Here is a 72,089-nt window from a genome sequence, read left to right on the forward strand (position 1 = left end):
AGTGACGAATTTCACAAAGTTCTTGGAAAGACGGAAAGAGTACAAGTCCAGAAGCTGCACTAGTCCTGTGCACCCAGCTGGGATCAGTTTCTTCGTGAATGTGACATTCGCAGGAACAAATTTGTCGGAAAGCTCGTTGTCTTTGTTCGTTGTTTTAAGATTGCACATTGTACAAACTGCTTTTATTTGGATCATTCGATCTTTTCTACGTTCCACTTCAACTGTGTGTCTTGAAGATGTAATTTGAATTGCTATCTCACTTTTCCAAATATTGAATACATAGAAAAGACGAAAGAAACGCTTTCTTCTGTTTGCTATAGACCCCCACGTTACCTTTGATGTCCCATCACTTATTTCCTATAGACCCCTATGTTACCTTTGAAGTCCCATCACTTTTTTCCTATAGACCCCATGTTACCTTTGATGTCCCATCACTTTTTTCCTATAGACCCCCATGTTACCTTTGATGTCCCATCACTTTTTTCCTATTGACGGACCTCAGCTAATAACTTGGTAATTAACTAACTACTTGATGCTCTTTAAGGATATATAACTCTTATTGCCCAAATCGAGTCCTGATATCGTACCCTTTGCTTCTAAGACACATATCCTTTATTCGGAGACCACATAGTGTGCCGAAGGACTTGGAGCGTATTCTACGCTGGAAACATTTAAAGAAGTAGAGAAAAGACTTACAAGAGTTTTATAAGATATTTTTTTATAATAAAAAGGTGGTGTTAAAATTCCTGAGTATATTATTTAGACTGTACCTACAGAACATTGCGATATGTCTGACATATTAATTATAATTATCATTGTTATTGTTGAAGTTTAGCATTTCATTTCAGCACCGAGGCTGCATGAGACATGAACCCAAAGTTTAAGGAAGAATCTAAATCACCATAATATGTTCAAATTTCAACTCGTCCACCGGGAGTCGATCTCGGGACGCAGTGTACCAAAGGCACACGCCAGAGAACTTGAGATGTTAATATTGCTTTGTTAGGCGTATAATGCTTGTTATATGTTTTGGGTAGGCCTACAGTATTCATGAATCATTTTTTTTTTATTTGCGGTCTGTCGGCTACAACGTCATTAGAGGTAATTTACCATCTTAAATTCAAAACAACTGTTAAATTTGGATTTTGCTCATACAATGTAACTTAACAATTACGTATACAGAAAAATAACAGAACTGCAAGTTACAATAGGAGAGGTTCATTTGAAGAGCAAGGAAGTCAGGTTGAAGATGAATATGTAAAACACGAAAGTCATTCTCAATAACCTTCGCAACAAACACAAGGTTAGAAATTTAAAATACGGAATTAGAAGAAGTAAATACTTACCTAATACAAAAGGTATCTATGCTAGGTAGGAACACTCATAAAGAAGTTAGGAAATCAGTTAAAATAGTATGTAGTACGAGGTGGTACCAAAAAGTTTCGAGACTAGTTCTTACTAGAAAGTACTTTATTTATCTATTTTTACACTACCACCTTCAAAGTAGTCACCTTGTATAGCAATACAACGTTCCTAGCGTTGGTGCCACTGCTGGATTGTGTCCTGGAAATATTCGTTTCAAAGCATGTCAAGCACCTTCTGTGATTCGCCCTAGATCTCCACCATGGTGTCCAAACGGCGACCTTTGAGCTGGATCTTGAGCTTCGGGAAGATGGCGAAGTCCTCAGGAGCCAAATCTGGGTGGGTATCATCCAGATCATCTTGTTTCTGCTGAGAAATTCATATATAAGAAAAGCACGGTGACAGGGTGCATTGTCGTCATGGAACAGCCAGTTTCGCGCGCGCTACGGATCAGGTCGCTTTCGCAGTCTTTTACACATGTCCTCGCTCAGACGCCTAAAAGAGAGAAGAACTTGTAGCTGTCATTTAAAAAAATCTTGAAACCTTACCATATTTCACAGTGTAAACATAGTCTTGAAACGGACACACACCATATTTTCCATCTTGCAAGGAGTTGAACCATGTGCAACTTTCTGGGACGTCTTGCTTCCTACCTGCTATCGTCCTCCCGCTGACATAAAGGAAAAACCAGTTTCGCAGCTTCCGAAACAACCGGATTCTTTTGGACAGGGAGGGGAAGTGCGCCTAAATACACGTTTTTAATGAGGAGGTTCACTGTTTGTCCACTAGAGTGCAGTGCATGCATGGGTGGAGATGCCTTTCTTGTTTATAGGAAGTTGTAACATCTAAACAGTAAATAGAAAGGTCGGGTTGCAAGTTTTCTTTTGTTTCTTTTTTCTTTTATGACAGCTATAAGTTCTTGTAGCATGACAATGTGCCTTTAAAACCTGGCAGTAGATTTATTGACGGTCTAGCCCTTGGGGACGAATTCGTGATGCACAATGTTGCGAATATCCAAACAGACGATAAGCTTGAACTTGGTCGAGCTGCAAACCTACCACGGCTTTTTCGGTCGTGGAGATGATGGGCTCTTCCACTGTAAACACTGTTGCTTTGTCACAGGATAGTACTCGTACACCCAAGTTTCGTCACCAAGGGCGGGTCATCCACAGGATGCTGACGGAGTTCTTTCTGCTTTTGGGTCAGCAATCTGGGGACGAACTTGGCAGCAAGACTGGGCATGTTCATATTACTAGTGAAAATGTTCTGTGTGAGACACCAACAATGACATCAATGTTGTGGGTTGTTCGACGATCCTCATGCGCAAGTTGCCAAATGGTTTCGACATTTTCGGGCCACTGAAGGTCGTCCTGATCTCTCGTTATCTTCCAATGATATTCTCTCGCTCTTAAAGGGTAGATTTGCCATGTTTTACCCAGAATTTTACGTTCCCTTGTTATTCTAAGTTGCTGCTTATAATGAAATCGGTAGACGTCAGAATAACATTTGCTGCACAGTTCCTGATATTCACAGGACGATGTCTATCGGCACACTGACTTATGAACGGTGCTCTGTGTACCTGTACGTGCAGCCTTGCGATGTCATCTGTTGGTATGTTATATGAAGAAATAAAAACTCCTTATGTAATTGTAATAGTTTTCACTCTAAGAGAAACATAATTTAAGCCGGAAGTTTTACAAATACGGGTCTACAGCTTCGAAAATAAAACTGATTCTTTGGACTCTTTAACTACAAGTATATATATATAAAGAAACACTTGTTGCTTTCGTTTTTCCTTATAGCGATCAATGCTGAAAATGAAAATGTAGACTTGTAGCACTTTCTGTTTCAATAGAGCGTCAAAGGAGAAGAAACATGTTCTTGGAGCATTGAGGTAAACGCTCTACCACTTTTTCTTAAGTTAACTGATTTACAGAAAGTTCTTCAGTAACTTATATACATAATTATCATTATGTTTTTACTACATTTTACTCGTTTTTCCAGTAGCCGATAACGTCAGGGACACGAACACAGAAACATCGAGAATAGTTAAAATTCCAAAGGCTCTCTCACCGGGAACCGAACCCAAGACCCCATACATCAAATCCTAATAGCAGAGACAACTTGCAAATTGCTTGCTGTAAGCGTGATTTGGAAGTTGGCCAAGCTTGCATCCAGCTTGATTGGAAAGCGTGCAAGCATACTGCAAGCTGGATTCCAGTAACGAAGTTACATAGGGCAAGTTTTGTAACATTCAAGCTTGAAGCAAGCGTTTTACGTTGGCGGCAAGTCAATAGCCAATGAACAGCCAGTGGTGTTATGACGCTCTGCGAAGGGTCTAAAGCATCGCTTGCAAGTACAACGAAAGGCAGATTGTATGAAAGGACGCGTTAAAAGTGCAAGAGCAGAAAGCCAAAAGCCAAGCTTGTGCCAACTAGCCGAAAGCTTTCTTGCTACTTGGGAAGGCGCATGTGCTAGCCACTAGACCAGCAAGGAAGACTACCATTGAACCACCGTGCCCCCCAGAAGCGTTATAGAAAAATGTAATTTGTTTTATTATCGATTTTTTTTAAAATTGTTCAGCTAATGTTAAAAATTAAGCATTTTTCACTCAAATTCTCTCCAAAGTAATAACTTACAGTCCACTGAACGCAATTGTATGTATGTATAGCTGTCTTATTGTTGCACGTACTGTTTAAGGACACTGTATGTTATTTTGGTAACACATTGTAAAACAGGAGGGATGTGATTTATTGTGTCTTCTGCAACCTTCACCATTTATTGCCTTATGTAACACAGTTATCTCCCAAAGACGGACAAATGAAGTGGGGGAAGGGCGAGGTGCCCAGGGGAAAAAAATGGAAATGAATAGTTTTGCAGATCAAGGAGTTGACATATTGAATGACAACCAAATATTATAATTCGAAGGATTGTTATTATCTCCGCTCGACATCTTGGCAGTGAGGAAAGTGACGACTACGATATTCTCTCTTCAAAGATGAAAACAACGAGCTCTGACCTTCACTGAATTTAGCAGGTGATAACAGCTTTTTTTTTTCCTTTTCGCTGCATCATCTTCTGAGAACACTAGTGACGCAAATACCGGAAAAATTCTATTAATCTTTTTTTTTTTTTTTTTCGCTTCGTTCTTGTCTGTTATCTTACGGATTGCTATTGAGTCTCTTTGGCTTCAGCCGCAGAGGAACACTTTGGGTTGGAACCAGTGGCGTATTTACGATTTTGTTTCGGGAGGAGCTTTGCTAACTTTCGGGGGGGGGGGCTTTGCCTGGAAATGTGAAAATTCTGCAAGATATTTCATTTACTTTACTATACTAAGTAAGATTTCGGGGGGGGGCTTAAGCCCGGAAGCCACTCCCCTAAATACGCCACTGGTTGGAACACTACAGAAAGGGTATTTGAGCTGTTCCACACTTATTCTCAAACCTCAATGTTACATTATCTGATGATTTGTATCCTCGTCTAATTTCAACCTCTTAGTAAGGGTACGGTGGCTCAGTGTAGGTCGCTTATCTTTTGTACGTGGAGTCCCCGATTCGATCCCCACCCAAGTATGTTTCTTGTGTGCAACATCGTATCCGTGCGTTTTCTCGGGGGTACTCCCGTTTTCCCCCACATTCTCATTCCACCAATTCTTCCATCTTTATTCACTTGTCTTCATCGTCGTCTCCTTTAGCCTAACGGGCATAATCGTGGGACGTTAAACTGAAAGATTTCGTCTCATTTTCCAATTTCAATCTCATGATAGTTTTTGAACTTTCAAATTCTGACACCTTCAATCTCATGTAATTTCGCAAATTTAAGACTGAGACAAAAATGAAAAATCTTCTTTTTTTTCTTCTATTGTTGTTATTGGAGCGACGGTGGCTCAGTGGTAGACCGCTCACCTCAGATGCAAGGTAGTCCCTAGTTCGTTCCCAGTTTTCGCCAAGTGGGCTTTGTGTTCGTCAAACACCTGTAAGTGTTTTTTTAAGGTTCTTCCGTTTTCCCCTTTTTCTTTAATCTACCATTCCATTCGTTACCGTCATCACACTTTGGCTTGACTTTCGTGCATGACCGTAGGACGCTTTACCCATTTTTATTGTGAGGAGTGTATTGTCCGTCTGAGTATTCAGCACATTCTTGTCGAATGTCCTGAATACTCAGATCTCAGAAAGCGTTACGGTTTGCCTTCTCTACTTACCCTTGTCTTGGGAGATGCTAGTACTATTGTTGACCGGGTACTTCAGTTTATTCGTGCATCTGGCGTTGCTCACGCTCCCTGAGCTTTTTTAGTTTTTTTTGTTACTGTTTTATGGCTGCTAAATTCTTATTTCTTCTCTGAGCTTTTATTATTTTTCTCTATATATTGTTATTTTATACAGGGTGTTTCAAAAGAACACCGACAACGTTTGGGAGATGATTTCTGACACCAAAATAAGACGAAAAGTATAGATCAACCTGGGTGCACAAATGCTTTCTTTCGGAGTTATAGGCTGCCAAAAACATGAAGAAATAAACTTTAAAGGTCCATAGCTCCAAAACTATGGGGCCTACCGTAGTCGGGTCAAGACTTTACTTAGGAACTAATATGTGCTCTATCCAAATATCCACGTTTCAGAATCCTGCGGTACTTCTCCAACAATTTTTATAGAGGTAGTTGGTGAGTACTTCAAGTTATATACCCTTAGCCAAACTCCCTCTATAAAAGTTGTATGTGTACCTCAGGATTCTGAAACACGCATTTTTGAATAGAGCACATAGATTATTAGCTCCTTAGTAAAATCTTGACCCGACTACGGTAGGCTCCATAGATTTGGAGCTATGGACCTTTAAGGTTCATTTTTTCATGTTTTCGGCAACCTATAACTTGGAAAGGAAGCATTTGTGCACTCAGGTTGGTCTATACTTTTCGTCTTATCTTGGTGTCAGGAATCACCTCCCAAACGTTGTCAGTGTTGTTTTGAAACACCCTGTATATGTTATTTATTCTTTTATCACCTCCTTTGCATTTTTCTTTTCATTTAGCTGCACATTTGTCCCTTCGGATTATATTCGTTTTAGCTGTTCTTTCTTTCTTTCTTTCTTTTTTTTTTTAATCTTGCAATCCTGAGCAACCATGTTTATCGTGACGGGGACATACAGCCTTGATGCTGACGTTCCCATTAAACCCCACCCATTCCAATTCTTTCTTCGAAGTACACCTGTTCTAATAATAAATTCGTTTCAGATTGTGGAACCATGGTGGACATCAAAACTACAGGGATTCAATATTAAAAACCAGAAGCGTTAGATCTATCACTTTCAATACTGGCAGTGGGCCATGATCAACTGAAAGAATGGGTTTCCCTTCGCGTTGCAAAACTACACTAGACATCCTAACTACGGAGATCGAATATTAGAATTACAATGTGTTCGTAAAGTTGCCCAACCTAAAGTTTGATTGCGTATATCTTTTGAAGCAAGAATGATAAAGACATGAGACTTGAAACAAATATAAGCGTGTTTTATGTACATATTTTTGAGATCATGACCAATGTTGGAATGTAACGTTTTTGTGTAGTGACGAAAGAAAGTACCGAAAGCGTAAAATTAAAAAAAAAAAATGTACAAAATGAAAAAAATCAATATTCAGTTGCAGAAAATTGATTTCCTGCGAGTAAATCAGGCCGGTAGCGAGCCCAAAAATTTAAGGGGGGCCCGATCCAACAATATTATAGTTCATCACCATATTATATTTCATTTGCAAGCCTACCGTGAAAATTTTAGAGGGGGCCAGCAAAACTTTAGGGGGGCCGGCCCCCTAGACCCCCCTGGATACGGGCCTGGAGTAAATCCCTGTGTATATGTACAGTATGCATCAAATTTATCCATTGGTGCAATAATGTGACTAAGTTCATGCAGTGTTGTCATCTAAGAAGGCTATTTAATGCAAGTCTGTAAAATTGATGTTTTTTTGACAGAAACGCGGACCTTGCCAACACTGTTGTCGTAAAATTACTGATGCAACAGGTGTGTTTTAGGTTAATTAATGACAAGCAATGAGAATTTGCACATAATTGATAACCTGAGTTTTTGAGCCAGCTGCCAAGTGGGTATTTTGTTTATCGCAATTTTTTGCGATAAAAGCTCAGGTTATTAATTTTCATTGCTTATTATTAATTAACCTAAAACACACCTGTTGCAGTAATTTTACGACAACAGTGTTGGCAGAGGCCGCGTTTTTGTTAAAAGTACCCATTTTACAGACTTGCATTAAATAGCCTTCTTACATGGCAACACTGCATGAACGTTGTCACATGTTTGCACCAATGGATAAATGTTGATGCATACTGTACATATGCACAGGGAAAACACACCTGTTGCAGTAATTTTACGACAACAGTGTTGGCAGAGGCCGCGTTTTTGTTAAAAGTACCCATTTTACAGACTTGCATTAAATAGCCTTCTTACATGGCAACACTGCATGAACGTTGTCACATGTTTGCACCAATGGATAAATGTTGATGCATACTGTACATATGCACAGGGATTCATTCGCAGGAAGTCCATATTCTACAACTGAATACTGATTTTCTTTATTTTGTACATTTTTTTTTATTTTACACTTTCGGTAGTTTCTTTCGTCACTACACAAAAATGTTACGAATTCCAACATTGGTCATGATCTCAAAAGTATCTACATAGAATATGCTTATATTTGTTTCAAGTCTCATGTCTTTATTGTTCTTGTTTCAAAAGATATACGCAATCAAACTTTGGGTTGTGACACTTTACGGACGCACTGTATAACTCGTAGACTTATCGCTTTCGATCTCAATAGAGAAACGTTGGAGACAAGATGTGTCCTTGCAACGCTGAGTCCATTTCAAGACTCACTTCTCGCTACCCACATAGCACAAGTACGTCCACGGGATGTCCGAGACTGAGCCCGCAACGGACGACGGTGTGACAGTTGCTATTGTGACCCAATTAATTAGTAAATCATTTATTAGTATATTCTTTAGTGCATATTTTGAAACATCATTTTTCTTTTAAAATGAAGAATCTGTATTTCTGTTTTCCTTCAAACGCGTATTTCTTTTTATTTGCTTTCCAACGGTATCCAGCCTTTCAGCGGTAAATGGGACACCTGAGCAACGGAACTCTTTAAAAGTCTTTATTCACCACGACCACCCACAGCCAGGAGACACACTCAAGTTCCATTGTAAAGCTAGACAGTTTGTCTAGAAAGAAAATCTTCACAATAGCTATCGTAGAAAAGAGGTATGTTCGCAAGCGCATGATAAAACCGAAGGAACCACACCGGCACAATATTGCAAGCTAGAAGTCCATTAGCACGTTTTAACATTTTAGGAAGAAAGAAAAGACAACGCACAAACAACAACCTATTTTGGCAATTTTAAAATTTTTAAACTGGAATTGGGAGAACATACGTTATTTTTTTTAAATAGAAAGACGGTTGCAAGATACTAAAAGAAAGGGCAGTTAAGTTTGAGAAGTGACACCGACAACACGTATACAGAGCTCACACACACACACTTTATTAATTATTTTTATCGTGTTGAGCAACTATAGACAATGAAGTGCTAACACACCCCATAGTGCCGCAACGAGTTCACTCATAAAAACACTGATACAGTTAAATCAAATTCCGAACGTTCTTACAACTATAATCTATTTGGCATTTATATCGACTTATAACAGAGTGCAACTAAAGTTTGATTTGTGACTGTGACCAATTCTGATAATTGTGATCAACATATATATACGGATACATTATTTGTTAATCAGTTTACGGATACATTATTTGTTAATCAGTTTACGGATACATAATTTGTTAATCAGTGTATCAGTTGGATTCACCAATATTGGACTTCTATAATCACTTTGACCGAGACAACTTAGGAAGAGACGCCGAGACGCCTAGATATGAGGAGGAATTTGGATGCTTCAGTCCGATGATGACGTCCTAAACATCCAGAGAGAGCCAAAGGCCTAAGGAGGAGAGTGTCAGAGATCGGCTGGTGACCATACACATCTCGGGAGTCGAACGGGATGCTGCAGTCACATGAACACAGGAACTTGAGTGTTGTAAGTGGTCGACCAGAGGTGAATAAAAGTGGTAGCTTCAACATGGGAATCGACGGGAAGGTAGGACAAAACCTTTATATTAAATTTTCAATTTGGAATTTGTTGCCACATTACCGTGGGCGATCGCATCCTCTTACCTTGGCCAAATTCACTAATGTATCGAAACGAGAATTGAATCGTGGTAATCCGGCCTTGACGGACTGAACAGTTATCTTTTATTATTATTTTTTTAAAGAAACTATAACTGAAATCGATATTTTAAAATTTATTTGTGATTAACTTTTGTCATTTTAACCATTGATATTCACACAGCCAATTAGTGTTAGATTCTGAAAATTATCTCCTTATATTCTAAATATTAGTGTTGTTTGCTCATTTAAAGATATTATATGTAGAAAATTTTGTGACATAAAAAGTTAGGTTATTACACGACGAGATTAATGTGTCAGAAAAGCATTACTATTCAAGTATTAATTGGATGAATGATCTTTATGTTTTCATGTATTTCTATCAAAAGATTTTTTTATTTACCAAGTACATACCCAGAAAGCTCGTAATTGTCAGTTAGAAGACGAGTGTAATCTGTTGGCTAGATATAGGTATTTTTATTTGTATTGCCAGGGTGTACTTAAATTGAAAGGCATAGAGTATAATTCTTGCCCTAAGCATGTAAATAGAGAAAAATATCATTAGGACAAAATTAACTCGTAAATAAGCAACTAAACATAAAAAAGGACATCTGTCTGCGCAAACGCCGCACAGACAGATCTTCATAATTATGAAGTAAAATATTGCGCAAAGTAAACAAATATAAGGTACCGACATTTAGAAAGAAATATTGGCCAAGTTAAGTATAAACTCTGATATCTAGTATATGTGTCCAAGTATATATGTTTGTTTGTTTTCATATTACGAAGTATTTTATTCTTATTATTGGATATTATTATTATCTTAGATCTATACATATGTGTTGAGAATTTTCAATTTAAAGTAGACAGTTAAAGTCAAATCAGTGCACTGCTCACATCAAAGCTTTCACTATCTTTTCATCTTTAATTAATCTAAATAATAGTCATCCTGCTAGCATTCAAAATCATCTAATTTTCCCACCTTCGTCAACTATCTATTTCTCAAGCATAGGTATTTCCCTACTTTCTCCTTCTGTGGTTGATGAATAAAATATTGTATTTTGGACTAAATAAATCACACACAACGGGTTTTATCAGAAAGATGAAACAATGATACCATGTATACTACATTTTTTTTGGAATATCTAGAATATTCATCTTTAAAAAGTGGAAAATAGAAAATATTGTTTGTAATTTATATAATAAGCAGTTACAAAAGAAAGGTAAACTTCTCACTAAATTCAAATCTTTGTAATTTGAAAGTATTGCCTAAGACCTATTTTTAAACAAAATAAAGAAAATAAGAATCCTTCAGATTCTTCAGTCAACGTATTCTATATTTCATCTTTATTTTATTTTAGTGACATTTGTCTCAATTCATTTCAACTTAAAATGATCATGTCATTTCATTTTTTTTAAATTGTTGTTCAATTTAAATTTTATTGCAAGTTTGGATAATTAAAAATTTATTACTGTTACCTAAATTTTGTTAAATTGTCATTACTAAATCGATTCATGATTTCCCAACCTATTCTAGGCCAATTAGAGAATTTTCTTACATTATTTCGAAACAATTGGGAACCTAGCTGAGCTGACCCTCACAGATACAGTTATTAGTATTTATAGTAAATTTTTCCATTCTACCTTTGCATAAATTCTTTTAGCCTGATAACTAAATTAATTTATGCAACAATTTTATTGCTTAGCGAAGTGACGGCCAGTACAGCTGTTTCCCATTAAAACTACAATAGTGATTTTATTTCAGCTATGCAGCACGTGACTATCTGCTGAAATATGTTTCTAATTAACTACGCACCTATTTTCCTAGCACTCTGGAGTACCGTATGGGGAAAATAGGATTATAAAAATCGAGCCTCGTGCGGTGTAAATCAGGCTTTCATGAATCAACGCACGTACCTTCAGCTTTCTGTTTATTAGGCATGTTATAACTTGCTAGGGCGGCGAGTAAATATGCAAAAACAATTTGCATATTCATAAATAGTATTTGGCGAACCCGAACATAATTTTTGTAAAATTATTCAAATTAATTTACAGAACCAAGACTGGAAATCAAATTTATCTTGTTATAAATTTGATTCCCCCAGCATTACAAATTCCGCCCCCGAACTAGGACTCGAACACCGTTACAAACAAATGGCGCCCGAACAGGGACCCGAAGCGTAGTTAATTAGTTCCGAATAATTAACTAATAAATTAATAGAAATCACGAGTCAATATCCGTTATTATTTTTGGTAATCGGTATTAAAAAAAAAAATAGGACCCGATATAGAACGAGACACGTTCTATTCCCCCTCTCCAATTTACTTTCTTTTTCAGGGTGTACGACAGAAAGATTACATCTATAGTAGTGTAGCAAGAAAGGAAGTTACAAAGCGTAGAATAGAGTAAATATTCCGAGAGGATAGAACAAAATAATTGACAAACATATTCGGCGACGATGAATGTCACCTAAAAAAAAAAAAAAAAACTTGACAAGTGAAACAGTTCAAGTTAAAACGCTTCACTATTCAGAAACTTTCGTGAGAAACGATGATTGTTAAAAAAAATCTTTTGACGTTTCTGTCAATTCATTATCAGGAGAAATAAAATTTGGTACGTTTTCTTAATTAAAAAGAAGAAGAAGACGAAAATGTCAATGGTTCATTTGTTCATTGTGTGAAATGAAAGTGAGAAGAAATAGATGACGATTAAATCACAGGTAAGAACAGGAAAGCCAGAAGGTAAATTAGATAAAGTAAGTATATATTTTTCTGGTACTCGCATATATGTATATTGTATTTTTTTCTTTGTTTTAGCATAGTGATATTCAATCTTAGTTAATAGGAAATTAATATTTTAACTCGTAATTATATTCAGTGATTTATGTGACTTGATATTAAGCAGATTCATTTTAAATTCCCGAGTAATGTAAATAAGTGCGTTATACATATATCTATACATGTTTATAATTGTTATTATTAGTATTAATATAGTGAGCATAAGGAACGAGATTGAATTGGATTAGTGTTTGATTGAGTGACTCCGAGCTAGGCACTATACTTTTAATGAAAGAATAAATAAACAAACAAGTGTGTGTAAGTTGAGTTTCAAAGTTGTCTTGTGGATCAAAGTAATTTTATGCATGTTAGCGTAATAGACTGTGTTAGAATTAGAATCGGATGCTTTATATTCATTTCTTTTCCAATTGAAAGGGATATAATCTATCACAATAGCTGACTTTTTAAGTTTCAGATGCCGAAACTGCGCTCCGCATCGAAAGAAGAGCGAAGAAAACTGATGCTAGGAGAACAGCATTGTTCTGAATGTCAGCGTGATTTGTGGGAAGAGGATTCAGAGGCCACTGAACAAAGTTTTGGATGCGTTATTTGTGGCGATATAAGAAAACGACGAAGTCAAAGGAAATCGCCAACAGAAGAAAATTCGGCAGTCCTGGTCAGAGATCAAAGAAGGAACGCAATGGATACAGGGAATATGTCCGAAGAGGGCGTCACGCCAACCAACAGTGTAGACAGCAGCACGGAACCGCCAATATGGTTCCGAATGTACGTAGAACAGCAACAGAAAAAGGATGAAGAGCGGCAGAAAAAGGAAGAAGAGCGGGAGAAAAAGGAAGAAGAAGAACGAGAACAGGGAAAGAAAGAACGTGAGGAGCAACAGAAAAAGGAAGAAGAGCGGCAGAAAAAGGAAGAAGAAGAACGAGAACAGCGAAAGAAAGAACGTGAGGAGCAACAGAAAAAGGAAGAAGAGCGGCAGAAAAAGGAAGAAGAAGAACGAGAACAGCGAAAGAAAGAACGTGAGGAGCAACAGAAAGAATTACAAAGACTGTTTAAAGAACAACAAAAAGAACAAAATGAAATGTTGGAAAAGAAGCTGAAAGAGCTAGAAGATGGATTGACCAAGAAAGCTAGAGAAATGGAAGAAAGTGTAGTGCAGCAAATTGAAAGAAAACAAGAACAGTTGCTGCAAGATGTACGGCAAATCTGTGCGAACCTAGAGGCGCAGACCAAGACTGACAAATTAGAACTACAGACTCGAATGGAGAACTTAGAGGAGTCTATGCGACAGGGACAGGAGGAAATAACAGGACAAGTAACCGCTCAATTGAACAGAATAGAAAACTTTGAAGACTCCGTGCGGCAATCGCATGAACAACTTGTGGAACAAATGACCTCACAATCAAACCTAATTGATGCACTGCGATTACGTCAGCAAGAAGATCGGGAGAAAACTGAGGCCATTCAAGATCAAGTGGATCAGTTGGCTACTTCGCTGACAACACGATTAAGTCAGTTAGTGGAACAGAGAGTGACAGATACAGAGAGAACAGCGCCTTCCACTTCTCAAGTAGCAACCGAGCCGCCACGTAGGACGCCAACGCCTCCTCCATCCAACCCATTCTTGCAGGGTTTAGGTCAGGAGAACCAAACGTCAAATAGATCTGCTGACTCGAATGTCAGTATGAGAAGTTTCTTGCGAGCCCCTAAGATCGAAGAGTTACCTACGTTCGACCCTGACAGCGATATGGGTCTACCGTCCACATTTCTAGATAGACTGTCAGATGACTGCCGACTATATGGGATTGCACAGGAAGAACTTCTACCCATTCTGCCGCGCATCTTGCGAGGCGCAGCCAAGATGTGGGTAGATAATCATTTGAATCAATTCAGATCGTTTGATGATTTCAGAAACGCGTTCCTAAGAAATTTCCAGAGTGAGGCTATAGTCCAGAGAAAACTCACTCGATTGAGGAACACCAGGTATAGGGCAGACTCCAAGAAAACGCTCCGAGAATTCTTCTGGGAGCAGGTGAAGTCGTTCCATGAACTGAGTCCCAACATGTCAGAGACGGAAATCCTGTCGAACGTCAAGAACATGTTACCTATCAGGGTACAAAGGCAGCTGATAGGAGTTCATTTAGAGGACACGGAGCAGCTCTCTATGATCCTTTGGGATAGTGAAGAGCTGGACCGTATTGAAGTGCAGCAAAGGGACCGGAACGCCCAAAGAAATCAGAGAGGAGGAGCCACCCAGGGCCAAAAGAGAGTGCAGCAAGTACAAGGACAGCGCCCCAGGAACCAGGACTTTGCAAACCACCGAGAGAGACGACATAGAAATCATCCTTATAGAAGAGAACAGGGTGAACGCACTACACGACAACAGTCGGCAGGTAGTGACGAGGATGATGGTGGCTTGAGAAGACAAGGACAACTTTCTTCGAGAGGCCAACAGTCACGACGGTTCCAGGGAAGTCCAAGAAACAGAGGTAGACGATGTGAGACACAGACCAGACAAGTCAGCCAAGTGAATAATCAGGAAGTGGGTTCTCGAAATCAGCGAGGAAATTCGAGACTGTACCGCCGTGGCACACGAGGCAGGCAAAATATGAATAATGATAATATGAATGGTTCCGACAGTGCGACCCAGCCAACCGGTCAGCAGTCGGAAAACTAGAATCGGACTAGTGGTCCAGGGTTCGAGATTATGAAATGAAATCTTTGAGTTTTACGTCGCATAATTATGCCGTGTACGCTAAAGAAGACGGTGATGATAAGAAATGAATGAAATGGTGGAATCAGTGTTGGACAAAATCAATTGAAATCAATTGCAATTGATCAATCAATTGAAAGTAATTGCTCTGAAAATTAATTGCAATTGATTTCAATTGCAATTGATTTCAATTTGTAATTGACAATTAATTTCAATTGCAATTGATTTCAATTTGTAATTGACAATTAATTTCAATTGCAATTGATTTCAATTTGTAATTGACAATTAATTTCAATTGCAATTGATTTCAATTTGTAATTGACAATTAATTTCAATTGCAATTGAATGACTAAATTCAATTGCAATAACTTTCCACTGCAATTTCTTTTAATCGATTGATTAATTGCAATTGATTCTCCATTATTAATGGCCAACTGCAATTAACAATTAACCATTACTCACTTCAATTGTTAATTGCAATTAACTGTTAATTGTTAATTCAATTGAAATTTGGCCAACACTGGGTGGAATGAAGGAAGTGGGAGGAAACACGAGAACCCCGAGAAAACCTACGCACACGCTGTTTGTCCACCGCAAACTCCACTTGGCGCAAGCTGGGTTCGAATCAGGGACCCCATGAACCAGAGGTGAATGCTCTACTACTGAGTCACCGCAGCCCTGGTCTTGCACTAAAGACACAAACTGTAGCCATTGGACTAAGAGTTAGGGCAGATATAATGTTAATTTGTGAAATTATTCTTAGCCAAGCTTCATCAACATTATACTCTCCGACTACTTGTTTCTATTAATACCAGAGAGAAAGAGAAAAAGTATAATTGGATGACGTTATGGGAGAGAAGCAACCTCCACCAGTTGAAGAATAGAAAGTGAAAATATGATACTTGTTGAACTGTGATGAAGAAATATTTTTAATCAATGAACCAAGAAATGTGATGGTGAATCTGTGAAGGGATAAGTGGGGTGAATCACCTTCTACTGGTTTGCCCGTTGCATTGTGGGAAGTGAAGAGAAAGGAAAAAAATGGTTGGAAACAAATACACGCACACAGACACAAAGATAGACTTCCTGGGTTGGTCGTTGAATGAGAGTTCAGTGTTAATGGAGGTGAAGGTCAAACGGAGTCACAGAACAAATTGGAAGGCCAGCATTTGCTTTGTGGTCCTCTTTAGCCAACAACTCAGACCTTGAAATACTTCCAAAACGCAGGGGAAAATAAAACATAAGAAAAGGCCACAGATTGTTTGCTTAAAACAAATATTTCTTCTTCTTTTCACGTAAAAAAAATTCGTTTTATATCTTACAATGACTATGCTGTCTGTCATACGTATTTGCCTTTCAGCAGAGGGCCGCAGTGGCTCAGTCGTTCATCTCTAGTGCGTGAGGCACCTGGTTCGATCCACGCTCAAGCCAAGTTAACTTTGTGGTGGACAAACACCGTGTGCGTGGGTTTTCTCGGGGTTCTCCCGTTTCCTCCCACTTTCTTCATTCCACCATTTTCATTCATTACTCATCTTCAGCGTCTCCTTTAACCTAGCCGGGAAAACGCGGGACGTAAAACTCAAAGATTTCATTTCATTTTGCTTTTTAGCGGTTGTACTGTATGCCATACTTCAGCGTCCTTCTCGCTAGTACAGTGGCTAGCGCGCCGGACACACTACAACGGTTCAGATCCCACTTTAAATGGTGGGTCTCGTCCTACATAGATTTGCTGTTGAAAAAGGGAGCAAGTACAAACCAAATAATCAGTCATACTTTATTATAAGTGTACGCTATTTAACCATTACGCAACACCATTAAATCAAACACGTATAGACGAACTGATTTTTTTTTCAAGTTCTAATTATGTCGTTATAATGTACAATTAGCGAACGTCGATACTGCTTAGTAGTTTTCTTCATATTTGGGATATCACGTGTTCGAATCCGGTAGTCAGCCATCCTGACAGAAGTTTTGCAGAGGTTTTCCTCGTCAATTTCAGCAAGTGTTGGCTGGCATGGTTGACAGTTCTAAACCGTTAGACTGGCGATCGCGAGACTGTTTACCCAGCGGTCCAATTGATTAATTTGTATTCACATGCACAGTGGGACATCGATAATTCGAAACTGAATGGAATACATGAAAATTCGTTTTCTCGAGTTTTTCGTGTAATCGAGGTTCGAGTTATCAAGGTGTCCACAACAAAAATTTGAGATGCCGAAGTTCCGCGTTTCTCTTTAAAAGTGATTATATAACTTCTATAACTCGAAGTTTTATTCGTTCAACCTCTATAATTCGAAGTTGTATTCGTTCAACCTCTATAATTCGAAGTTTTATTCGTTCAACGTCTATAATTCGAAGTTTTATTCGTTCAATCTCTATAATTCGAAGCCCTTCAACGTCTATAACTCGAAGTTTTATCCGTTCAACCTCCATAATTCGAAGTTTTATCCGTTCAACCTCTATAATTCGAAGTTTTATTCGTTCAACCTCTATAATTCGAAGTCCTTCAACGTCTATAATTCGAAGTTTTATCCGTTCAACCTCCATAATTCGAAGTTTCATCCGTTCAACCTCTATAATTCGAAGTTTTATCCGTTTAACCTCCATAATTCGAAGTTTTATTCGTTCAACCTCTTTAATTCGAAGTTTTGTTCGTTCAACGTCTATAATTCGAAGTTTTATTCGTTTAACCTCTATAATTCGAAGTCCTTCAACGTCTATAATTCGAAGTTTTATCCGTTCAACCTCCATAATTCGAAGTTTTATTCGTTCAACCTCTATAATTCGAAATTCTGAAAGTTTCAAGGAAGAAAAAGAGTCATTTACATATAAACAATTGCAAGAGGGCTTTCATAGGTCTAAACGTGAGTACAGCACAATTACAGTATACATTAGTAACTATAACAATTACGTAAAAGGATAGAGTTATAGCTTCGAGTTATCGAGATCACATCAAGAGAAATTCGAGCTATAGAGCTAAACTCCGACTCCTAGAGGTAGATGTTTGCGCGGATATAAAATATCGTATTCGTACCGCATCCGCAACATCTCTATCCGCACCCGCATCCGCAGATAATGAAGTAGCAAATATATATACCTTACATATTCAATACTAGTCGTGATTTCAAAGATATTTTTTAACATATTTTAAAGTGGTACTTGAAGAGTAGCGAAGGGACCTGCCGTTTCCTTCTGTTTAGGTCAGAGATGTCATACACCGACAAAACGGCTGCTAAAAAATATTGAAAAAAGCGATAAAAGGCACTCTTTCCTATCATTTTTTGTCCTTTTCTTTCTCTGAGTCACAAGCTTTAAACACACTTATTTTGAATTTAATTATTTAGAATAGTAATTTATTACAGTGAACAGTACATAGGATCCGAGCGGTATCTTAAACCGGTTTTAAAACTTTTAATTCAAAACAAACGTTTCTTAGTGCTCTTTCTACCATCATTACAAACTTCATAGTGTTTTTTTTAGGTAGGGAAAAGATTAGGAAACCATATCCGCAACTTTATCCGCACAGAAAACAAATATATATCCGCAGATATACATTTTGATGCGGATATATCCACGGATATCCGCATCCGCACAGACCTCTACCTAAAGATTCGCAAATACGAGAGTTCAAGTTACCGAAGCTTTTAAATATAATTATGGAAACCTTAAAATTCGACTTATCGAGGTTGTAATTCGACTTACAGAGGTTATTTTAAAATTGAGTGTTATGGAGAGTTCAAGGGTATGTAAAAAATCGAGTTATCAAGGAATTCGAGTTATCGGGGTCCAACTGTACTTTCTCACCAGCAAGACTAGGATGAGTCCGCTCATTTGAAGTGATATCTGAAGCACAATAGTTTGTTGAATATTCTCCTACAAGGAATCGAATCCCGGAATCTTAGAGCACCAAAGCTACACGCGCTAGTAGCTAGATCAGCAAGGAGATGCATAACACGAGTTCGACTCGCGCTTACGGTGTTGAGTATTACGTATCATTCTTTCAGCATTCATCTTATTATTGTAATTTCTTATCGTCTTCTTTAATCAAGTGGAAGAACCATGGGACATTAAATGCTCATTCTCACATAGGGTGCCATGTCCATGCTCTGTCCGTGCTACGACCGTGACCATTCAAGACTCGTTCACACACAGGGTGCCGTGCCCATCCCATTTTCCTGCCATGCTCCGTCTGTGCTACGGCCGTGACCATTCAAGGCTGGTTCACACACAGGGTGCCGTGCCCATCCCGTTTCTCTCCCATGCTCTGTCCGTGCCATCGCCGTGACCATTCAAGACTGATTCATGCATAGGATGCCGTGCCCATCCCATTTCCTTGCCATGCTCCATCCGTGCCATGGCCGTGACCATTCAAGGCTGGTTCACACACAGGGTGCCCATCCCGTTTCCCTCCCATGCTCCGTCCGTGCTACGGCCGTGATCATTCATGACTCATTCATACATAAGCATTCTTTGGTGTGAGAGACCCTTGTTCGGTTCCAGGTGGGGATACTCTGTGGAAAAAGTGTAAAAGGTTTTTCAGGCCAGTTATCCTGGGTGAGGTTTTCCTGGGTTTTCTCATTTCGATTAGGCAAATGTCGGGATGGTACATAACATGCAGGTCTCGGATAGTGTGCTCGCCGACGGACGTAATCCCTCATACGTGACAGGCCGAAAACCCAGAAATGTAATCCCTAAATCCTAAATCTCCCAAACAAAGTGAACGAGGAAGCATTTGGTGCAGGAGACCTGGTTCGATTCCCGGCGGGAGCTCATGAGGTTCAGATTTCACATTAAGTTGCAGGTAAAAATCTCATATAGCTTCGCTGCCGAACGGGACGTTGAACTCAAATCAACTTAACGAAGAACCAAAAACATTTTTTAGAAAAAAAAAAAAAAAACTAAACCGGCTCTTGATGGAAAACCGGATTGGGTTTGAAAATAGGTTTTCAGAAAGTTTTCGAGAAAAGAGTTCTCGGCTTTGAAAGTTGATCCCTAAAGAGTAAAAGCGTTCATCGAGAGCAAGATATATTTCTGATATACAGAGTGTTCGAGATAAATATGACACTTTTGAGGGATAGGGAAAAACAAGGAACATCGTCTTCAAAAGAAATTTTATTGAACTCATAGAAATCGTAGAGTAGAAGGAAAACAAGACAAAGCAAAATCTCTTTAAAAAAATAAATTTAAAAAAATGTGACCATAACTGCCTCAACGCGTCTCCTGAATCTGAAATATGCAGCCTTTACGGTGCCCGTAGGAAGAGCTGCAAATGCTGCCTGAATCCTGTCGATGAGCTGGGGTCTTTGTGTTTCAGGCAATGCAGGTGCTGTGTTGTTCCACACACACACACATAATAGTCCATGGGATTGCAATCAGGGAAGTTAGGGGGCCAGATGTCAGGACTGGTGAAGTACAAATTGTCACGCAACCACTTTAGGGTCTTTCCAGCAGTATGGCAAGGAGTGGGGTCACTGTTGCACTTCTGCATTTCACTAAGTATCTCTTTCTCAGTGCTCAAGGAGCACTGAGCAGCTGTCTTGATTGCAGAATTTGGTTGGGCGGCACGAATCATCATGACGTAGGTAACTCTTTTCCAACATTTTGGTGGCTTCCACTCGTCCATTGCAGTTCTGTTTGACTTCACAGCTGTATCTGAAATAAACCAAAGAGAAGTAATATGTGAGAACGCTGTAGCACCTTCCGGTAAGTCATATCTACATGCAATAAAAACCAACTGTCAAATTTACCCAGAAACTCTGTAGAGTTAGTGTCCCAATAAGAGGTTCTACTTCCAACGTTACCTCTCTATTGACAGTAGTTTTTAATATTAAGGCTCATAAGTAGGAATCTACCGTAGTTTCGCGACGTCAAACAGAACCTAAAGTATGGGTAAAGGCTTGGATATTGCCACTAGATGGCACCAAGAGGTGAATAGTTAAACTTAGTCCGAGGACAAGTTGAAATTATAATCAGAGAATAATCAGTGCAGTTTATTGATATTTTTTGATTCACCGTTCATAATTAGGAATTATATTTCTGGATTTTCATCATTTCTGGCTATTTAGTCCATCACTTATGAGGAATGTCGCACCTCGGTCGGCTCGGTGATCAACTACTTGGGAAAATGAGGAAGCATCCTCCAGGGGCTCACCCACGAGGAAGTCTACCGGGTCTGCCCCCCCCAAAAAAACTTCCTAACTCAATATACTGTACATTTGTATACTTTTAACAAAACTATACTTGTTTAACAGGGAAATGACTGATGCACGATGAAATTTTGATCTTACACTTCATATGTGCTTTTTCTCTTATAAAAACAATCTAGTTCTATACAGATGGAAGTGCTTTATACACTTACAGTCTTTTCGGGGTGGAATAACACCCGTTCAATACTAAAGAGACGTAGTTAGTTTTAGTATGGGACCACTCCCAACAAACATTTCTGACTGCGTGCTTCGTGGCCTGTGACCTTTTTATGTTAGGTACTATCCCGGTATTTGCCTGGTATGAATGAGGAAAACCCCGGGAAAATCTCACTGACGATGGTTCGCCTAAAAAGACTTTTACACCTTTCCGACCGAATGTTTCCACCGGAAATCGGTGTTGTTTCGTTGTTGAAAGCTCATAATTTTACTACTGAGAAACACGCTTCCAATAATGAAATAATAATAGCAATAATTCGTTTTTCTTGATTTCCTTAAAAACTACACATGAGAATGAACACCCGAGCGTGTTCAGCTCGATGTGCTCTATCGACCGATATGTGCCTTATCTTTATACAATGATGACGTCATAGCCCCTATCCATCTCACGCGTCAGCTCTAAAACCTAATGAAATATAGTTTGCAATGCTTCTGTGTCTAAAAATCAAAAAAAGGGGGAAAAAAGGATGTAATAGCAGAGTTATAATGCAAATTACCATGGTATATCCGTATGGTATAAAAATATACCATAGATCGTAAAAGAGTAAACAAAATCAAAAATTAAGGGTTGCTCGTATTCATTCTGTATATTGTCATATCTCGCAAACTACACAATAAGAATTATCATCCACCTATATTTAATTCAGCTATCGCTTCACACGTTTAGTCTTTGAACTTATTATTTTTCTGATACCAAAATTGTTAAATATTCTTATGAAGAAAAAAGGCAACCTAGCTTGAAAATTGGGGAAGAGGTGATGTAATGTTTGTAGATGCGATAACCCTGCTTGTGGTCCACTCCAGACCTTCACACTCTGGGTATTCGCTTTTCTCAAGGCCCAATTGACACTAAGACTCAAATTAACTCCAAGAATCTCTTCAGCCAAGGTTACCACCATCTTCCTTCCGCCCGTATACGTTCCTTTCAAGCAAGGTAATAGCCAAGCAACGGAAGTTTGTATCTTTGAGGAGAAAGAGCCATTTTTTTTTATATTACAAAATTAACGCATGCTAATTGGCAAGGAATTACGAGATTGAAGAAAAACTATTTTTAAATTTGCACTTATGCTATTAGTAAGTATGGGATATCTTATACATCAACTTTGCTTATCCATCTATCTTTTAATAGATATCAGAGTACCAAGGGCTCGCCCAGAATTTTTTTTGTTGGAAGGGGTCCAAAAGCTTTGGGAGTACGGGGTCCAATACCACTACTTCTATGTAGTATTCAACAGGTATTATTCTGCACCCGAAAAGGCGGTAAGTATTTGTAAAATACTTCGTATATTTTCAGAAACATGATAGAACTAGATTGTTTTTATAAGAGAAAGAGTACAGATGAAGTGTGAAATCAAATTTTCATGCTACAGCAATCATTTCCCAGTTAAACAAGTTTAATTTTATAGAGAAAGTGTTCAAATGTATATTGAGCTACAAATTTTTTTCTGAGGGGGGGGGGTTCAAACTGGGTGGACCCGGTGGGTGTAGTGGCCGCCGTGGAAAATCAGTGCCCGGGGCGAGAGTATACGACGGCGCCCCCATACATATATTCCAAGTAATTTTTTCCATCTTTTTCCTGTTTCTCCCGAATTTTGCGCCCTCTTACTTCGGCGCCCGGGGCCGTTACCCCGCTTGCCCCCTCAAGGCACGGTACTGGGTGGGTTGCACCCCTGTAAAACGGTAATAGAAGTGTTTCTTTTGCGTGGATTCAATTTATCAAAACTAAATTCCATATTCAGCTTTACGTCTCTATTAAAACCACTTCCAGTTTTAACATTGGCATCCCAATACAGCAAAAATAATGACAGATGGAGACAAGTATTTTTACATGGGTTCAGCACTCCAATCATAGAGTTTATACATACTCTTATGCCTCTAAAACAGTGGTTCCCAATGTAGGGGTTCTGTCCCTCTAGAGGGCGTGAGGAGCGAGCAATGAGTGCGCTAGCCACTGACAGAAATTAACTACATTCGTAATAATAAGGAGACGTTAAAGTCAATAATGCACAAACAGAAAAACATATTAACTAAGAAATGTGGTTTCATTAAGAACAAAGGTGGTAAGAAATAATACTACGCTACAAGGAAATGCAAAGGTATTGCTGAAAACAAGTATAAATTTTCACTGCTGCCTCTGAAACCGTATTAGAGGGCATTTAAAAAAGTACGTATGACCAACGAGCGGGAAGAAGGGGGCGTGAATTATGCAGCGTGTACGAAAGGGACGATAGGTATACAAGGTTGGGAACCACTGATCTAAAGAAACTGGAAGTGAAACATCTGCTATTTCCGCTTTTTATATTAAAGTCTTATACAGCAGACAGCGACAAATCTCTTTTAATGGATTCAGCGTCCGAAGAGAATAAGTTCCATATCTATGAATGGCGCTCATAGAGGTTTCAACTTTAGATTATCATAAAGCAGAAATGGACAGAGATAGTAAGACATGTTTTTATCATAAAGCAGAAGTGGGCAGAGATAGTAAGACATGTTTTTATCATAAAGCAGAAATGGGCAGAGATAGTAAGACATGTTTTTATCATAAAGCAGAAGTGGGCAGAGATAGTAAGACATGTTTTTATCATAAAGCAGAAGTGGGCAGAGATAGTAAGACATGTTTTTATCATAAAGCAGAAATGAGCAGAGATAGTAAGACATGTTTCTATCATAAAGCAGAAGTGGGCAGAGATAGTAAGACATGTTTTTATCATAATGCATAAATGGGCAGAGATAGTAAGACATGTTTTTATATTTATTCAGTGCCCAAAGAATATCCGCTCTTACCTCCCTATTGAAACTATTCCCAGTTTCAACCTAAGATCACCACACTTTTGATGTCGATCACATTTTTTAAAAAAACTATGAAACGAAATGCGCTTGTTGAAATATCGGAAGCAGTTGTAAACAGGGGCGGATTCAGGATGGACTTCTGGGGGGGTGTAATACTACTACTTAGAGCTACTTTTAAGAGCTCCAAATTCTGGGATGGGTTTTTATTTATGTATAAAATAAGAAAGTTTCCTCTTCTCCGGGGAGGGAGGCAGCGATCGGGGGCGGAGCCAATTAATAATGCTGGTCCCCTGGATCCGCCACTGGTTGTAAATGTAAGAAAAGAAACCAATTAGAACTGTTTGAGGACAATTTGTAATTAGCAGGTACTATATTAGGGGAAGGAAAACGAACGAAAAGAACCAACAAAACAATTCCAATTAATGCACTATATTAAAATGGCCAATTACTATGCCAAAACTAACAGCCCTTTCATACACAGCAACTGAGTTGCGCCACCGAGTGCCTCCACTAGCATGGACAGAAATATAAACAAAGCAACTGATAACAGACACGAGCACACCTTTTTTTTCATCTTTCAACACCCACGTTTCTTCTCGGTGGTGTGACGGGGTTGCCAGCACACATAAGAAATACATAGTATCTGGGTTACTAGACTATATTAGATATAGATTGACGGTTATAATTCAAATGACAGTACCTACCACCGGGAATCAAGACCTGTCTGCTGCACAAGCAGCGAAATTCCAAGCACTTAACCACGAGAAACCTATCGAGGTATGGTCGATTTTCTCACTAACATATTTCCCTTTTTTACTTGTTTCTTTAGTGGTTTAATAATAATAATAATAATAATAATAATAATAATAATAATAATAATAATAATAATAATAATAATAATAATAATAATAATAATAATAATAATAATAATAATAATAAATTTACATAGAAATTAATAATACCTTGCTATATTTACAAGGTTTTCACACACACACACACACACGTGACGAAATATATTAGTGTACAACTTAATATGTTTTACAGAATTTTTTGCAATGAATGGTGAACGAGTTAAGAGTATCATTGGAGCCCTTTATCTTTAAAATAGGGGAATTTTGCAGAAAGGATAAAATCTCTTTTATTTTCACTTTAGAATGTTTTGAAGTTTGAACTCGCGAAAACCAGATTTTTCGTATCTTATCGTTATTTTAAGCAGATTCTGACCTTGAAGAGTCACGTATTTGAAAGTGACATAATTTTCTTGCGATTCTTATCACAATTAATTTCTGGATTAGATTGTTATTAATGATACCTTGAAAAGGAATTGGCAAATTTTAAATACCAGAGCTATTAGTTAATATTCCTTATTATTTCAAAGTGAAGGACATCATTCTTAGTCTTCACGGAAACTAATTAATCATTCATTTATGAACAGAAAGGAAGGACCTTGGTTAAGGTTCTACATTAATATACAGTGGCGTATTTACGACTTTGTTTCGGGAGGGGCTTTGCTAACTTTCCGAAGGGGGGGGCTTTGCCTGAAAATGTGAAAATTCCGCAAGATATTCCATTTACTTTACTACACTAAGTAAGATTTCGGGTGGGGGGCTTAAGCCCGGAAGCCACCTACCTAAATACGCCACTGTTAATATATATTGTGTAGTGTTGCCCCCGAGACGATAAGTTTTCGTGTCGCCTCGAAAATGTGGCAAGAATTACCTTTTTTTTAAAAAAAATAATCGAAAAGATACGAGAAACATTGCCATTCTTATCTCGCTTTTGAGTCGAGACAGGATATTCCTAGTGTCGCCTCAATGCTCGTCTCGAAAATATGGCGAGAGACGAGAAGAGAAATACCTATTTTAAAGTCGATATGAGACGAGAAACATTACCATTCTTATCGTACTTCTGAGCCGAGAGAAGAAATTCCTAGTGTCGTATCATTGCTCGTCTCGAAAACATGACGAGAGTCGAGGCGGGAAGTCCCTTTTTAAATTCGATACGAGACAAAAAGCATTAACATTGTTATCTCGCTTCCGAGACGAGACGAGAAATTCCTAGTGTCGCCCCAATGCTCGTCTCGAAAACATGACGAGAGTCGAGGCGGAAAGTCCCTTTTTAAATTCGATACGAGGCAAAAAGCATTAACATTGTTATCTCGCTTCCGAGACGAGACGAGAAATTCCTAGTGTCGCCCCAATGCTCGTCTCGAAAACATGACGAGAGTCGAGGCGGAAAGTCCCTTTTCAAATTCGATACGAGACAAAAAGCATTAAAATTGTTATCTCGCTTCTGAGACGAGACGAGAAATTCCTAGTTTCGCCCCAATGCTCGTCTCGAAAACATGATGAGAGTCGAGGCGGAAAGTCCCTTTTTAAATTCGATACGAGACAAAAAGCATTAACATTGTTATCTCGCTTCCGAGACGAGACGAGAAATTCTTAGTGTCGCCCCAATGCTCGTCTCGAAAACATGACGAGAGTCGAGGCGGAAAGTCCCTTTTTAAATTCGATACGAGACAAAAAGCATTAACATTGTTATCTCGCTTCCGAGACGAGACGAGAAATTCCTAGTTTCTCCCCAATGCTCGTCTCGAAAACATGACGAGAGTCGAGGCGGAAAGTCCCTTTTTAAATTCGATACGAGACAAAAAGCATTAACATTGTTATCTCGCTTCCGAGACGAGACGAGAAATTCCTAGTGTCTCCCCAATGCTCGTCTCGAAAACATGACGAGAGTCGAGGCGGGAAGTCCCTTTTTAAATTCGATACGAGACAAAAAGCATTAACATTGTTATCTCGCTTCCGAGACGAGACGAGAAATTCCTAGTGTCTCCCCAATGCTCGTCTCGAAAACATGACGAGAGTCGAGGCGGAAAGTCCCTTTTTAAATTCGATACGAGACAAAAAGCATTAACATTGATATCTCGCTTCCGAGACGAGACGAGAAATTCCTAGTGTCACCCCAATGCTCGTCTCGAAAACATGACGAGAGTCGAGGCGGAAAGTCCCTTTTTAATTTCGATACGAGACAAAAAGCATTAACATTGTTATCTCGCTTCCGAGACGAGACGAGAAATTCCTAGTGTCGCCCCAATGCTCGTCTCGAAAACACGACGAGAGTCGAGGCGGAAAGTCCCTTTTTAAATTCGATACGAGACAAAAAGCATTAACATTGTTATCTCGCTTCCGAGACGAGACGAGAAATTCCTAGTGTCGCCCCAATGCTCGTCTCGAAAACACGACGAGAGTCGAGGCGGAAAGTCCCTTTTTAAATTCGATACGAGACAAAAAGCATTAAAATTGTTATCTCGCTTCTGAGACGAGACGAGAAATTCCTAGTAACGCCCCAATGCTCGTCTCGAAAACATGATGAGAGTCGAGGGGGAAAGTCCCTTTTTAAATTCGATACGAGACAAAAAGCATTAAAATTGTTATCTCGCTTCCGAGACGAGACGAGAAGTTCCTAGTGTCTTCCCAATGCTCGTCTCGAAAACATGACGAGAGTCGAGGCGGAAAGTCCCTTTTTAAATTCGATACGAGAATAGAAACATTAAAATTCTACTCACGCTTTCAAAACAATACAGAAATTTCTCGAGTTTCGTAAGCAACATAGTTCACCCAAGTCTTAGATCAATAACACTGATTTACTGTTACATGATTCATAGTATAAACACTATAAACACTATAAACAGTATAAACACTATAAATACGGTACATAAAGTGATTTTACAAATACACTGTAGAGCTTTCATCAGCGTTCAAAGGTACGTTAAGTCATTGTATATGCAATATACGCCAACAATAAATATGGTTTAAATTTTGTTACATCACACCCTTCTTGAAATTCTCATGACGCGGAAGGATTCTCATAACGTCTAAATAAAATCAAGAAAAAAAACCCAGGGTAAAAAATTTTGCTCATAAATTTACAAAGTGGCACGAGAAAATTTCCGAGACGGCACGAGGTAAGTTTTTATTCTAAAATCGAAACTAGACCTGTGTTAAATACAATACCGGATCTTTGGTGTTGAAGTAACACGCTAAAGTAATAGTCATGTTGGGACCAGTGGCCTGTGGTAACTACGATACTGGTTCCTTGGTGTTGAGATAAGACACTAAAGTAGTAGTCATGCTAGAACCACTACCTGTGTTAAATACAACATCGGATCTTTGGAGTTGAAATAACAAGGGAGAGTGGTAGTCATGCTGAGACCACTGGTCTGTGTTAACTGCAACACCGGTAACTTGGTGCTGAAATAACATCCTAAAGTGGTAGTCATGCTGAGAACACTGGTCTGTGTTAACTGCAACACCGGTAACTTGGTGCTGAAATAACATCCTAAATTGGTAGTCATGCTGAGAACACTGGTCTGTGTTAACTGCAACATCGGTAACTTGGTGCTGGAAAAACATCCTAAAGTGGTAGTCATGCTGACACCACTGGTCTGTGTTAACTGCAACACCGGTAACTTGGTGCTGAAATAACATCCTAAAGTGGTAGTCATGCTGACATCACTGGTCTGTGTTAACTGTAACACCAGTAACTTGGTGATGAAATAACATCCTAAAGTGATAGTCATGCTGATACCACTGGTCTGTGTTAACTGCAACACCGGTAACTTGATGCTGAAATAACATACTAAAGTGGTAGTCATGTTGGGACCAGTGGCCTGTGGTAACTACGATACCGGTTCCTTGGTGTTGAGAAAAGGCACTAAAGTAGTAGTCATGCTAGAACCACTACCTGTGTTAATTACAACATCGGATCTTTGGAGTTGAAATAACAAGCTAGACTGGTAGTCATGCTGAGACCACTGCTCTGTGTTAACTACAACATCGGATCTTTGGAGTTGAAATAACAAGCTAGACTGATAGTCATGCTGAGACCACTGCTCTGTGTTAACTACAACATCGGATCTTTGGAGTTGAAATAACACGCTAAAGTGGTAGTCATGCTGGTACCGCTGGCCTGTGTTAATTAAAACACCGGTCCCTTGGTGCTGAATTAACACGCTAAAATGGTAGTCATGCTGTTACCATGAGTCTGTGTTAATTACAACACCGGTAACTTGGTGCTGGAAAAACATCCTAAAGTGGTAGTCATGCTGAGACCGCTGGCCTCTGTTAACTACGTACAACAACAGATCCTCGGTGTTGAAATAAGGCGCTAAAGTGGTGGTCATGCTAGGACCACTGACCTTTTTAAAATTGCCTTGTATTAACTAAATTAGTTGTATTTTTTTTCTGAATAAGTTCCTTGCTTTTACACTAGAAGTAATGCAAGCTCTGTGCGACTTCTCTACAAACTATTTAAAGCCAGTATATCACTGTTCAAACAGTTTTATTCTTCTGGGTGGTGGCCAAATTACCAGGTTTTACCATAATTGTTCTTTGCTGAAAGCAAACTTCCAAGAACATCACATCATGATATCTCTGTAAGAAAACAGAATATGTTGTCTCAACCTTGTAAATATGTTGTCGCCACAAAGGAATGACAAATGCGGACGAATCACCGTCTACCGATTATACTTTTACGAGTGAGATTAATGCAATTACGGACTCCTTTGAGGCGATGCTTGAAGGCCAATCCAAATGGGAAGATAAGAAAACGCGAACTACAGATGTTAGACCACGTGACAGCCATACACTCACTTATACCTTGATTGTGTGATCAATCGATCATACGTGTCAAGGCATGACGGACACACAAGGCATTCTATACGTTTTGCAGCGTCAAACAATCAAAAGCGATTCTTTTCTGTCTTTAGTATTAGAAACGTGTAAAAGTAAGTTTGATGATTCAATTTCACTATAACATAGGCCTATATACCTATACTTACAGAACTTTTGGTAAACTTGGTCTCCCTGCTACGTACAGCGTTGGCAACATACAGTGTGGCCCAAAAGTAGGTATACACCTCTGCATTGATCAAGTATAACATTGTAGTTTATAGGTGTATTTGTGTCGGCTGTTCCGACCTTAAGATATAAGTAAAAAGACATTAAGAACAAATAATAAAGAAACTAAGTCTGCCTGATAGATAACAATAAAAAATAATATTAAAAGCAATGAGTTGATCAGTACGGAACTGTATACCTACTTTTGAGCCACCTTGTGTAATGCCTTCAAAACTGAACTTGTTACATGAGCTCCTCCGTGACTAAGTGATTAACGTACGCGCCTTTGGCGTGAAAGACCCGGGTTCGATTCCCAGCGGGGGCTCATGTGGTTCGGATTCCACGTTAATCAATAGGTCCACGTCTCATATAGCCTCGCTGCTGAAAAGGGACGTTAAGCTAAAAATCAACTCAACTTGTTACACTAAAACAATGAAATGAAATCTTTGTAAATTTTACGTCCCATGCTTATGTCAGCTAGGCTAAAGGAGATGGCAATGATGAGAAATTAATGAATGAAATGGTGGAATGAAGAAAGTGGGAGGACAGAGAAAACCCACGCACACGGTGTTTGTCCACATCAAATAAAACAATGAAGTACAGTATATTTCAGCTTGTGAAAAAATATATTTTATTTCTTCTCTTCGTCTTCTTTTGCAAAGGAGTTTTTATTAATCGATGATTCAAGCAAGTAAATGATAATGGAAGAATTAGTGGAATGAGAATGTGGAAGGAAACGAGAGTATCCCGATAAAACCGATCCGTACACGATGTTGTCCATATCAACAAAACTTACCAAGCCGGGAATTGAACCAGGGACCTCATGCACCAAAGGTAAACGCTCTACCTCTGAATCACCGCGCCTCCATCAATTAAACGAACTACGTGACGCTGTCTATTACCATTTTTGTTGTATGGCGATCAACATTAAAACCGGAAACGGTTGATATCTACCATTTCCTGTTTGAACAGGGGTCGCACATATTATTGTGACACAGAATCTATTTCAAAGAAACCGCTTCTCGCTATCCTTTATCGATTTTGCTGTGATAACTGTCGTCGGGCGAAAGAACATAGTCGTTCTATAAGATTTGACCATACTATACACACTTAGGTCTACTGGGAGCTTTCGAAATGTGAGTGTGGAGGAAAATAAAGAGAATTAGCTGGGTCGAGCGGAAAACTAATGAAAGGTCTTAGAAATGGTGGGGGACAAAAGAAAAACTTTAGGTATTATTAAGAAGAGGAAGAGAAACTAGTTGGGACATTGGGTAAGAAAGAACTGTATCATGAGGAACGTGCTAAAGGGTATGGTGGCAAGAAAGAGACGGAGAGGGCGAAGAAGACTATAATTAATGGACGATATCGAAACACAGAAATCGTACGTAAAGATGAAGAAGTTAGCGGTAGACCGTGGAGCATGGAAGCTTCTCAGTTGCGACAAGTGACCTGCTAATAATGGCAGAATATCTTCAGGCGCGGATCCAAGGGGGGAGTTATAAGGGCTATAGCCCCCCTTGATGCTCAGGTGTACACTAGATAAAATCGGCTTCAATCCTGCTTTACACTGGATAAAGCTGCAAACTATGGTTTAGCCCCTCCCTTGATCATATCCTGGATCCGCCACTGCCTATGATGATGATGATGATGATGATGATGATGATGATGATACTATGCGTAGAATAACTTGAAAGATCTTACTGTTAATAATTGTCTTAAACCATTACTGTAATCGTTATTTTTCACTTCTAAGTACTTTTACCAAACTGTCTCTGCAGGAAATTTAATAAAATCTTTCGCTCATGAATAAAAATTAATAGTTTTTGTCAATAATCTTGTTCTCGAATAAATTGAATTAGCAAAAGTTAACTCATCGACGCTGCAAGAGTTCAGAAGCCAAAGGAGAAAGTTGAGTTCATAACACAATGACGTAGATTAGAAAAAAAAAGAGAGAGAGAGAACATTGAAAAAGCACGTAATGCTCTTAATTAGTTTACCCTTGACTGTTGGAGGAAACGTTAATCTTCCGCGTAAAAAAGTCATCAAGTACTTTTCATTGCAATACAATATGGCTTCCTTCAATTCAATCTTGTAACTTGATAAGCATAACGTTTACAAAGCATCTCATCTCAATCTTTACCAGTAGCGTATGCAAGGGAGGCTCCGGGTTTTAACTCCACCCCGTCTTGAACAAGATATGATGTTAATGATGAGTTTAACGTCACGTTCAGAAGCGAGGCTATATGAGACCTACTGATTAACGTGGAATTCGACCTACATGAACTTCGACCGGGAATTGAACCCGAGTCTCCACGTCAAGGGCGCGTACGCTGACCGCTTAGCCACGAAGAAGCTCTTGAATCACATATTATACAAAAACCAACTTAAGTTATGTATACAAATACCTGAAATGAGCTGAACTGGAGAACTTGAATCCCAGCCCCACTTGATGAAACGCTGCCTACGACACTGATCTTCATGGTACTTGTACCGATTACGGCCCGGGTCCCTAATATGGCACAGCTACCATATCTCTGCAGATTTGCGTTGGTGCTACTAGATGACAGTATAAACTGTGTCCTCATGACAATCGTAAACATATTTGCGCAGCTCAGAGGACATAGTTTATATTGTCATCTAGTAGCACCAACGTAAATCTTCAGAGATATGGTGGGTGGGCCATATTAGGGACCCGGGCCATAATCGGTACAAGTACTATATATATATATATATATATATATATATATATATATATATATATATATATATATATATATATATATATATATATATATATATATATATATATTGGAGGCTAAGACAGAGGGTGATGAAAATGAACGAAATAGTTAAATGATGGAAGTGGGAAGAAACAGGAGCAGCTCAAGAGAAACAACGCACACCGTGTTTGTCCACCAGAAAACCCATTTGACGAGAGCTGGGATCTACCCAGAGATCGCAAAAACATGCGTGAGTATTTTACCCACTACGTAGCCAGCACAGTATTGTTTCCTAACATCTAATTCGCTTGCACAGTGGTAAAAGCAAACTGTGATGTTATCTAATATTAATGGTCAGGGCAAAATAAGAACTATACTTGTCGGCACTTTCAACTTTTTTTTAACCTCCCTGTCTCTGAGGCGATGATTCGCTGAATGTGAATAAGTTCATTTTCTGAATCTTTTTTTCTGTTCTATCTTGTTTCATGTTTCTAGGCCAATTAGAATCCGAGCTACAAATATTTTAAAGTAACTCTATGAAATGGCAATTTTTAGCTTTTAAAAAATCATCTCTGCAGCAACGTCTTACTTTGCAGAATGGTACCCAAAAGGTTAAAAGATATATATCGTGTGGGAGGGAGGTGATTCCTGACACCAAGATAAGACAAAAAGTATAGACCAACCTGGGTGCACAAATGCTTCCTTTCGGAGTTATAGGCTGCCGAAAACGAAAAAAAAAAATAAAATAAAAATAAAAAAAAATAAATAAATAATAAAATAAAATAAAAAATAAAGGTCCATAGTTCCAACTATGGGACATACCGTAGTCGGGTTAAGACTTCACTTAGGAACTAGTACGTACCCTATCCAACTATCCAAGTTTCAGAATCCTGCGGTACTTCCGCAACAATTTTTATAAAGGTAGTTGGTGCGTACTTCAAATTATATGCCCTAGCCAAACTTCTATAACAATTGTTGCGTGAGTACCTCAGGATTGTGAAACATGTACTATTGCATAGTGAATATATTAGTCATTTAGCGAAGTCTTGACCAGACTACGTTAGGTCCCACAGTTTTGGAGCTATGAGCGTTTTAAGTTAATTTTTCCATGTTTTCGGCAGCCTATAACTCCAAAAGAAAGCATTTGTGCACCCAGTCCTTTTGTCTTATCTTGGTGTCAGGAATCACCTCCCAAACGTTATCAGTGTTGTTTTGAAACATCCTGTATATGGAATTAGGAAAAGAACAAGTGGTTTATTTATCTATTTTTACTCGAGGGCCGAATGAAACATATTCGAGGACCACCATTTGGGCAGTACTGGTTTCAATCATATGGTCTCATTATGTATGGAGACTTTCATTTCACAAAAGTTGTTCTTATTTTGTGTTATTCAACTGTTAGAGACACCCTTCTCTTCCATTACAACAAATTGATTGATTTCCTGCTGTGTAGACACCGCCCTTCCCCACACCCTTCAGGAATCAAGTAAAATATAAAAAGAAATAAATTGGACATCATTCAATCTGTGTTCATGATGAAAAGAGTCCTATTAGCACTAACGGTTGTTTCGTTCATTCAGTGATTCGACTCGATTTGCTCTCAAGGTCTTCAGAACAATACCCTCCTCTTGTTCCATCGAACTCAGCTCTCTGTCCTTGCGTTCTCTACTGCACGAACAGCGGACTCTAACTGGGTCAGTTTTCTTTATACCTGTGGTAACAAGTTACTTGTTATACACTACTTTTGTTTTTCATTCTAGCTTTGCTCTACATACCGTAGATGACACTACTTGTTCAATTTATATTCTTACTCTGTACCATAGACCATTTTTGTTATTTAATTTATGTTCATCCTCCGCACCATAGACCACCTTTGTCAAGTAATTTATATTCTTACTCTGTACCATAGACCATCTTTGTTATTTAATGTATGTTCATCCTCCGTACCATGGACCACCTTTGTCAAGTAATTTATATTCTTACTCTGTACCATAGACCATCTTTGTTATTTAATGTATGTTCATCCTCCGTACCATAGACCACCTTTGTCAAGTAATTTATATTCTTACTCTGTACCATAGACTATCTTTGCTATTTAATGTATGTTCATCCTCCGTACCATAGACCACCTTTGTCAAGTAATTTATATTCTTACTCTGTACCATAGACTATCATTGTTATTTAATGTATGTTCATCTTCCGTACCATAGACCACCTTTGTCAAGTAATTTATATTCTTACTCTGTACCATAGACTATCTTTGTTATTTAATGTATGTTCATCCTCCGTACCATAGACCACCTTTGTGAACTAATTTACATTCTTACTCTGTACCATAGACTATTTTTGTTATTTAATGTATGTTCATCCTCCGTACCATAGACCACCTTTGTCAAGTAATTTATATTCTTACTCTGTACCATAGACCATCTTTGTTATTTAATGTATGTTCATCCTCCGTACCATAGACCACCTTTATCAAGTAATTTATATTCTTACTCTGTACCATAGACCATCTTAGTTATTTAATGTATGTTCATCCTCCGTAGCATAGACCACCTTTGTCAAGTAATTTATATTCTTACTCTGTACCATAGACCACCTTTGTCAAGTAATTTATATTCTTACTCTGTACCATAGACCATCTTTGTTATTTAATGAATGTTCATCCTCCGTAGCATAGACCACCTTTGTCAAGTAATTTATATTCTTACTCTGTACCATAGACCATCTTAGTTATTTAATGTATGTTCATCCGTGGTACCATAGACCACCTTTGTCAAGTAATTTATATTCTTACTCTCTACCATAGACCATCTTTGTTATTTAATGTATGTTCATCCTCCGTACCATAGATCACCTTTGTCAAGTGATTTATGTTCATACTACGTACCATAGACAATCTTTGTCAATTTATTCACATTCATGCTTCGACCATAGACCATCTTTATCGTTTAATTTATATTCATCGTCCGTACTATAGACCACCTTTGTCAACTAATTTAAATTCACCCTTCGTACCATATACTATCTTTGTCAATTTAGAAAACAAACAATGGTTATCGTTTTAACATTCAACCTTACATATATTGCTTTTTTTTGTTGTTGAGAAAAGTAGAGGTGTTCCACTGCCTAGACCTTTGTTTGGTTTTGGGGTCATATTCGTAACACCAACTATCATCATCTATAATGACCTTGGTCAAGAAGTTTGGGTAGTTTCAAACTGATTTTTTCAAGTCCTGGCTCAAATTCAGACGATTTTTTCTTTTAAATCTTGTATGAGCAGGCGATGAACAAACTTAGCGACAACACGTCTCATTTGCAAATCCTCAGTCAAAATTTGCTGGCACGAGCTCCAACTCATTCCTGTCTTTTCTGAAATTTCGTCGATCGTGAAACGACGGTCCTCGTTTATTTATTTGCGATTTTTTCAACGTTTTCGTCCTTTCGAGATGATGAAGGGCGCCCGGAACGAGCATGATCTTCAACAATCATCTCACCACATTAAAAGCGCCCAACTCAGAAACCAAGGGCGCCGATTTCTCTGTAACTTTGGGGGAGGCATTCATAAAAAAATACATATAACAATACATATATCAAGAAAAATACATATAAAATACATATTCATAAAAATATAGGGGGCCCATATGAACTTTGGGGAGCCCGGTCCCCCAGGATCGGCGCCCTTGTCAAAAACTAGTGTGCTGCTCATAGCATCCTTCTTGAAATCCTGCTGAAGCATTTGGTAAGCTTCCGTTGTCAATTTTTCAAACAGGAAGCAAAATTTCAAACACACTCTTTGTTCCTTTAAATAGTCTATGCCATACTGATTTCTCAGGTGGGAAATGAGAACAGTTGAAAGAAACAACAGTACGATTAAACGTTAAGCACCTACTCAACTGGTTTGGGAAAGTCTCTAGTAGAACCACCTAGCGGGAGAATTCTCTACTACGCCTAGGAACGACGCGCGCTTTCAATCCGGTTACTTTTGGGTCCTTCCTCGTAATTTTGTTCAGCACAATGAGTTCTATTAATCGCTATACTCTTCTTATCTTCGAACAGTTTTTCTTTTTGTTTTCAGTTAAAGGCTGAAAATAATGTAGAATTACTAAGTTCGCTGGGAAAGAAATTGTAGAAAGTGCCATCACATTGAGGAATACCCTGTATATAAGGAAAATATATGTGTCCCCGTACTATGAAGACTACTGAACTGCAGATCGAACTCAAGGCTGTTTGAATAGAAAAATGGTAGTCACGAAATATACAACCGTAATAACAATATTTTGAATTCTCCACAACAACACTAAAAAAGGATATGCCAATCGATAATACCAATTAAAAAGAAAGAAAAAAGTTTCAATGTCAAAGTATATTTGATGTCGTGACAGTGTGCACTTTTGAGGCTAGTTCGGGTCGTAGATTCGCATCCTATTTATTGCTCATTATGAGACGCACTTTAGAAATCTAACCTTGAATTCTCTGTTGTATTCTAGGGGTGACGAAGTGAATTTTACGTGGCAGTTGCGCATTTTAGAAACGTCAGTGTTTCCAGCTCTGAAAGAAAAAAATTAAAAAAAAACTGTTAAAAGTGGAACATACAGTAACGTGAACGATTCGCATAGACATTTTGAAACATATTTAAAATTATAGTTTAAAACTCATGATAATATTAGGTTAATATTATAAGTAAATATTAGGTTAACTCATGATCATATTAGACAGAAACATTGAGAATACGCAAAAGTAATTTAAAAAAAAAAACAGGAGGCTTCCGACTTGTGAGTGCGAAGAATACGGGGGGAAGAATGAAAAGATTTAGCTGGGTCGAACAGACAGGGAATGAGGCAGTACAAACAGTAGGGGAGAAAAGAACAATTTTAGATGTAACCAGCAGAATACCCGTTCTTCGCACGGGGAGAATACATTTTATTTTAGACATAAAGGGTTAAATTTGGAAAAAATGAAATGATATTTTTAAGTTTTACGTCTTACGGTTATGCCGGTTAGGCTAAAGGAGACGGTGATGATGAGAGATGAGTGAAATGGTGGAATAAGGAAAGTGGGAGGAAACGGAAGAAACCCGAGAAAACCCACGAACACGGTGTTTGTCCACCACAAAGCATACGCGGTGCGAGCTGGGATCGGACCAGGGACCCCAAGCACCGGAGGTGAACGCTCTACCACTGAGCCACCGCGCCCCCAGGGTTAAATTTGGATTTAAATGGCATGGGAAGTGTCACTAATCGTATCAGCGATTCCAAAAACTATGGATTCGACACTAATATCGGTCATTTTCGATCATTTGTAAATATTCCCTTCCATCCCCCTCCCTTAGGTTGCACCGTCAAAGTGAAATAATAAAACCATCCCAAGCTCGAAGCTCATCTATGTTGAAAATTTGATCGAGATCGGTCGCGTGGTTTAAGAGTTATAAAATCACAAATCTAGTCACTTTTATTTTTGTAGATATAGATAGATTTAAAAAAGGAAGAGAAACTGGTTGAACTGTTTCTGAGAAGAACTGTATTCCGAAGGACGTGCTAGAAGATACAGTGGAAGGTAAAATAGGGGGTCGTGAAAAAGACTACATAGAGCTTGATGAACGATGTTAAAGCAGAAAATTCTACACATAAAGACGAAGAAGTTAGATGAAGACTGTTGTGGACCTTTTTCAGTCACAATAAGTGACCTGTCAATAACGGCAAAATACCTATGATGGAGATACAATGTGATGATGAGATTCTTCGTGTAAAATGGAAATTTTGCTAGATAACTGTTTCATAACTCTGTTCAATAAGGAAATATCAAAGAAGATAATTGGTAACCTAAGTGCAGGCATATTGAATTTTATATTGCACTAGTTGCATTCACTTCTCCAACGCTTTCCTTGCATCTCTCCCTCTCTCTCTCTCTTTCTCTGTAGCTATTTCCGTTGCCAAGAAGTGGAAGCAGGAAACAGCAAGAGAAAACAGAGAGAGAGAGAATGAGAGAGGGGGAGAGGGAGAGACTATTATTCGTTTGTCCTTGTGAGTCTTGACGTCATTGCCTCACATATACTAGATGTGAAGGAGGAGGGGAAACTGAGAAGCGAAAAATCAACTTCGCAAGAGACGAAGTAGCAACGTGAATCAGGTTTCAACGTAGGCGTCGACAGAGACACACAAATAGAGTGAATATGGAATGAATATAAGTAGAGAAGGAGGGGGGGGAGATGAGAGGCGCTATGTAACGTATGAATGGTTTAGAACGTCAGGTGAAGGGGGCAGGAGGAATCTTTACTGATTTCCAAGTAGCCATCTCTCTCTCGCAATGTTTGTATTTTCAGCCAAACTATCTCACTTTCCGCCTTCTTTCCTGGAATTCTGATTATTGCTCGTCGTAGACTGTCAACAAAAGCCCCCGACAAATTTATCTTTTTATTTTAAAAATCATCTTTTATATAACTAGATGACTCAAATAGGCGCCTTTTCTGTGTGCTATTTCACCATACACTCGGGGTTGTTTCCTGTCTTACATAAAAATACATAAGGATAAATTACACACGTATGCAAAAATACAATAAGTATTTCTTGGAATCTTTGAAAATAATGATCAAATACAGTTTAAAAAAAATCCTAAACTGTTAGAATAATTTCTACCATTTTTTGCAACATTTTTGCAAATAACTTACTAACAGCAGACAATATTGTAATTTTAAATTGTTGCTCTCTCAAGATCTTTCGTGCCACGAAGACAGAACAAGCGCTCATAAGAATAGTAAAAATTTCGGATAACATTTCTATACTAATTTGAGGACACTCAAGTGGGGGCGCGGTGGCTCAGTGGTAGAGCGTTCACCTCTGGTGCTTGGGGGCCCGGGTTCGATCCCACCCCCGCCAAGTGAACTTTGTGGTGGACAAACACCGTGCTCGTGGGTTTTCTCGGGGTTCTCCCGTTTCCTCCCACTTTCTTCATTCCACCATTTCACCCATCTCTCATCATCACCGCCTCCTTTAGCCTAACCGGCATAACCGTGGGACGTAAAACTTAAAGATTTCATTTCATTTTGAGGACACTCAATCCAACAGCACTACGTATTTTTAATCATACCAGCTGTCTACACAGCGCATTATTCAAACATGGGTATGAATCTAATCTCCTTCCCAATACCTCACCTTAGCTATACAGGGTGATGTTTCTTTTTTTTCTTTTTCTTTTTCTTTTCTTTTCTTTTCTTTTTATAATTTGGCCCATTTTTAAATTTCCATTCTAATATCTTCTAAGATTAGAAATGTAATTTAATGGCATTTCTCTTTGTTAAAATGCAAGCTTTTGGCTTTCTTTTGAGAACAGTAAATAATCAATCTGACCAAAAATGGTGGATATAGTTTTTTTTTTTTTTTTTTTTTTTTTGTCATGCAAGATTTTTCATGTATTATTATAACACTATATTTAAGAAACAAAAGAGAAAAACAGGCTATTATAAACACATTTGTCAAATTATCAATGTTTTTACTCAATTTGAATCGAACGAGAAAAATCGTTCAATGAACATACTTCTATTCAACTTGGGTGAGGGAGCACCGTTAGTTATTGTAAATGATATTTAGGGGCAGGAGTTTTTCCCAAGTTGCGAAATCGCGAAAAGTTTTCGTACAAAGCCGAGAGTTGGTTTTCTAACGAACTACGTCAGATTGAGTAATGAAATAGGTATTTTGAAGTCGCGACAAAATGCGATAACTGACATTTTGAGCGAAATGTGCCGCAAAACGCGACAAATTGCGAATTTTTTTTAAAAAGGTCAATTTTAGTTGTTAAAATACAGAAATAAAAAGTACAATTTTTTCAAAGGGGAGAAAAATTTAAACTTAAATAACTTGAGCCTGTCGGCAATATGGCTTCCAATAACGAATACTGACTATGAAAGGATTTTTTAAATACAGCTTGGTAATCAATGATAGAAGGCTATAGATGAAAGATGAAAATGTTGAAACATGCAATATGCTGCAATTTTCATCAGAATAATAATTTGCAGACGAGATATACTAGAAGATACTGCATTAATCTATTGTATGTATGTGTTTTTACAGGTATATGTTTTTGGTGTATAGCTAATACAATGTGTAGTGTTTTGTGATGGAAATCGTGATGATACTGTGCTAGTGTATTTTAAGTTTTTGGACTTGTAGAAGAAAAAAGAAGTAATTTGTTGTTAGTAACCGCATAAAGAATAACTTCATTGTCCTACGTAGCATTATTGATTTATTGCTTATTACTTATATTGGGCTTACATTAGAATTTGTATAATTTATATTAAGAGTTTGTAAAATAATTTACTTAGCGACAAAAAGAGAAATTTTATATTTCAAAATGCGACAAAATACGAAATTTTTAATTTCAAATGCGAAATATTTAATTTCAAATTGCGAAAAACTCCTGCCCCTAATGATACTTCATTCTGACCCTCAGATTTTTTTCCCCTCACCCAATCTGTGAAACTGTGAACGATCCTTAAATTCATAGGAAAGTGTAAAATATCGTTTTGTCATGTCTTCCGATCACCCCATCACACAATGACTAAGAATTCGCTTCCTTGCTACTATCATTTTAGCCCTGGTTGCTTCCGGCTTCCGTTAACATTTCCTCTTGAGCAAATGAGTGGCCTTCTTTTTTAAAAAAAAAAAAAAGTTTTCCTTATTTATATACAAACATTACATAAGTATATTTGCTATCTGTTCCTCTCTTGGAATAAACATCAACTAACCTCTTTCTTTTCTGCATAGATAACTCACACCTACACAATGTTGCAAAAAATATACGTGATTTGATAATAAAGATCGCGTGATACATTTTGTCAAATCTGGTTTTCCGAAATTAGACTTATGTTGCCAGTGAGACAAAAGATTTCTCGTTCTCGAAAATGTGACGAGAAATGTATTTTTAAATTCGAGACCGGACGAGAAACAGACAAATTTCTCGAGTTTTCGTCGGCAAGACTACTTCACTCAAGTTTTCGAGTTCAAGCGCTGTTTTAGTATTACATAATGAATACATTGTATAAAAGTGATAAATTGATAAAGTGGTTTGCGAACGTAATGAATACCATTTGTGAGCATTTAGAGATATGCATTAAATATGGTTTCAATGTTGTTATAAAATAGAGGATCTGCCCATACAAGAAAATCGTGAAGCCATACATCACAGCTTCGCCACACCTACTCTGCCCACTTCGCGCCAATAAGATCGCAATGTTCCGAGCTAACAATCATGGCGGAAACGAGAGTAGCCAATCAGACGTGCTGGTTCAGACGATGCTCGTTTTTTTTTCTTCACTGAGTTCATATGATGAAGATACGTATATTATGGGCAGATCCTCTATTTTATAACATCATTGGTTGTTATATCACAACCGTGGGGGAAATATTGTGATGCAAAAGATTTCTAAATACTTCTAATTTTGTTAATCATGGCGTAAATTTTATGCATAAATTTATATATCGAGACGAGACAAGAAAACTTTATATCTCTTCTTGTGGATAACACTAGATACAGCGCCGGATGAAAATTTTCATATTTTTGTTAAGAGTCTTCATTCCGGCGAGATTAAAATACCGCTAATTTTACAGTAATTATGTGATATCTTCAAATAGATAAAAGATAATCGAAATGTGGGACAAGAGCGCCCTAGACAATATTATTTTACATGAGATACCGTTATCACGACTCACTTATCTGCTTTCGATTTCGAGCCATTTTGAAAATCGGCATTTATTTTCGCGTTTCTAAACAGCTGAAAACGGAAAGCCGCTAGGTGACTTGTGATAACGGTACCTCACGCAAAATAATATTGTCTAGGGCGCTCTTGTTCCATATTTCAATTATCTTTTATCTATTTGAAGATATCACATAATTACTGTAAAATTAGCGGTATTTTAGTTTCGCCGGGATGAAGACTCTTAAAATCAGAAAAAGCAGTTTTATATCCGACATGCTAGTTGGACTGATTTACTGGTTCTGCTGAAGTTTCTGAAACCAAGCAGGGATATATACTTAGTCAGTACTTTGGAAAAGGCAGACATTATGGAAATGATGTTGGATTTAAGGCGTTCGCGTAGGGTAAATAAATAAATAAATATGCGGTTTAGCGTCACCAAAACTAGCAATGAGGCTCAAGCTAGCTTGGGTTAAGTACCCTCTATGCGGACTGTCCACTGTCGGGTTTTCGATCCTCAAAAAACTCACTACTGTCGATTGATACCGCGCTAGAGCTCGTTACCACTCAATTGGTCTCTGGTTCTCAACCTTCAATAAGGCAAAATCTCCCTCGGTTGAGCCTCGGGACCGCGTACTTCTCGTACTCACCATAGACTTAAAATTGCTTACAGTTCCGGTGTTCGTGCGACTCATTTAGTTTTTAATTTGGCATTTTTGATTTTATTATGTATAGCGATTTCAGCTTTGTTAATATTCTTAGTACTGTATCTTTGGTGGCGCTTCTGATCTCGAGTTCGATTCCCAGTAATTGTCTTCCGTAAGTGTTGCATCAAACTGAGTAGCCTTCATGCACAATGTCATCAGTTAATCTTTTCGTCTTTTGACAATAAGTTATTCAGTTGAATACTGCCAACAAAGTATCTCCTCTCCCTGTTCTTTTTTTTTTTTTTTCATCATGCCTTACAGCTCAATTGAGGAGTTTAATGCAATAAGGGCGTAAGTTTGAAACATGCAGTTGGAGAAAAATGATGTTGAAAATTTAAGTAGTATTCTTTTTTTTTTCTTACATAAAACAATGTAACATGCAGCATTTTATTCTGATATTGAATTGAAATGTTACCAGGAGGCTAAACAAACATGGCAAAAGCCACAAATGCGTTTGATGCAAAAAGAGCGTAAACTCGCTTACGTCCTTATTACGTCAAACTCCTGAGTTGTCGATCATGAGGTTAAAGTTTAGCGTTACAATGAGACTATATGAGACACGAAAGCCTACAGCTTAACGTGGTATCCGGACTAGATGAGCTCCCGCCGGAGATCAACATGCTATTGTTAAAAAATTTGAACACTCGTTTCTATTTGAGAATTCCTGTATGTAGGACTACCTATGAGAATGGGTTGAACCTGTCTCTTCTTGGAAACTGTGTCTGTTTTTTTTATTGGAAGATTTCTGTGTCGTCTTGGTCTTGTAAACAACATTTATGTGGATTCTTAACTACAGGTGGAAATAAGTGAAGTTAGTATGAACTTTGAGAATACTGTAGCCTAGTGGTTACAACGTTCGACTCATGTCCAGGTGGTCCCGGGTTCGATTCCAGGTCGGTGCTTCCCAATTCTCGACGTCCACCCAGCGTCATGAGGCTAACTGGGGAGCCATGTGAATGAAAGATGTGACGGTCACTAGGTCTAGAAAGGTCCCGGTACACCGGTCAGTGACAGGGCGACGCAGCGCACTGATCATGTTGTCATCAACTAGGCTAGACGTAGTTCAGACGATCGCTGACAGATGGCGTTGGAGCAGCTCAGCCCCATTAGGTTGTTACCCAACTGGTTTTAAGCGTGAACTACGCCTTCGTCTCTTTGAGAACTTTGTTGAAAGATAAAGTATTAACATTCCTTACATACACTCTCAAGAAATATGTTATTTTAAAGAGATTACGCGATAGAATGTATCTAAAAGGGAAGGTTTTTGGTATCAATCATAATATGCAGTTAGTCATGTCTGTATTAAAAAAAATAAATAAATAAATAAAAAATAAGAGAAATATATTCACCTCGTTCACTCACTTCTACTGTAAACTTAGCAACTTTGGAACATGCCGTCCCATAGATTTAGTATATGGCTACTGAGGATGGGTTTCCGATGCATTACCCTCCGCAGCGAACACGACCTAGGTGGCTAGTCTGCAATTTTACTTTCGCCAGAGTTATAAATCATACTTTGAGCCAGTCAGGGTTTCCAGGCCTTACTGCCACAACCTTATTCTCATCCATGCAAATCACGAGAAATAACCCTATTGTGTTACATAGGTTTTTTTGTGATTAGCTAATTTTCTCGGAATTTCCTTGTATTTTTGTGAATTTTCTTGTTATACACACTACATACTTTATAATAACAGAGTTCCATACTCTGTACCAAGCATCTTCCAAGCAGCTGTTTATTGCTAAAATCCCCTTGCCTGGCAACACGTCTTTCCTTTTTTTTACCTTCCTTTAGATATCTTTTACTGATTCCGAAACAGTAGGCGCTCTATTAGGAATGCGCACGAGACAAAATTTGTAGCTGTCTCGTGTCGAAAATGTGCTGTAAAAGTGATGTCTCGACTCGAAAAATGTATATTTTTCTATTGGAAGAGCTGTGTCTCGACTCGAATTTTGTCAGGAAAATCCTGTCTCGACTCGTCTCGTCTCGTGCGCATCCCTACGCTCTATTGTTCTGAAACGAACCCAAATACGCTCCAGTCTACGTATTCGCGTTTGCAGCACATTGTGATTAGCCATCCACCATTTAAATACATGGTCAGCGTATTCCAAGCGTACGCAAGAGCCTTAAAATACGCGTTGCCAACGCATCGAATAGCCATGCAATAAGAAACCGTAAAAGCTTAATCTTCCACCTACCCCCTCCCTCCAAAAAAAGTTGCGAATGTAAATGTTCCCTTTTGAAAATAAAACTCCTCTTTTGTAAGACTGTACAATCGTTATTGACTCCAAAACAACCATTTCGGTTTGGATAGACAATCACAGTTAAGTAATGCAAACTCGTGTATAAGATCCGTACTGTTCTCTTCATTGGTTCATTTTGGAGATGAGTATGTTCATGAAAAAAAGGGGAGAGAAATCAGGGGCGTCATTTAGGGGGGGCAGGAGGGGGCAATTGCCCCCCCCCCCAAGAGTTTGAGGAACACATATACTTTAATCAGTTGTATACTAATATACTACTACAAAACATGAAAGTCTTATGTCGGTGGTGCTCTTGCCCCCCCCCCCAAGCGAAGTCTGAAATGACGCCCCTGAGAGAAATACATCTATAAAAATGTGTAACCTTGGGTTCTTTTCTTAAAATGACCTTGTAGTATATTTTTATCTGGTAAGTCTTACACATGAATTTATCTTTCCCTTCTGTTCTCCTTCATCTCACATTTTGTGATGACTCTGCAATCTTTTGTAGATTTAACACGGACTTTTTTTATCAGTTATTATTTTTTAATGATCACGTTCATTATGCTGTAGCGAGTTAAAATTACTTTTATGGTTTTTGTTTCATGTTTCGTAGTGCTTCTTGCAACGGAATTGTTAGCACGCGTATCTTTTAATGCTTGAAGTCTCGCGTTCAATTCTCAGCGTGAACATAATGTTTTGTTGCTGAATTCCGGTGCGAAAAATAGAGTGCTCATGAGTACTGGCGCAAATACCAGGGGGGATGAGGGGGACACGTACCCCTCAATCTTGGAACTGGAAGGACTTCCCCCCCCCCAATAATACGATTTGAAATTTGTGTTTTGGAAAGAAATGATGATTTCTGTCCGACTGCCACTTCATCTACATTGCCTGATTATAATATACAACAGGTTCATCTCAGAAATCAGATTCATCTAACGTAATATGAGTCTCTCCCCCCAGAATAAGCCTCAAATTTGCCCGCCTTCTAATGTTGAAGACAACTCTGCTCCTCTGATCCTCCACAGCATTGTTTGTCAACTTATTAAATATTTTGAACATCGCTAAAAAAATAATAAATAAATAAATAAATAAATAAATAAAAAAATTAAAAATTTTACCCGTTCCCTACTTCCCCCCCCCCCTTAATGTTGAAGACAGATTTGCGCCGCTGCTCATGAGACTAGGAGTATTACATTTTAAAATTCGAGACGGTTTGAGAACTAGATAATTCTCGTTTCGTCTGGAAAATGAAACAACAAATTCAACAAATTTCGTGGTTAACACTAGTTCACCCAATTTTAGATCTCAAATACGGTTTTATTCTTACATAATCTATAGTATAGAAACTATAAATGGATAGAGGATTGTACGAACATAATGAAAAGCATTTACCAACATTGAAAGAGAGACGCAACTCCTTTTTCAGTACTCAACTAATAAGCATGGTTTGAATGCTGTTATATGATACCCTTCGTGAACCTCTGTACACGCCGAAGAATTCTGACAACTTCTAGCTGTTTTTTTTAAATCGATGCATAGGGTTTGTACAGTTACTCACATAAGTACCTGGTTCCCTGACTGTTATAATTCCAATACTTGGGGTCCGAGTACTTATGTGGGTGACTGTACATTTAAAAAAAAAAAAAAAAAAGAGAGAGAGAGAGTGTTCTAAATGAGACCAGAAAGGCATTCCGAGAATCAAGACGAGATAAGACGACAAGGGACTTCAAAACATGAACGAGACGAGAAAACTTTATTTCACGTCCCGTGGGCAGCACTATTCGGCGTCCACCCAGCGTCGTGAGGAGTCACGTGACGGTCCCTAGATCTAGAAAATTTCTGATACGCTTGCTAGAGACAGGGCCACGGAATGCGGTGACCCACGCGTTGGTCACTAGGCTTGACGTAGTTCAACCGTTCGCTAACAGATGGCGTTGCAGTGGCTCAGGCCCACAAAGAGGTTTTACGCCAAGTGGTTTGGCTTCGATGGGCAGCACCAGTTACAAATATCTGACGAGATTACATTTATTGATCACCTATATATAAGCTATTATCCTTGCTCCAACTCTCTATAGACTGTAACTCCAGGGTTATTTTTGACTTTGCTAATGCAGTGCTGTGGGAAGAGCAATGGAACGACCTCCCCTTGAATCCGCCTGTCGCCATATATATTGGAGTATAGAGAAGATGCCACCCCTTCTCCGCCTTTGGCACTCTGTTGAAACCGGAAGTTATAAAACTTATCCGCTTCAGGTTTCTACGGTAAGTACCCGGCTATTTGAGGCGATCGCAAAGCGTATTTATTGCTCATGCGTACTCTTGGAATACGCTGACCATGTATTTAAATGTAGATGGCTAAACATAAACGCGAAAGCAATAAAATTGCTGAGAAAACGTCAGCTCGAGCGTATTTGGTGCGGGTCGGAACAATAGACCGCTTGCTGTTTAAAAGATTTCAAAAGGAAGGAAAAGAAAGGAAAGACGTGTTGCCAGGCAAAGGGATTCTAGCAAGAAACAGCTGCTTGGAAGATGGTTTGTGCAGAGTATTGGAACGCTGCTATTACACACCTGGACCTGGCAAAAAGACCTGGAAACCCTGACTGGCTCACAGTATGATTTACACATCTAGTGAAAATAAAATTACTGAATAGCCCCTTTGGCCGCGTTCGCTACAGGGGGTAACGCTTTCTCGACTAGCCTAGGACTAATAGTTAGTGTCGCTCACAATACAAGACGGACGAGAAATAATGTTTTGTAGTCTCGTCTCATTTCGATAAATTTTGTAGAAGTCTCAATATTTTCTCGTCTCATTTTATAAATTTATGCACAAAATTTATGCCCTAATCTTGTTCATTTCATCTAGAAGATATCAGAATCCTTCTGTGTTACGAAGGACCCACAAACAGTTTGATATAACAACGTTTAAACTATTATGGTACTGTATATTGTATAATGACCATCTGTTTGTATCTATGAACGTTGATAAAAAGCTCTTCATTGTGTTCGTACAATAGCTCTATCAATTTATAATTTTTATATTATGAATAATGTACTACTAAAACAGTTTGTGGTCTAGGAATTGGATGAACTATTGTGCTGCCAAAATGTCTTGAGCCGTGGCAAAAATGCGAACTAACGCTGACACCGTCACACACCCACACGTTGAGCCAATGAGGATTCAGCTCTTGCTAAGCGAGAGAAAGCAAGTGGAATTCCTTCAGCCGATAGCAGCGCTTGCAACTGAAGACTAGGGATCAAGTCAATGTAGCATATCTATAGTGTTGCCTGGGAAACTCAATAAATTTTTCATTTCAAAAATCCAACGAGATTTGCCATCTGTCAGATAACGAGTAACAACTCTCGTGTGTAAATCAGCGTCATAAGCATAGATTCTATCTTCGTTCTGATTCATCTGTTGAAACCGGAAGTAGTAGATTTAGTGGCCTCCGGTTTCGATATTTGAGTTTCCTTCAAGTAGAAGCGCTCTGAGAGATATCTATCTATATATGTTGCTCTAAGGAAATTCAATATCTAAACCGGAGGCCATTAAATCTGCCACTTTCTGTTTCAACAGAGGAATCAGAACGAAGATAGAATCTATGCTTGGGACGCTGGATGCATTTAGACGGAAGTTCCTCGTTTTCAGTTAGCGTCTAAATACAGTAAAACACCGATTATCCACGAGTGGATGAACGTCGGTCGGGATTATCTGCGAGCGCATAAAACTCCACTGCGGTCGCAATCAATTATTTTTCATAAGTAGTCGCTGCAGGCTGACACACCACATGAAAATAAGTACTGTATGTTATAAAACATAAAAATAACTTGCTTTATATAAAATAAATACATTTCAAAGTGCAATTCTACTCTGGTAAGCAGAAGGCGCTGATTGTTGTTAAGGTATGAAAAGCGGGAATTGGGAAGAGCGATTTACGTGGTAGTAAATTAAATTCATTGTTCACTGCGGTGTGAGAGTCCGCGGACGAACACTGGAGGATTAATTACGTACCTATAATAATAATAATAATAATAATAATAATAATAATAATAATAATAATAATAATAATAATAATAATAATAATCCAATACAACAACCGGGAAAATACAATAGGTCCTACCGTGCAAAATTCAAAAATTACTGACAGATTTACAGTATAGAATTATTTGTTGTTTACTATCCTTTATTTTAGTGGTTTGAGACGTAGAACACTTTGAGACGTAGAAACATTTTTAAAAGTTTTATTATAATTTTTGTACAATAAAACTTTGTTGTTTTTATGTTGAAATATGTTTTTCGTGAAAACGAAATGAAATCTTTAAGTTTAACGTCCCAGGTTATGCCGGTTAGGCTAAAGGAGACGGTGATAATGAGAAATGAGTGAAATGATGGAATGAAGAAAGTGAGATGAAACGGGAGAACCCCGAGAAAACCCACGAGTACGGTGTTTGTGCACCATAAAGTCCACACGGCGCGAGCTGGGATCGAACCAGGGACCCCAAGCACCGGAGGTGAACGCTCTACCACTGAGCCACCGCGTCCCCTATGTTTTTTGTGTTTGGACCTCATATTTAGTCGTTTTCGGGTTATCCGCGTTGCCCTTGACACCCAATTCTGCGGATAATTGGAGCTTTACTGTATATCCAAACTTGCAATTGTAAGTTTCAACAATTATACAATTGCAGATTGCTGCCGTAACATGTAAACATAAAAATTCTTATTGGACAGGTAGTCTAGGTAGCATCAATTTATTTCTGCATTTGAGCTCTACAATTTACAGTGTTCTTTCCATCTTCTTGAACCACACGAGAAAGAAACTTGCTAATGCTACGAAACTAGACAAACGTTCCGATTGGGGGAAAATTTAAAAAAAAAAAAAAAAAAAAAAACGGAAACGAAAACGAAAACGTCCTAGTAGCAAGAAACTTGTTGGCCAGTTCGGCCGTGATTGGCTTTTGGGTCTTTCTACGCTTGCACTTGAAACGCATGCTTTCATACAATTTGTCTTTAGTTATACTTGCAAGCTATGCTTTAGACCCTTCGCAGAGCATCACAGCATCACTGGTAGTTCATTGGCTATTGACTTGACTTGACTTGTAAAACACTTGCGTCAAGCTTGAATGAAACACTAAATGGAAGGTCGTCTCCATGTAACTTAATCCAGCTTGCGGAATGCTTGCACGCTATCCAATCAACCTGGATGCAAGTTTGACTGACTTGTAATTCAAGCTTACAGTAAACGGTTTGAAAGCTGTCTCTGCTATTAGTGTGGTGTTATCAGGTGGTGTAGTAGTTAGGCTGTCGTAGGTTCGACTCCCACGGAAGAGCATTGGACGTTTTTAACTGTCCTCGAGATTCGAGTTTTTGTTTGCTCTTATGAGAGTAACATAGTTCACTCAAGTCCTGAATCGCAAACACTGTTTTATTCTACACTATGATTCATAGTATAAAAAGTACAAATTAATAAAATAAAAATGAGAAAAATGAATTGAAATCTTTCAGTTTAACGTCCCACGCATATGCTCTTTTGAGCTAAGGGAGAAGACAAATGATTAAGGCAAGTGAATGATGGTGGAACAATCGGTAGAATGAGGATGTGGGAGAAAACCCACGGACACGATGTTGTCCACCACAAACTTACTTTGTTGGGGATTGAATCAAGGACCCCAGGCACTGGAAGTAAGCGCTCTACCACTGGGTCACCGTGATCCCACCCCTGAGAAGGAAAAGCATTAGAATAAATATGGTTTAAATGTTCTTATCATAGTCTTTATGAATTTCTCGTGGTGTACAAGTCTGATAACGTCTAGTTGAAATTAAGAAGAAAAAAATTAGGGATAAATTTACAAATCGAGTCGAAACAAGAATTATTGAGAATCGAGACGAAACGAGTAAACCTTACTTCTCGTCTCATAACAGTGTCGTGTCGTGGGGGGGGCGAGCGGGGCGACAGCCCCGGGTGCCAAAGTAAGGGGTTGCAAAATTTGGGAGGAAAGAAAGAAGGAAAAAAAGAGAGAGAGGAAAAATCACTAGGAATATTTAGATCAATAGCAGTATTTTTAAATCTAATATTTAATTTGATCAGGGACCAGCAGTATTTACACTTTTTGCGTCCCTAGACACTTGCTAAAAGCGCCCCACCCGTATATTAAATGGAAGAAAAAAAAGGTAATGAAAAGTGCTCAAAATCAAGGAAAAGCAGGTTTTATTTTTGAAAATTTTCTTACGTTTCGCGCCAACCAAGGTGGCGCTTCGCGGCTAGAACGTCGACCTCACTCATATGTACGGTGACTCCGTCGTATGCTCTCGCCCCGGGCGCTGATTTTCCACGGCACGGTACTGTCTCATAGGCAATACTACTTTTAACATATGTTTCTCATAAAACATGTATATACACCCATATAAGTATATGGCCAACTTTACTAGAACACTAATTAAAATTAGATAATAACAATGAGCAAATAGCTGCAGTAAGCAAGAAGATTTACTTTCAATAGCAACCGTAAAGGAAAGAAAGAGAAAGTAAGTATTTACTTAATAAATTGTAATTCCACAATGTACTTGCCATCAAATACACGTCCCAACTCGCTCGTGTGTGACGTCACAATGAATTTCTTGAGAGTGAGTTCGCTCTGGTCTGCTCCAGGCGATTTGTTGTTGTGGAAGTCAACGAACGAACGGCGCGGGGCCTCTCTTTCACTGTTTCTTGTGAGAAATGGAGGGGAGAAAAGAAGGAGGCAGCGATTGTGAAGGTCGACTACTTCTCAGGTCAACGTCCCAGCGACTCACTTTCACTTTCCATGTGGGACAAAACACTCGGCCACTGACTGCAATTCATCCCTCATAGGTTCTTTATACAGTACACTTTTCTCTTTCAAAACCAGGCCTCTGTGTCGTTGAATTTCTGGCGATTTTCACTCAAGAGTTTTCAACGTATACCGTGGAATTTGGCCACTTTCTAACTTGCTCAGCTGCTTATTTTGACCGCACATGTATAGAATCGTCTTGAGACACGGGTTCGATTACTGTGGATATCCGTAGCAATGTAGGTTTCGAGGATGTAGTTTTAATTTCGTTGCGATTTGTCGCATAAAATTGTGGATACTGTGAGAAGATTAGATTTTCACTACCATTCTTATTATCATAGGTATTCTATCACAATTGGCAGGTCACTTGCTGCGACTGAGAAGCTTCTACGGTCTTCCGCTAACCTCTTCGTGTTCAAGTACGATTTTTTCTGCTATGATATTGTCCATTAATTTTAGTCTTCTTCGCCCTCTCCCTCTTTTTCCTGCTACCATACCCTCTAGCACGTCCCTCATGATACAGTTCCTTCTTTTCCTTCCTAGCCAATGCCCTAACTGTTCTTTTCTCCCATACCATTCTTAACATCCTCTCATTCATTTTCCGCTCGACGCAGCTAATTCTCTCCATTCTTTTCCATATCCACATTTCGAAAGTTTCCAGTTATTTGTAATCATTTTTGCGTATAACTCCCATGTTTCTGCCTCATACAACACAATACTCCATACGAAGCATTTTATGAGTCTTTTAAAATTGTAACAATGGAAATTATTTTTTGAAAGCATAATTGTTGTAGAACAAACAAGTTGTATCTTTGTATTTGTCAGCTCATTATCTGCGGATGCGGATCGAGGTGTGGATGCGCACGATATCTGGTTCGGATTCCACGTTAACAATGTGGAGTACCTACGCCATCTTTATTTTTATCCCATTATTTTGTTTGTTTCTCTTATCTTTGAAATGAACTAAAAATTTAATACTTTCATTCTACATATTTGTTCTTCAAGTCTAATTTTCCTTTACTTCATAAAAAAAAATTACGATATTTAATTATAATCAGTGTTGCCAGGAGATGAGACAAAAAATTTTGTCGAGTCTTGTTGGTATCTATAGTTCACTCAGATCTCAAACCCTGCTTTAGTGTTACATGACTGATAGTATATAAAATTTATAAGCTGATGAAGAAGTTGTACGAAGGGCTTTTATTAATGTTGAAAAAATACGTAAGTCATTACACAATATATACTCCCCACACGCTACGTAGATCTTTCGTGACGCAGAAGGATCTTTCTGATACCTTCTAGATGATTTTTTTTTTTTTAATCAGGGCACAAATTTTGTACATACATTTACAAAAGGAGTCGAGGAAACTTTTGAGGCGGGACGAAAAATAATTTTTTGGCGTCAATACAATAGTCCTACAAAATTCACTATAGCAATACTGTTATACAAACCAAATTCATTTAAAAAAAAAAGATAAAATAAAATTTCTCAGCTTAACGTCCCATGATTATGCCTTTTTGGCTAACGGAGACTATGATTAAGGCGAATAAAGTATAATGAAAGAATTGGTGGAATACAAAAGTGGGAGGAAACGTGACTTCCCGAGAAAACCCATAGGCACGAAGTTCTCCACTACAAACTTACTTGCCCCGGGATTGAACCAGGGACCCTCACGCACCAGAGGAAAGGACCGTACTCACTGAGCCGACGTGTCTCCATATCATATTTCAATATTTTTTTTTTTCGAGTCGTGGTGACTTAGTCGATAGGGCGGCTACTTACCGACTAGAAGTTTTCGATTTGATTCCCAGAAAGGGAGGGATTTAATCTCTCTTTTTACGATCTTCCAGGAATAAAGCTAGCACAGCCCCCCCTGAAACGAAATCGTTAATACGCTACTGCTCATCAGTGTTCGACAACAATCGAATACTCACATCAAAACCATTGAATAAATTTAAAAGCATAGGCATAACTAGAACGGGACAAGGGGGAGGGGTCAGGTCCTCCTAGAACAATCGTTGGATCACAGGCTGAAGGTGTGCGTATATAACACATGGGCTGAAAAGTCCCGGGCCTAACAAAGAAAACACCGTTTTTTTGGTTCAAAATTAGCTTTATTCATCAACGTAATCTCCATGAAGAGCAACGCAATCAGTCCAGCGCCGCTCTAACATTTCAATACCACTTTTGTAGAACGATTTATCTTTTGCCTCAAAATAGGCCTCAGTTGCAGCGATAACCTCTTCATTCGTGCGAAATTTCTTACCGGCGAGCATTTTTTTCAGGTCTGCGAACAGCCAGTAGTCGCTGGGAGCCAAATCTGGCGAATACGGTGGATGTGGGAGCAATTCGAAGTTCAATTCATGTAGTTTTGCCATTGTTTTGATTGACTTGTGACACGGTGCGTTGTCTTGATGATACAAAAGTTTTTTCTTTGCCATATGCGGTCGTTTCTTTGCAATTTCGGCCTTCAAACACTCCAATAACGCTATATAATAGTCACTGTTAATGGTATGTCCTTTCTCAAGATAGTCGATAAATATTACACCACGCACATCCCAAAATACCGAGGCCATAACCTTGCCAGCCGATTGTTGTGCTTTCGGGCGCTTTGGACGGGGTTCACCAGTTGCTGTCCACTCAGATGCCGATCGTTTTGATTCCGGAGTGAAGTGATGGATCCATGTTTCATCCATGGTCACATATCGACGCAAAAAGTCCGGTTTGTTACGTTTAAACGTGGCCAAACACTGCTCAGAAGCATCAACACGTTCTTGTTTTTGGTCAACAGTGAGCAAACGCGGCACCCACTTTGAACAGAGCTTTCTCATAGTCAAATGCTCATGCAATATAAAGCCAACACGTTCTTTTGATATCTTTACGATGTCAGCTAACTCACGCACCTTCACTTTTCGATCATTCAAAACAAGTTTGTGGATTTTTTTTATGTTTTCTGATGTTACTGCCTCATTTGGACGTCCACTGCGTTCTGCATCATCGGTGTCTCTACGACCACGTTTGAAGTCAGCAAACCAACGTTTTATTGTTGTTTCTGATGGAGCGGAGTCCCCATAACACTTTTCAAGCCATTGCTTCGCTTGAACGGTATTTTTTCCCATCAAGAAGCAGTGTAAAATTAAAACACGAAATTGTTTTTGATCCATTGTTTTGAAACTAACACAAGTAGGGTCACTCTTAGCACAATAACTCACAGACGAATGAATAGAATATCATGAAATTCTCACAGCTGTCTTGTGAAGGTTAGTATTCACTGAAAACAAGGTGACTGCAATACAACTAGCGCCATCTATGTGTTAGGCCCGGGACTTTTCAGCCCATGTGTTATATATCCTAATCCTATAATAATAATAACTATATATAAAACTACATGAGCTGTCATAAATTATTGAGCACTTCCTGTAGGACTACAATGGTTAAATTTGGCATGATTGTAGCTTTCAGAAACTAACCCACAGAAAAATTGCCAAAAATGAATATTTTTAATTTTTAGGGGGTCTAAAGAGGGAATGAAGAATTTTCCCAATGTTATTTAAATGGGCCTTTTTTGGACCTATAATCTCATATTTTAGGTACTTAGAATTGGAATAAAAACTTGAAATTCGGTATGCATGTACGTTTTCGTTAGCTCTACTTAAGTAAATCAGTAAAAATTTAAAAAATCCAACTTTAGACTGGTTTTATGGGAAACTGAAAAATCTTTCCCATGTTATTTATGTGAGACACCTTTTACAAAATTATTGGGCACTTTCTGTAGGGTTACAATGATTAAATTTGACATGATTGTAGCTTCTCGGCACTAACCGACAGGAAAATTGCCAAAAAGTGAATATTTGGAATATTTTTAATTTTTAGGAGGTCTAAAGGGGGATGAAGAATTTCCCCATGTTATTTAAATGTGCGTGTTTTTTTTTTTAACTTATAATCTCATTTTAGATCAGCGTTTCCCAACCTTTTCCAACTTGCGGCGCACTACGGGCGTAACTTGAATTCACGCGGCACACTCATAGATATTATTATTTGTAAATATAAAATACCGCGGTATTTTTTCTGTGATTAGCCTACTGATCTCTTTCTCTCAGAGAAGAAAGCTCGATCACTGGTTTTCCCCGTGGTAAATCATTATGCTTATTTTTCATTCTAATTTAAAAATAGAAAACAATTGCAATGAAATATTGGACTTAGGTTTTTAAAACTAAGCTTTCTTTTTCGAAAACTGTATCCAACCTTTCACTAAGAAGAAAGATCACTAAATAACGAACGAACAAACAAATCTCTTTTAGTTTTAAAACACAAATGTAGGTAATTTGTATGCATGTTTGCTTTGTCGAAAGATTGAATGATATTTTAAAATTTGAAGTTACGAAATAGTCTGCAGCAATAAAGAAGCAATAATCGTCATAACAATGACAACAAATACTTATTTCAACATTAAAAATGTACAAAAAAAGTAACATGATATGTAACTTAAAGTTGTAGATTCATAGTAGAGGTTCATAGTAATGTGAAATACAAATATACATTTTTTTCCTTTGTCTTGCAATTTGATTGCTATGGAATTAATAATTTTTCGATTTCCTCGCGGCACACCAGCGGCCCATTCACGGCACACCGGTTGGGAAACGCTGTTTTAGATACTTGCAATTGGACTAGAAATTTGAAATTTGGTATGCATATACGTTTTCGTTAGCGTTACCAAACTAAATCACCAAAAATAAAAATTTCCAACCTTAGTGGGGTTTTATGAGCAATTGAAAAATCTTCCCCATGTTGTTTATATGGGACACCTCTATACGCCAAAATGTTTAAGCACTTCCGGCAGGATTACAATGGTGAAATTTGGCATGGTTAAAGCTTTCTGGAACCAAATCGAAAATTGGCAAAAGTTAATATTTTTAGTTTTTAAGGGAACTAAAGGAGGGATGAAGAAATTCCTATGTTACCGGTATTTAAATGGCCGTTTTCTTGGGATACAAAATCTTATCGTTTAGATAGTTGAAATAAGAAAAGAAACTTGAAATTTGACAGAATTGTGAACTTAAGAAGTGCGAGGTCTTAGCAAGAGCAAACGCGGGGGCTTGGGGGAAAGCCCCCAGCTGGCTAAATTTAGGAGATATTAAAAGCAAATGCATGAAATTTACTCTTGATGCAAAGACTGATTCATAATAGATGCGAGGCCGCAGGCCGAGGAAACAGGGGGTCTTGGGGCGGAACCCCCAGCTAGCCAAAGGCTAGTATGCTTTGTATGTATATAGCTCTTCGCACTGGAATGTTTGGACATGGAGAGTTCACATGTTTGAATATCCGTAATTACTAATCTATGTAACATTATGGATATCGTTAACCACTAATACATCCATTAACTAGGCCTGCATGTCAAACATATGTTATTTAAGCCTATATATGGATTACTGTAATTAATTTTCAAGCTTCTGACAACAGTATGATTTTTGGCGCGGGAGACCCGGGTTCGATTCCCGGCGGGAGCTCATGTGGTTCGGATTCCACGTTAATCAGTAGGTCCACGTCTCACATAGCCTCGCTGCTGAAAGGGACGCTAAACTGAAATTCATTCAATCAATCAAAACAGTATGATTTTATTCACTTGCCAATAAGTTTATTTTGAAGAGGACGTTTTTTGCTTTTTTTTTAAAAAAAAAAAAATCTGCAGTGTGAGAAATTCCCCCTCATCCACCCTGGCCGTGCCACCTAGCAAAATATCATAGTTACGCCACTGTTTAAAACTGATATTGATTTTGGCGAGAACATGTAAGTGGAAAAATTTTCGGACACGCATCATGAACCATAGAGGACCGCCTGTGTAAGTTACATCGACACCAAAATGTTTCATAGATTACGGTTGAAACACCATTACATAAACACAAAGGCAGTGTCTCTTTTTCTATAAGATGGTTTCGAGGACATCAGAAGAAAATGAGTGTTTTTAGTCATCGAGATTTACCTGTAAGCGCGTACGTGCATTATTAGAAAAGAAAGAAAGAAACACATTGGGTAGTACAACAAGTATACGCGACGCATACTTTAGTATAGGTCATTTAACTTTCTTTGTGTATCTAGGTCACTTGGGTTATACTGTTATTTCATAACATATCCTTTATGGTTTTTGCATTGGCATACATGAAGACCTATTACACACATATATATACACATACACACACATGTAACAATGCGTTCTAGAAGATTCCAAATATCTTGAACTGTAGAAACCGTGTAAGCTAATTTCTGTCCAATATTGAGGCCAATATTCTGCCCAATATAGAATAACCATTCACTAATAGTTATTCTTGTTTGTTTGTTTTTTTAATAGGAAAATTTCAGGTTCAAATAAAATAGTACGTTGCTTATTAGCAAAAAAGAAAAAAAGAAAAAAAAGAAAAAAAGAAAAAAAGAAAAGAAAGAAAGAAAGAAAGAAAGAAAAACAGAAAAGAATCTGAAAGATTTAGGTCCCACGGTTATGCTGGCTAGGCTAAAGGAGACGGTGATTATGAGAAACGAATAAATTGGTGAAGTGAAGAAAGTGAGAGGAAATGAGAGAATCACGAGAAAAAACCCCACACACGGTTTTTGTCCACCACAAAGCTCACTTAGCGTGAGCTGGGATCGAACCAAGAATTCCATGCACCAGAGGTGAACGCTCTATCACTGAGACATAGCGTCCTCTGTTGTATATAAGGATTAGGCACTGGGCCTTATAAGATTGTATTGTTAGTCAGTCCGTCCGTTAGTCCACAGGACAACACTTGAACGAAAGATATTTTTTGAATCGTATTTTCTCAATAGATAGCGCGAGCAATTGTCTCTCCCAAATTCCTTAATGGTTTCAATTCGTTAACATCTTAAAGGATAACGGTGACTTTAACGGTGGTTATCCATATCCCGTATAAAATTTATAACATTCCCTACCATCTATGCAACCTGCACAGTAGCAAAGAAATGATGGTTACCTTAACAAAAGGATATACAGCTTTTTTACTGCAATTATCTCAACCGAGTTCGTTAACGGAGCCAATCCGTGAACATCTTTACGGGTAGCGGTGGCTATCCATATCCCGTTTTAAATCTACAATATCCCCTAGTTTCTATGCAATTTGCATAGCAGCAAGGAAATGTTAGTTGTCTACAATAATAGTATATGGAGTCGCGTGTTTTTTTTACTGTCTTCAGCACAATGTATTGAAATTTAGGTCTCTTTTCAGCACCATGGCTATATGAGACATGGACATGGAATCTGAACCAACATAATGCGTAATCCCCCACCGGATATCGAACACGGGACCATGTGCACCAAAAGTACACACTCTAACCTCTACATCGTGAAGGAGGGCCATAAGGATATTGGTATATGCTCTTAACATAAAAGAAAGGATAAATTGCTTTCGAAAGGCACAAAAGTAAGGTGGTCCGTACAACATTCTGACTAATAAAAAGGGATCTGCATCTGAAGACAGTTTAAGAAACACTGTTGCAAGGTATGTTCACTGTTCGTACACCAGGAAAAATACAATTGATACAAGAGACCAATTTACACGAGGCACCAACTTATACAAATTGCAAAAAAAAAAAAAAAAATCTTATTGACTAATTTATAGAAGTGATAAAATTATACGACCCACTTGTGCAAATAACAGTTCACGAGGGCATTTCCAAAAGTTTCCAGACTTGACACTGAAATGACGCGCCAGCGGTAGTTAACCATTCACGCCATCTATGGAATAATAATGTATCAGTTTCAACTGTATAGCTGCGTCAATTCCTTAGAGAGAATCATTTGAATCAGTTGTTTTGCGATGAGCTGTCCTACAACATGACAATGCTCCAGTCCACACGGCTACTATGGTAGACTGTGTCTTCAAAGAGATTTAGCATTCACCGTATAATCCACATTTAGCACTTCAATGTTAGCCTTTCTTTAAGGTACCACGTAGTGTTCATAACTTTGTGATCATTTGTGGTCAGCATGTCGACTCCCGTTGCTGTTAATGCTGGCTTTCTAGGCAGGAGTTGGCTAATTTTTCCTCTAAGTAGTTCCCAATTGTCCTCACCACGCTGGATAGACCCCGTAATGTCAATACTATGTGATGAATACAAACGATCACCCATCTTTCTTCTGATCCGAAACAGCACTGACTGCTGATTTTACAAGAAGCCTATTCCGCTACGGTTAGGGAAAGTATTAAACTAACCACTGGCATGACAGCCCTTATAGGCCGGATCCGCTCTAACGCCATCTATTATTGACCTTTTGAACTATGTCCAGCTTAGCGAGGAACACGTGAAGCGCACCGAGTAACCCTGTCTCTAATCAGCAGCTTTAGTGTCCGTCGCGTCTTTTATTCACTTGACTCCCCAGTTTGCATCACGACGCTGCCTTTACGCCGAAAATTCGGAAGCGCCAGCCGGGAATCAAACCCAAGGCCACGCGAACGTGAGTCCAACGCTTTAACCACTAAACTACGGGGTCCTAGGGTTGCCAACTGGCCGGTTTTTGACCGGCCTGGCCGGAAATATTGCTGTTATTTTGATTAAAGCCGGTGACCGGACAAACTTCTTACCAGTCTCTTTATAACTTTTTTTTTTTTTCAAATTTGTATCTAGTTCGAAGCAATGTCATCTAGTTCGAAGTATAGATTTAAGAAGTAGCTTTCGTTGTGTAAATCCAAACTGTCATCTTTCACCATCATCTGTTTAGATAATTTTAAAGATAGGACAGGGACTGTATCAGGGAAAATTTGAGAAATTAACTTGTAAGAAATTTTACACACTTATTGAGAGTGAAAAAGGACTTCTTAAAGCAATTTCCTGTAGTTGAAGTACAAATTTAAAGAACAAATTTCATTTTCCAAATCCAAAAATTGTTACGTAAAGATTAATATACTTTTCTTCATCGGTTTCGATAATTTTAAAGAAGTGGCAGTTACTAGTAAATGCAATAAAACGATCAATGGATGGCAATTTCAGTTTCTCATTTACAGAACAGTGTACCTATTAAGCGTATTAGTGAACGTACTCGCAGGGATGCAAATAAACAACAAAATTTTATTAGCCTAAGAAAAAAAGCTACTAGCCCATATGTCACAATAGAAATCATTTACTTACCTTTTAAATAATTAATAGTGATATTAAGAACTCGCCCGCACCGATGAGCCACTCGTTCCGGGCGAGTGGTTATTTGCATCCCTGTTAAGGATATGCAGAATACAAGTGCTAATGCACTTTTGTTCACGATACTACATTTTCTTCCAATGGATGAATCCGAACAGATATACTTCACACTTAGTCCTATATCATAGCGGATATTGAGGGGTTCCGTTTTTTTTATTTTCCAGAGTTGGCAACCCTACGGGGTCCCTGTGGAAAATAGTACGTATCTCCGAAAAAAAAATAACGATTGGGATTTTCTAACGACAAAAAATAAGTAAACAAAATAAGATAAAATAAAAAAGTTGTACAATAATTAACAAGATACTACTGTAATAGGGCTACAAAGACCACATTTTGATTTTTTTTTTAAATATTATCAGTGAACCGTAAACTCTTTCCTAACAAGACACAAGAGAAGGAATGTGTCCTAAAAACCACAGGAGTGAGGTTTAAAAAACATGTGTTCACAACATATGAATATGAAAATATATACGAGAAAGCAAGAAAGAAAGAAATAAAAAAATAATTTCTCCCTCAAAAAGATCAATTACAATTATGGTGTGCATGTGTCAGCTGAAGAAGTCTGCTTGCAATTTTTTTCTGCCTCTAAAAAAATAAGTTATTTAACAAATGCCCACTGGGAATGTCCAACGCAAGTATTATTATTATTGTTGTTGTTATTATATTAGTAAATTGTTTATTACGTAATTTCTTATTCTCCTTATGTTCTTAATAAATGTGGAACAAATGCCAATGAACTTTCACTACGTATTTCAAACAACGAAGATTTTCTTCCTTCACTTTTTTTTTCCCATTATCCAATTTCACTTTTACACTCAGCTTAGTCTATGCATTTGATTGTTTGTAAGGAGTTTGGTTACCAATACTCTTATATATATATATATATATATATATATATATATATATATATATATATATATATATATATATATATATATATATATACGGTACGGTACCATCTATCTATCTATCTATCTATATATATATAAGGGCGGCGGATCCAAGGGGGGGTACGGGGCTATAGCCCACCTTGACGCTCAGGTTTACACTGGATAAAATGGACAAATTATGGTTTAGCCCCTCCCTTGATCGTATCCTGGATCCGCCACTGTAATGTATATTGGTCCCGGGTTCGATTCTCGGTGGGGACACACTTGCGAAAAAGTATAAAAGCTTTTTTAGGTAAGTCGTCCTGAGTGAGCTTTTCGTGGGTTTTCTTCATTCACACCAGGTAAATGCCGGGATGGTTCCTAACATATAGATCTCAGGCTGCTTCCTTCTCTTTTCCCGGATAGTGTGTGCTTTTCATACGTGACGGGTTAACATGGTCATAGATGCCGAAAGCCCGAATCCTTATCCTAATCATTTATATAGAGTGTTTCAAAGCAACACCGACAAAGTTCAGGAGATGATTCCTGACACCAAGATAAGACAAAAAGTATAGGCCAACCTGGTTGCACAAATGCTTTCTTTCGGAGTTATACGCTGGCGAAAACATGAAAAAATTGAACTTTAAAGGTCCATAGCTCTAAAATTATGGGATCTACCGTAGTCAGGTCAAGACTTCACTTAGGAACTAATATGTGCGGTATTCAAAAATACATAGTTCAGAATTCTAAGTACTCACGCAACAAATTTTGGCTACGGGCATATAACTTGAACTCACCAACTACCTTTATAAAAATTGTTGTGGAAGTACCACAGGATTCTGAAACTTGGATATTTGAATAGCGCACATACTAGTTCCTAAGTGAAGTCTTAACCCGACTACTGGTTCCCATAGTTTCGGAGCTATGGATCTTCAAATTTAATTTTTTCATGGGGCGGCGCGGTGGCTCAGTGGTAGAGCGTTCATCTCCGGTGCTTGGGGTCCCTGGTTCGATCCCAGCTCGCGCCGTGTGGACTTTGTGGTGGACAAACACCGTGCTCGTGGGTTTTCTCTGGGTTTTCGCGTTTCCTCCCACTTTCTTCATTCCACCATTTCACTCATCTCTCATTATCACCGTCTCCTTTAGCCTAACCGGCATAACCGTGGGACGTTAAATTAAAGGTTTTTATTTTTTTCATGTTTTCGGCAGCCTATAACTCCGAAGGGAAGCATTTGTGCACCCAGGTTAGTCTATGCTTTTTGTCTTAACTTGGTATCAGGAATCACCTCCGAAACTTTGTCGGTGTTGTTTTGAAACCCCCTGTATATTTATCCTGTCCGTCCGTGCGGGAGCCAAAGTGTCCGGGAGATAAAAATATTTGATTTTAGCGTTCCTTTTAGCAGCGAGACTCATAAAGCGCGGACCTACAGTGTAACGTGAAATCCGAACTACATGACCTCCATCAGGAATAGAACCCGGGTCTCCTACGCACGTACGCTAACCGCTTAGCCACGAGGGACCTCTGGGAGATAAAAAGAATCACAAGAACTTTAGGATCACCATTAATGTTGGCCAGAATGCAGAAGGTCAAACGTTAGTAAAAAATGAAATGAAATCTTTGAGTTTTACGCCCCATGATTATGCCGGTTAGGCTAAAGGAGACGGTGATGATGAGTAATGAATGAAATGGTGAAATGAAGAAAGTGGGGGGAAACGGAGAACCGCGAGAAAACCCACGCACACGGTGTTTGTCCACCACAAAGTTCACTTGGCGGAGGCTGGGATCGAACCCGGGACCCCAAGCACCAGAGGTGAACGCTCTACCACTGAGCCACCGCGGCCCCAAAAGTTAGTAAAGTAGTAAAAAAAAAAGTAGTGTAGTGTGGTGCAAGTGTAGTAAAAAAAATAAACCATTTCCGGTTTTATTGTTGATCACTATAGAGTATGATATAATTGGTAATCGATAGCCAGAAGCGTATTTCTGAAATCGATTAAGCATGCCAAGAATACGTTTCATCTCTATCCTTAACTCTATAGTAAGACTGTAAGAGGTAGAAATCGATTGCAACTTTAATTTGAATCCTTGAAATGAAATCTTTTAGTTTAACGCCCAATGATTATGTCACTTAGGCTAAGGGAGACGAGTGATTAAGGTAACTGAATAATGATGGAATGCAAATGTTGGAGGAAATGGGAATACCCGAGAAAACCCACGGACACGATGTTGTCCACAAGAAACTTATTATATCGGTGTTCGAACGGTTTCAATATTGATTTACATAGACCCAAAATGACAACAGATAGTGAGATGTGTTTCTTAATCGAGTTAGCGTTTTGAGAATAGGAACCATCTTCTCTCTTAACCCTATACTTAAACTGGAAGTGACAGAAATCAACCAATTCCGGTTTTAATGTTGGTCCTTATAAATACCGTAATAGCGAGGTATGGTTTTCTATAATCAATTAAGTGTCTCAAAAATATATTCTATCTTCATTCTAATCTGTCTACTTAAAATCGGAAGTGTTATAAATCTAGTATCACTCCCGGTTTCAATATTAATGGAGGAAATATCACGAAATCCATACCAGACTCCTTCACGTGTCGTACACGCGGTACTGCTCCTTGTTCCAGATTTTGCAACAACTATGCTATTCTTAAGTCTGCGAAGTGTTACAGGAAGGCTTATATTCGTTCATCCGTTTGTCTACAGAGCAAACAGGGCAATATATATATCGAGAAACAGATTTGTAATATGGAATCAGCGTTCAAAGATAGCAAGAAATAGTTTTTTTTTTTGTAAAGTATAGATTAAGCGTTCAAAGATAGCGAGAAACATATTTCTATATGGATTCAGCGTTCGAAGATAGCAAGAAACAGATTTCTAGTATGGATTCAGCGTTCACAGATAGCGAGAAACATATTTCTAGTATGGATTCAGCGTTCAAAGATAACAAGAAATAGTTTTTAGTATGGATTCAGCGTTCAAAGATAGAGAGAAACAGATTTCTAGTATGGATTCAGCGTTTAAAGATAACAAGAAATAGTTTTTAGTATGGATTCAGCGTTAAAAGATAGAGAGAAACATATTTCTAGTATGGATTCAGCGTTCAAAGATAACAAGAAATAGTTTTTAGTATGGATTCAGCGTTCAAAGATAACAAGAAATAGTTTTTAGTATGGATTCAGCGTTCACAGATAGCGAGAAACATATTTCTAGTATGGATTCAGCGTTCAAAGATAACAAGAAATAGTTTTTAGTATGGATTCAGCGTTCAAAGATAGAGAGAAACAGATTTCTAGTATGGATTCAGCGTTCAAAGATAACAAGAAATAGTTTTTAGTATGGATTCAGCGTTCACAGATAGCGAGAAACGTATTTCTAGTATGGATTCAGCGTTCAAAGATAACAAGAAATAGTTTTTAATATGGATTCAGCGTTCAAAGAGAGAGAGAAACAGATTTCTAGTATGGATTCAGCGTTCAAAGATAACAAGAAATAGTTTTTAGTATGGATTCAGCGTTCAAAGATAGAGAGAAACAGATTTCTAATATGGATTCAGCGTTCAAAGATAGCGAGAAACAGATTTCTTGTATGGATTCATCGTTCAAAGATAGCCAGAAATATATTTTTAGTATGGATTCAGCGTTCAAGGAATGGGTTGTTATATCCGTCATAATCTCTCTAGCTACTACCACTTCCGGTTTCTGTATTAATCCCAATATAGCAAAAACCACAGAAGATAGCGAGAAACTTTTTTCGTTTTTTTAAAGTATAGGTTTGATCTTGGTTTTAATCTCTTTATTTAAAATGAAAATTGTAAAAAGTCTGCCGCTTCCTATTTTAATATCAAATTTTCATACAACTAAAACTGAAAGAACTTTATATATAGTTAAGAGGCCTCATCCCGGCGAAATTAAAATACCGCTAATTTACAGTAATTATGTGATATCTTCAAATAGATAATCGAAATGTGGAACAAGAGCGCCCTAGACGATATCATTTTACATGAGATACTGTTATCACGACTCACTTATCTGCTTTCGATTTCGAGCCATTTTGAAAATCGGCATTTATTTTCGCGTTTCTAAACGGTTGAAAACGGAAAGCCACTAGGTGACTTGTGATAACGGTACGCCACGCAAAATAATATTGTCTAGGGCGCTCTTGTTCCATATTTCAATTATCTTTTTATCTATTTGAAGATATCACTTAATTACTGTAAAATTAGCGGTATTTTAATTTCGCCGGGATGAGGCCTCTTAACGTTCCAAGAGTAGTTTCCATCTTCATCTAATCTGTCGATTGAAACGGCCACTGACACGTTTAGAATATTGAATCTCACTTTTGTTGGGAGTTGAAAAAAAGACTCATAAAATATTTAATGTGGAATATTGTACTGTATGGGTCAGAAACATGTACATTATGCAAAAATAATGAAAAACGACTGAGACTTTTAGAAATGTAGATGTGGAGAAGAATGGAGAGAAATAGTTGGGTCGAGCGGAACACGAATGAGAGAGTGTTACAAGTGGTGACGGGGAAAAGAATAATTTTAGATATTATTTAGAAGAGGAAGGGAAACTGGTTGAGGCATTGACTAAGAAGAAAAAGAAGAAGCTGTATCATGAAGGAAGTGCTGTTAGAGGGTATGGTGGCAGGAAAGAGAGGGAGAGGGTGAAGGAGGCTGGAATTAATGGACGATATCAAAACAGGGCAATCTTACGTGAAGACGAAGATATTAGCTGAAGAGAGAGGAGCATGGAAGCTTCTCACTTGCGGCAAGTGACCTGCTAATAAAGACAGAATACCTATGATGGTGACTTCTGTTGGAATGTTGGACCTATGTATGCCGGAAGTCTACTGTAGTTTAGCAGCATCAAACAACACTAACTTTTCTTTCTTTCTTTCTTTCTTTTTCTTCAATAAAACAATGTTAAAAATTTCACCAAAATAGATCCCTCTCTTCAACAGAAGTTTTCGGATGTTCGAATTCAGGGGCGAGTGTTAGAGGTTTCTATCATATTAAAACGAGGGAATGCAAATAAGTGGTTAATGCTTGTGCCTTGCGAGGAGTTTTTCGAGATTCGTCCTCAGTTCCATTAGGCGAGTACCGAATCCCTACCGCTATCAAATAGACCCTGGCTGACTTAATTCCAAAGTTTCAGGGAGCTCAATGAATCAGCGGTAGAGCGCTGTTCAAGTAAATTTGTTGTAAACATCGTGTTAGGGTATTTCTTCGGGATTATCTTTCCTCCTACCTACTCATTCCACAAATGATTTCAAAATTATCCACATTTTTGAAACATACATCTCCTTTAGATTAAATGCATAACTCTGGGGTGTTGAAGTATAAACTCCCTTTCCTTCCAAAATTTAGTTCTATAGATACCGTCCGGGTGTCAACCTGAGGCTATCTAGTGGTAGATAAGAAGGGTGGGCAAAACTGATTTTTTAATAAGAACCGAGAACCCTTTTTTTTTTCTAGTAGAAATCGGTTTTCGCTTCGTATAAAAAGAACAGTTTGTCCCATCCTTATTATCTACCACTGGATAGCCTGAGGTTGATCCCCGGACGGTAACCGGTTTCGGTTTTCAACACTATCTCAAAAACCGGTTTGGTTTTCGCTCCGAAACCGGTTTCTCCAAAAAGATCTTGCGTTTTTACTGAAACAGTGTGATTTTCAGCACTGTTTCAGTAAAAAATTGTTTGATAAAAAACCAGTTCTTGATAGGGAACCGAACCTGTTTTAGGACCAAAACTGACTTCCCACAGAAAACCATACTGATTTGTTGAAAATTTTCAAAAAACTGGTTTCGGCTTTTCTATAAACTGAAAAGCCGGATTTTATGCCGCAGCTACTAAATAGATGCCTTACCAAGTACGCAACTGCGACTTTAATGCGGCCAGAATAGTTACAATAATGATGAGTCGATGTGGAATTGAAGTTGAGGATCCAGAAGGTTTGTGAGTTTGAGCTAGGAGTTCGGAGGGAGAACCCCCACAATCTACCTTGGATTGATGGTGAAAAAACAAATTATGTTAAGAAATTGAGAGCATAGCATAAATAAATGTTTACTCTTCTGAGCATCATTATATATACAAGCAAGCCGTCATCGAAGATTAAGGAGCAAGGAGTACAAACAATGATTGTGAAACGAAGCGCCAAGGGGCATCCTCATTGACATAACTGATGACTCTTAGCAATGAGACTTCATTATAAACATATCCCTCCATCTATATACTCAGAGCAATACACATTCATCCATCACACACCGTGCTGTGTGCTTGTTGCTTGGCATTCGTGTCACAATCTGAGAGAGGTCGTTTAACTCTGAACGTTTGTTGTTTTTTTCATTCTTGTAGTCCATGGCAAAACGAGGACTCTTGTTCATAATTACGGTTTATTCTTGTGCAATTCTGGTTCTAGGCCCTTTCGCTTTCCCCTATGACGACACCGTGTGTTGGTCTCAGTGAAATCAAAACCTCTCCCTTCCCCCACTCTCTCACTGCTCTTACCGTCGAACCAGCTTCAACGAATGATGCTGTAAGTGACAACAATATACGTATAGTTTATTTTATGGTCAACATTTTGTAATAATATTTCAAAACTTTTTGATCTACATTTGTCGTTATCTAGTCCATTAAAAATGAACTTCTGAGGTACAACAGTCGCTTTAATTTTTACCAAATTAGCGTTAGTAGAGGCTTGTTAAGGGATCAAGGTCCATCACGAATCGTGTTATTATGTTACAGATTTTTAAAAAGAAAACTTTACACATTTTACCGTACAATAAATAAATACATAAACTAGTAAAGAAGTCACTTGATGGCATAGCGAACCATTATAATTTATACAGTTAAATTTTTACAATACCCGTTATTATTATTATTATTATTATTATTATTATTATTATTATTATTATTATTATTATTATTATTATTATTATTATTATTAAGTATTCTACCTGTTGGTAGGTCCCAGGTCCGCAACCAGCCACACAGATTTGGGGGGCCATGAATATGTTAGGGGGGCCAAGTCGCCAAAAATTATCTTACAAATCTCTAAATTGTGTTTTTTGAATTAATAATAGAAATTTGTATTGAGGCCAGGGGGCCACGAAAAGTTTAGGGGGGCAGGCCCCCCTAGCCCCCTCTAATTGCGGGCCTGGTAGGTCCTGGGAATAATGATTTTAAAAAAATAGGTTTGGGCCTGGAAATGTTTTTTCCACGCTTCTCTATCTTCCGTTCCCAATTTTCTTTTATTTTTCAAATCATCGATCAGTTGTGTTCTTCTTCTTCCTATTCCTCGTTTTCCTTCCATCTTTTCTTCTATGACGGTATGAAGAAGACAATTTCTTCGCAAGATGTGTTCAATCCAATTGGCCTTTCCACGAAGGATGGTGGCTAGAAGCGTCCTCTTCTCTATTATCCGTTTTTAAAACAACTTCGTTTGTTGCTCTCTCTGTCCATTTTATCTTCTCCATTTTGCTCTAACACCACATTTCGAAGCTCTCTAACTTCCGTAGTGTTCAAGTCTCTGAACCATATAATAGAATACTCCGGTTACGGGAGTATGAATGCAGTGTCAGGTGAACATCTATTGTATAATTTCCAATTAAAATTTATATGGGTACGTAATATTTCTTCACCTTTGACTTAGGGGGGGGGGCACGGTGGCTCAGTGATAGAGCGCTTATCTTTGGTGCGTGGTGTCCCTGGTTCGATCCCCGGAATGTAAGATTGTGGTGGACAACATCGTGTCCGTGAGGTTTTTCTGGGTTCCCTTTTCCTCGCACATTCACATTCCACCAATTCTTCCATTATCATTCACTTGCCTTAATCATCCGTCTCCCTTAGCCTAAGGGACATAATCGTGGGACGTTAAACCGAAAGATTTAATCTCACCTCTCACTTAAACATTTAGTACTTAATAATTAAAAAATAAATATTTTACTAAATTTTTGTGTTATATATTATTATTATTATTATTATTATTATTATTATTATTATTATTATTATTATTATCAAGGGCCCATGGTGGGTCAGTCTTAAAACATTTACCTCTGGAGCATGGGGTCTCTGGTTCGATCGAATCTCTCGCTAAGTGGGCTGTACGTTGAACAAACACCATGTACGTTAGTTTTCTCTGGGTTCTGTTTCCTTCCACTTTATTCAGTCAACCATTTCGTTCATTACCAACATCACCGTCTCTGTCTCGGAGCATAAGCATAGGATGTTAAACTCAAAAAGAAAATTTTGTTTTCATAATTTTAGGAATTATGTTCAGGAATTAGATTTCTGAGCTTTCGGTATCTATGGCCATGTTAGGCAGTCACTAGGATTCCCTAGGATTAGGATTAGAAATTAGATTTCTGGGCTTTCGGCATCTATGAGCATGTTAGCCCATCACTAGGATTAGGATTAGGAATTAGATTTCTGGGCTTTCAGCATCTATGGGCATGCTAGCCCATCACTAGGATTAGAATTAGGAATTAGATTTCTGGGCTTTCGGCATCTATGGTCCTGTTAGGCCGTCACTAGGATTAGGATTAGGAATTAGATTTCTGGGCTTTCGGCATCTATGGGCATGTCAGCCCGGTATGTTCCCTTGGTGATCACATCATACGAAGAAACGGAAGGAAGAAATGATTGGGGAAGGAAGCAAGTGGCTCGGGACCTATATGTTAGGTACCATCCCGGTATTTGCCTTTCGTGAATGAGGAAAACCCCCAGGAAAACCTCACTCAGGATGGCCAACCTGAAAAAGCTTTTACACTTTTTCGATCGACTGTCCTCACCAGGAATCTGATAATTTTAATTCTTAAACTATAGCAAGGTAGACTTCTTTATACTAGAATCACACAATTTAAACCAGTTGAGAATGCTCCAAGAGCATTGCCAGAATGAACTTAAAAAGAATTAATTTTTCTTATTAACTTCTACAGGCTTTATACCAATTGTTCTATGTACTTTATTATTATACTCATTAAACAATTCTTGTAATATATCTATCCATTTATAGTATAAAAGCCAGTTGAGAATGCTCCAAGAGCATTGCCAGAATGAACTTAAAAAGAATTTATTTTTCTTATTAACTTCTACAGGCTTTATACCAATTGTTCTATGTACTTTATTATTATACTCATTAAACAATTCTTGTAATATATCTATCCATTTATAGTATAAAAGCCAGTTGAGAATGCTCCAAGAGCATTGCCAGAATGAACTTAAAAAGAATTAATTTTTCTTATTAACTTCTACAGGCTTTATACCAATTGTTCTATGTACTTTATTATTATACTCATTAAACAATTCTTGTAATATATCTATCCATTTATAGTATAAAAGCCAGTTGAGAATGCTCCAAGAGCATTGCCAGAATGAACTTAAAAAGAATTAATTTTTCTTATTAACTTCTACAGGCTTTATACCAATTGTTCTATGTACTTTATTATTATACTCATTAAACAATTCTTGTAATATATCTATCCATTTATAGTATAAAAGCCAGTTGAGAATGCTCCAAGAGCATTGCCAGAATGAACTTAAAAAGAATTAATTTTTCTTATTAACTTCTACAGGCTTTATAGCAATTGTTCTATGTACTTTATTATTATACTCATTAAACAATTCTTGTAATATATCTATCCATTT

At 38.2% G+C, this 72,089-nt stretch overlaps 1 long non-coding RNA gene across 1 annotated transcript; it reads right to left on the bottom strand.

Annotated features, from left to right (window-relative positions):
* Positions 1–20,194: 20,194 nt before the first annotated feature.
* On the bottom strand, positions 20,195–52,394 carry LOC145675584 (uncharacterized). The gene is made up of 3 exons (XR_014129161.1): positions 52,122–52,394; positions 37,392–37,476; positions 20,195–20,742 (listed from the first exon to the last, which is right to left on the bottom strand). It is a non-coding gene; the product is annotated as an uncharacterized LOC145675584 (long non-coding RNA).
* Positions 52,395–72,089: the final 19,695 nt, after the last annotated feature.

Source organism: Thermobia domestica, chromosome 18, assembly GCF_964235325.1.
Source record: "Thermobia domestica chromosome 18, izTheDome1.hap1.1, whole genome shotgun sequence".
Lineage (NCBI taxonomy): Eukaryota > Metazoa > Arthropoda > Insecta > Zygentoma > Lepismatidae > Thermobia > Thermobia domestica.